This window comes from Rattus norvegicus, chromosome 15, assembly GCF_021556685.1.
Source record: "Rattus norvegicus strain SHRSP/BbbUtx chromosome 15, alternate assembly SHRSP_T2T, whole genome shotgun sequence".
NCBI lineage: Eukaryota > Metazoa > Chordata > Mammalia > Rodentia > Muridae > Rattus > Rattus norvegicus.
The window spans coordinates 14,216,291-14,288,379 of NC_141548.1; the positions used below are offsets into that span (position 1 = coordinate 14,216,291).

General features: G+C 40.6%; 2 protein-coding genes and 1 pseudogene across 2 annotated transcripts; all 3 read right to left on the reverse strand.

Annotated features, from left to right (window-relative positions):
* Positions 1 to 39,789: 39,789 nt before the first annotated feature.
* On the reverse strand, positions 39,790 to 40,743 carry Or2t1 (olfactory receptor family 2 subfamily T member 1). Its single transcript, NM_001000502.1, has one exon. The coding sequence runs from the start codon at positions 40,741 to 40,743 to the stop codon at positions 39,790 to 39,792; it is 954 nt and encodes a 317-aa protein (NP_001000502.1).
* A 25,487-nt stretch (positions 40,744 to 66,230) lies between these two features.
* Eno1-ps18 (enolase 1, pseudogene 18) lies at positions 66,231 to 67,359 on the reverse strand (annotated as a pseudogene).
* Positions 67,360 to 69,647: 2,288 nt separating this feature from the next.
* Positions 69,648 to 70,421, reverse strand: LOC148000828 (eukaryotic translation initiation factor 1A-like). Its single transcript, XM_087587166.1, has one exon. The coding sequence runs from the start codon at positions 70,123 to 70,125 to the stop codon at positions 69,691 to 69,693; it is 435 nt and encodes a 144-aa protein (XP_087443292.1). The 5' UTR covers positions 70,126 to 70,421; the 3' UTR covers positions 69,648 to 69,690.
* Between the last annotated feature and the right edge of the window lie 1,668 nt (positions 70,422 to 72,089).

The window sequence follows — 72,089 nt, forward strand, 5'->3', positions numbered from 1 at the left end:
GGTACAGTGGGGCGTTGAAGCTTCCTTCTATTATTGTGTGAGGTTCAATGTGTTGTTTGAGCTTTAGTAACATTTCTTTAACAATGTGGATGCTCTTGCATTTGGGCATATACTCTAAGAATTGAGAGTATATCTTGGTAGATTTTTCCTTTGATAAGTATTAGTGTCCTTTCCTATCTTTATGATAATTTTTGGTAGAAAGTCAATTTTATTTGATATTTGAATAGCTACTCCAGCTTGTTTTTGGAACCATGTACTTGAAAATTTTTTCCAGCCTTTTACTCTCAGGTAGTGTTTGTCTTTATCACTAAGGTGTGTTTCCCATATGCAGCAAAGTGCTGTGTTGTTTACATATCCAATGTGTTATTCTATGTATTTTTATTGGGGAATTGAGTGCATTGTTGTTGAGAGATATTAGGGACCAGTAATTGTTGCTTCCAGTGGTTTTGGTTGTTAGACTTGGAGTCATGTTTTTGTGACTATCTTCTTTTCTGTTTGTTGTGAAAATATTCATTTCTTGCTTTTTCTTGGGACTACGTTCCTTCGTTCTCTTGGACTTTTCCTTCTTTTTTTTTAATTTTTTTTTTTATTAACTTGAGTATTTCTTATATACATTTCAAGTGTTATTCCCTTTCCCGGTTTCCGGGCAAACATCCCCCTCCCCCCTCCCTTTCCTTATGGGTGTTCCCTCCCAACCCTCCCCCCATTGCCGCCCTCCCCCCATAGTCTAGTTCATAGGGGGTTCAGTCTTAGCAGGACCCAGGGCTTCCCCTTCCACTGGTGCTCTTACTAGGATATTCATTGCTACCTATGGGGTCAGAGTCCAGGGTCAGTCCATGTATAGTATTTAGGTAGTGGCTTAGTCCCTGGAAGCTCTGGTTGCTTGACATTGTTGTACTTTTGGGGTCTCGAGCCCCTTCAAGCTCTTCCAGTTCTTTCTCTGATTCCTTCAACGGGGGACCTATTCTCAGTTCAGTGGTTTGCTGCTGGCATTTGCCTCTGTATTTGCTGTATTCTGGCTGTGTCTCTCATGAGCGATCTACATCCGGCTCCTGTTGGTCTGCACTTCTTTGCTTCATCCATCTTGTCTAATTGGGTGGCTGTATATGTATGGGCCACATGTGGGGCAGGCTCCGAATGGGTGTTCCTTCAGTCTCTGTTTTAATCTTTGCCTCTCCCTTCCCTGCCAAGGGTATTCTTTTTCCTCATTTAAAGAAGGAGTGAAGCATTCACATTTTGATCATCCGTCTTGAGTTTCATTTGTTCTAGGGATCTAGGGTAATTCAAGCATTTGGGCTAAAAGCCACTTATCAATGAGTGCATACCATGTATGTCTTTCTGTGATTGGGTTAGCTCACTCAGGATGATATTTTCCAGTTCCAACCATTTGCCTACGAATTTCATAAACTCGTTGTTTTTGATAGCTGAGTAATATTCCATTGTGTAGATGTACCACATTTTCTGTATCCATTCCTCTGTTGAAGGGCATCTGGGTTCTTTCCAGCTTCTGGCTATTATAAATAAGGCTGCGATGAACATAGTGGAGCACGTGTCTCTTTTATATGTTGAGGCATCTTTTGGGTATATGCCCAAGAGAGGTATAGCTGGAAACTCAGGCAGTTCAATGTGCAATTTTCTGAGGAACCTCCAGACTGATTTCCATAATGGTTTTACCAGTCTGCAATCCCACCAACAATGGAGGAGTGTTCCTCTTTCTCCACATCCTCGCCAGCATCTGCTGTCACCTGAGTTTTTGATCTTAGCCATTCTCACTGGTGTGAGGTGAAATCTCAGGGTTGTTTTGATTTGCATTTCCCCTATGACTAAAGATGTTGAACATTTCTTTAGGTGTTTCTCAGCCATTCGGCATTCCTCAGCTGTGAATTCTTTGTTTAGATCTGAACCCCGTTTTTTAATAGGGTTATTTGTTTCCCTGTGGTCTAACTTCTTGAGTTCGTTGTATATTTTGGATATAAGGCCTCTATCTGTTGTAGGATTGGTAAAGATCTTTTCCCAATCTGTTGGTTGCCGTTTTGTCCTAACCACCGTGTCCTTTGCCTTACAGAAGCTTTGCAGTTTTATGAGATCCCATTTGTCGATTCTTGATCTTAGAGCATAAGCCATTGGTGTTTTGTTCAGGAAATTTTTTCCAGTGACCATGTGTTCCAGATGCTTCCCTAGTTTTTCTTCTATTAGTTTGAGTGTGTCTGGTTTGATGTGGAGGTCCTTGATCCACTTGGACTTAAGCTTTGTACAGAGTGATAAGGATGGATCGATCTGCATTCTTCTACATGTTGACCTCCAGTTGAACCATCACCATTTGCTGAAAATGCTATCTTTTTTCCATTGGATGGTTTTGGCTCCTTTGTCAAAAATCAAGTGACCATAGGTGTGTGGGTTCATTTCTGGGTCTTCAATTCTATTCCATTGGTCTATCTGTCTGTCTCTGTACCAATACCATGCAGTTTTTATCACTATTGCTCTGTAATACTGCTTGAGTTCAGGGATAGTGATTCCCCCTGAAGTCCTTTTATTGTTGAGGATAGCTTTAGCTATCCTGGGTTTTTTGTTATTCCAGATTAATTTGCAAATTGTTCTGTCTAACTCTTTGAAGAATTGGATTGGTATTTTGATGGGGATTGCATTGAATCTGTAGATTGCTTTTGGTAAAATGGCCATTTTTACTATATTAATCCTGCCAATCCATGAGCATGGGAGATCTTTCCATCTTCTGAGGTCTTCTTCAATTTCTTTCCTCAGTGTCTTGAAGTTCTTATTGTACAGATCTTTTACTTGCTTGGTTAAAGTCACACCGAGGTACTTTATATTATTTGGGTCTATTATGAAGGGTGTCGTTTCTCTAATTTCTTTCTCGGCTTGTTTCTCTTTTGTATAGAGGAAGGCAACTGATTTATTTGAGTTAATTTTATACCCAGCCACTTTGCTGAAGTTGTTTATCAGCTTTAGTAGTTCTCTGGTGGAACTTTTGGGATCACTTAAATATACTATCATGTCATCTGCAAATAGTGATATTTTGACTTCTTCTTTTCCGATCTGTACCCCCTGATCTCCTTTTGTTGTCTGATTGCTCTGGCTAGAACTTCAAGAACTATATTGAAAAAGTAGGGAGAGAGTGGGCAGCCTTGTCTAGTCCCTGATTTTAGTGGGATTGCTTCAAGTTTCTCTCCATTTAGTTTAATGTTAGCAACTGGTTTGCTGTATATGGCTTTTACTATGTTTAGGTATGGGCCTTGAATTCCTATTCTTTCCAGGACTTTTATCATGAAGGGGTGTTGAATTTTGTCAAATGCTTTCTCAGCATCTAATGAAATGATCATGTGGTTCTGTTCTTTCAGTTTGTTTATATAATGGATCACGTTGATGGTTTTCCTTATATTAAACCATCCCTGCATGCCTGGGATGAAGCCTACTTGATCATGGTGGATGATTGTTTTGATGTGCTCTTGGATTCGGTTTGCCAGAATTTTATTGAGTATTTTTGCGTCGATATTCATAAGGGAAATTGGTCTGAAGTTCTCTTTCTTTGTTGTGTCTTTGTGTGGTTTAGGTATAAGAGTAATTGTGGCTTCGTAGAAGGAATTCGGTAGTGCTCCATCTGTTTCAATTTTGTGGAATAGTTTGGATAATATTGGTATGAGGTCTTCTATGATGGTTTGATAGAATTCTGCACTAAACCCGTCTGGACCTGGGCTCTTTTTGGTTGGGAGACCTTTAATGACTGCTTCTATTTCCTTAGGAGTTATGGGGTTGTTTAACTGGTTTATCTGTTCCTGATTTAACTTCGGTACCTGGTATCTGTCTAGGAAATTGTCCATTTCCTGAACATTTTCAAGTTTTGTTGAATATAGGTTTTTTATAGTAAGATCTGATGATTTTTTGAATTTCCTCTGAATCTGTAGTTATGTCTCCCTTTTCATTTCTGATTTTGTTAATTTGGACGCACTCTCTGTGTCCTCTCGTTAGTCTGGCTAAGGGTTTATCTATCTTGTTGATTTTCTCAAAGAACCAACTTTTGGTTCTGTTGATTCTTTCTATGGTCCTTTTTGTTTCTACTTGGTTGATTTCAGCTCTGAGTTTGATTATTTCCTGCCTTCTTCTCCTCCTGGGTGTATTTGCTTCTTTTTGTTCTAGAGCTTTTAGGTGTGCTGTCAAGCTGCTGACATATGCTCTTTCCTGTTTCTTTCAGCAGGCACTCAGCGCTATGAGTTTTCCTCTTAGCACAGCTTTCATTGTGTCCCATAAGTTTGGGTATGTTGTATCTTCATTTTCATTAAATTCTAAAAAGTTTTTAATTTCTTTCTTTATTTCTTCCTTGACCAGGTTATCATTGAGTCGAGCATTGTTCAATTTCCACGTATATGTGGGCATTCTTCCTTTATTGTTATTGAAGACCAGTTTTAGGCCGTGGTGGTCCGATAGCACGCATGGGATTATTTCTATCTTTCTGTACCTGTTGAGGCCCGTTTTTTGACCAATTATATGGTCAATTTTGGAGAAAGTACCATGAGGAGCTGAGAAGAAGGTATATCCTTTTGCTTTAGGATAGAATGTTCTATAAATATCCGTTAAGTCCATTTGGCTCATGACTTCTCTTAGTCTGTCGACATCACTGTTTAATTTCTGTTTCCATGATCTGTCCATTGATGAGAGTGGGGTGTTGAAATCTCCCACTATTATTGTGTGAGGTGCAATGTGTGTTTTGAGCTTTAGTAAGGTTTCTTTTACGTATGTAGGTGCCGTTGTATTTGGGGCATAGATATTTAGGATTGAGAGTTCATCTTGGTGGATTTTTCCTTTGATGAATATGAAGTGTCCTTCCTTATCTTTTTTGATGACTTTTAGTTGGAAATTGATTTTATTTGATATTAGAATGGCTACTCCAGCTTGCTTCTTCTGACCATTTGCTTGGAAAGTTGTTTTCCAGCCTTTCACTCTGAGGTAGTGTCTGTCTTTGTCTCTGAGGTGTGTTTCCTGTAGGGAGCAGAATGCAGGGTCCTCGTTGCGTATCCAGTTTCTTAATCTATGTCTTTTTATTGGGGAGTTGAGGCCATTGATATTGAGAGATATTAAGGAATAGTGATTATTGCTTCCCGTTATATTCATATTTGGATGTGAGGTTATGTTTGTGTGCTTTCATTCTCTTTGTTTTATTGCCAAGACGATTAGTTTCTTGCTTCTTCTAGGGTATAGCTTGCCTCCTTATGTTGGGCTTTACCCTTTATTATCCTTTGTAGTGCTGGATTTGTAGAAAGATATTGTGTAAATTTGGTTTTGTCATGGAATATCTTGGTTTCTCCATCAATGTTAATTGAGAGTTTTGCTGGATACAGTAACCTGGGCTGGCATTTGTGTTCTCTTCGGGTTTATATGACATCAGTCCAGGATCTTCTGGCCTTCATAGTTTCTGGCGAGAAGTCTGGTGTGATTCTGATAGGTCTGCCTTTATATGTTACTTGACCTTTTTCCCTTACTGCTTTTAATATTCTTTCTTTATTTTGTGCGTTTGGTGTTTTGACAATTATGTGACGGGAAGTGTTTCTTTTCTGGTCCAATCTATTTGGAGTTCTGTAGGCTTCTTGTATGTCTATGTCTATGGGTATCTCTTTTTTTTTTTTTTTTTTTGCTTTTCTTTTTTTTTTATTTTATTTTTTTTTTCATTCTCTTGAGTATTTCTTATATACATTTCAAGTGTCATTCCCTTTCCCGGTTTCCGGACAGACATCACCCTCGCCCCTCCCCTTCCTTGTGGGTGTTCCCCTCCCAAACCTCCCCCCATTGCCACCCTCCCCGCATAGTCTAGTTCACTGGGGGTTCAGTCTTAGCAGGACCCAGGGCTTCCCCTTCCACTGGTGCTCTTACTAGGATATTCATTGATACCTATGGGGACAGAGTCCAGGGTCAGTCCATGTATAGTCTTTAGGTAGTGGCTTAGTCCCTGGAAGCTCTGGTTGCTTGACATTGTTGTACTTTTGGGGTCTCGAGCACCTTCAAGCTCTTCCAGTTCTTTCTCTGATTCCTTCAACGGGGGACCTATTCTCAGTTCAGTGGTTTGCTGCTGGCATTCACCTCTGTATTTGCTGTATTCTGGCTGTGTCTCTCAGGAGCGATCTACATCCGGCTCCTGTTGGTCTGCACTTCTTTGCTTCATCCATCTTGTCTAATTGGGTGGCTGTATATGTATGGGCCACCTGTGGGGCAGGCTCTGAATGGGTGTTCCTTCAGTCTCTGTTTTAATCTTTGCCTCTCCCTTCCCTGCCAAGGGTATTCTTTTTCCTCATTTAAAGAAGGAGTGAAGCATTCACATTTTGATCATCCGTCTTGAGTTTCCTTTGTTCTAGGGATCTAGGGTAATTCAAGCATTTGGGCTAATAGCCACTTATCAATGAGTGCATACCATGTATGTCTTTCTGTGAGTGGGTTAGCTCACTCAGGATGATATTTTCCAGTTCCAACCATTTGCCTACGAATTTCATAAACTCGTTGTTTTTGATAGCTGAGTAATATTCCATTGTGTAGATGTACCACATTTTCTGTATCCATTCCTCTGTTGAAGGGCATCTGGGTTCTTTCCAGTTTCTGGCTATTATAAATAAGGCTGCGATGAACATAGTGGAGCACGTGTCTCTTTTATATGTTGAGGCATCTTTTGGGTATATGCCCAAGAGAGGTATGGCTGGATCCTCAGGCAGTTCAATGTCCAATTTTCTGAGGAACCTCCAGACTGATTTCCATAATGGTTTTACCAGTCTGCAATCCCACCAACAATGGAGGAGTTTTCCTCTTTCTCCACATCCTCGCCAGCATCTGCTGTCACCTGAGTTTTTGATCTTAGCCATTCTCACTGGTGTGAGGTGAAATCTCAGGGTTGTTTTGATTTGCATTTCCCTTATGACTAAAGATGTTGAACATTTCTTTAGGTGTTTCTCAGCCATTCGGCATTCCTCAGCTGTGAATTCTTTGTTCAGCTCTGAACCCCATTTTTTAATAGGGTTATTTGTTTCCCTGCGGTCTAACTTCTTGAGTTCTTTGTATATTTTGGATATAAGGCCTCTATCTGTTATAGGATTGGTAAAGATCTTTTCCCAATCTGTTGGTTGTCGTTTTGTCCTAACCACAGTGTCCTTTGCCTTACAGAAGCTTTGCAGTTTTATGAGATCCCATTTGTCGATTCTTGATCTTAGAGCATAAGCCATTGGTGTTTTGTTCAGGAAATTTTTTCCAGTGCCCATGTGTTCCAGATGCTTCCCTAGTTTTTCTTCTATTAGTTTGAGTGTGTCTGGTTTGATGTGGAGGTCCTTGATCCACTTGGACTTAAGCTTTGTACAGGGTGATAAGCATGGATCGATCTGCATTCTTCTACATGTTGCCCTCCAGTTGAACCAGCACCATTTGCTGAAAATGCTATCTTTTTTCCATTGGATGGTTTTGGCTCCTTTGTCAAAAATCAAGTGACCATAGGTGTGTGGGTTCATTTCTGGGTCTTCAATTCTATTCCATTGGTCTATCTGTCTGTCTCTGTACCAATACCATGCAGTTTTTATCACTATTGCTCTGTAATACTGCTTGAGTTCAGGGATAGTGATTCCCCCTGAAGTCCTCTTATTGTTGAGGATAGCTTTAGCTATCCTGGGTTTTTTGTTATTCCAGATGAATTTGCAAATTGTTCTGTCTAACTCTTTGAAGAATTGGATTGGTATTTTGATGGGGATTGCATTGAATCTGTAGATTGCTTTTGGTAAAATGGCCATTTTTACTATATTAATCCTGCCAATCCATGAGCATGGGAGATCTTTCCATCTTCTGAGGTCTTCTTCAATTTCTTTCCTCAGTGTCTTGAAGTTCTTATTGTACAGATCTTTTACTTGCTTGGTTAAAGTCACACCGAGGTACTTTATATTATTTGGGTCTATTATGAAGGGTGTCGTTTCCCTAATTTCTTTCTCGGCTTGTTTCTCTTTTGTATAGAGGAAGGCAACTGATTTATTTGAGTTAATTTTATACCCAGCCACTTTGCTGAAGTTGTTTATCAGCTTTAGTAGTTCTCTAGTGGAACTTTTGGGATCACTTAAATATACTATCATGTCGTCTGCAAATAGTGATATTTTGACCTCTTCTTTTCCGATCTGTATCCCCTTGATCTCCTTTTGTTGTCTGATTGCTCTGGCTAGAACTTCAAGAACTATATTGAATAAGTAGGGAGAGAGTGGGCAGCCTTGTCTAGTCCCTGATTTTAGTGGGATTGCTTCAAGTTTCTCTCCATTTAGTTTAATGTTAGCAACTGGTTTGCTGTATATGGCTTTTACTATGTTTAGGTATGGGCCTTGAATACCTATTCTTTCCAGGACTTTTATCATGAAGGGGTGTTGAATTTTGTCAAATGCTTTCTCAGCATCTAATGAAATGATCATGTGGTTCTGTTCTTTCAGTTTGTTTATATGATGGATCACGTTGATGGTTTTCCTTATATTAAACCATCCCTGCAAGCTTGGGATGAAGCCTACTTGATCATGGTGGATGATTGTTTTGATGTGCTCTTGAATTCGGTTTGCCAGAATTTTATTGAGTATTTTTGCGTCGATATTCATAAGGGAAATTGGTCTGATGTTCTCTTTCTTTGTTGGGTCTTTGTGTGGTTTAGGTATAAGAGTAATTGTGGCTTCATAGAAGGAATTCGGTAGGGCTCCATCTGTTTCAATTTTGTGGAATAGTTTGGATAATATTGGTATAAGGTCTTCTATGAAGGTTTGATAGAATTCTGCACTAAACCCGTCTGGACCTGGGCTCTTTTTGGTTGGGAGACCTTTAATGACTGCTTCTATTTCCTTAGGAGTTATGGGGTTGTTTAACTGGTTTATCTGTTCCTGATTTAACTTCGATACCTGGTATTTGTCTAGGAAATTGTCCATTTCCTGAACATTTTCAAGTTTTGTTGAATATAGGTTTTTATAGTAAGATCTGATGATTTTTTGAATTTCCTCTGAATCTGTAGTTATGTCTCCCTTTTCATTTCTGATTTTGTTAATTTGGACGCACTCTCTGTGTCCTCTCGTTAGTCTGGCTAAGGGTTTATCTATCTTGTTGATTTTCTCAAAGAACCAACTTTTGGTTCTGTTGATTCTTTCTATGGTCCTTTTTGTTTCTACTTGGTTGATTTCAGCTCTGAGTTTGATTATTTCCTGCCTTCTACTCCTCCTGGGTGTATTTGCTTCTTTTTGTTCTAGAGCTTTTAGGTGTGCTGTCAAGCTGCTGACATATGCTCTTTCCTGTTTCTTTCTGCAGGCACTCAGCGCTATGAGTTTTCCTCTTAGCACAGCTTTCATTGTGTCCCATAAGTTTGGGTATGTTGTACCTTCATTTTCATTAAATTCTAAAAAGTTTTTAATTTCTTTCTTTATTTCTTCCTTGACCAGGTTATCATTGAGTAGAGCATTGTTCAATTTCCATGTATATGTGGGCATTCTTCCCTTATTGTTATTGAAGACCAGTTTTAGGCCGTGGTGGTCCGATAGCACGCATGGGATTATTTCTATCTTTCTGTACCTGTTGAGGCCCGTTTTTTGACCAATTATATGGTCAATTTTGGAGAAAGTACCATGAGGAGCTGAGAAGAAGGTATATCCTTTTGCTTTAGGATAGAATGTTCTATAAATATCCGTTAAGTCCATTTGGCTCATGACTTCTCTTAGTCTGTCTACATCTCTGTTTAATTTCTGTTTCCATGATCTGTCCATTGATGAGAGTGGGGTGTTGAAATCTCCCACTATTATTGTGTGAGGTACAATGTGTGTTTTGAGCTTTAGTAAGGTTTCTTTTACATATGTAGGTGCCCTTGTATTTGGGGCATAGATATTTAGGATTGAGAGTTCATCTTGGTGGATTTTTCCTTTGATGAATATGAAGTGTCCTTCCTTATCTTTTTTGATGACCTTTAGTTGAAAATTGATTTTATTTGATATTAGAATGGCTACTCCAGCTTGCTTCTTCTGACCATTTGCTTGGAAAATTGTTTTCCAGCCTTTCACTCTGAGGTAATGTCTGTCTTTGTCTCTGAGGTGTGTTTCCTGTAGGCAGCAGAATGCAGGGTCCTCGTTGCGTATCCAGTTTCTTAATCTATGTCTTTTTATTGGGGAGTTGAGGCCATTGATATTGAGAGATATTAAGGAATAGTGATTATTGCTTCCCGTTATATTCATATTTGGAAGTGAGGTTATGTTTGTGTGCTTTCATTCTCTTTGTTTTGTTGCCAAATGATTAGTTTCTTGCTTCTAGGGTATAGCTTGCCTCCTTATGTTGGGCTTTACCCTTTATTATCCTTTGTAGTGCTGGACTTGTAGAAAGATATTGTGTAAATTTGGTTTTGTCATGGAATATCTTGGTTTCTCCATCTATGTTAATTGAGAGTTTTGCAGGATACAGTAACCTGGGCTGGCATTTGTGTTCTCTTAGGGTCTGTATGACATCTGTCCAGGATCTTCTGGCCTTCATAGTTTCTGGCGAAAAGTCTGGTGTGATTCTGATAGGTCTGCCTTTATATGTTACTTGACCTTTTTCCCTTACTGCTTTTAATATTCTTTCTTTATTTTGTGCATTTGGTGTTTTGACAATTATGTGACGGGAGGTGTTTCTTTTCTGGTCCAATCTATTTGGAGTTCTGTAGGCTTCTTGTATGCCTATGGGTATCTCTTTTTTTAGGTTAGGGAAGTTTTCTTCTATGATTTTGTTGAAGATATTTACTGGTCCTTTGAGCTGGGAGTCTTCACTCTCTTCTATACCTATTATCCTTAGGTTTGATCTTCTCATTGAGTCCTGGATTTCCTGTATGTTTTGGACCAGTAGCTTTTTCCTCTTTACATTATCTTTGACAGTTGAGTCAATGATTTCTATGGAATCTTCTGCTCCCGAAATTCTCTCTTCCATCTCTTGAATTCTGTTGGTGAAGCTTGTATCTACAGCTCCTTGTCTTTTCTTTTGATTTTCTATGTCCAGGGTTGTTTCCATGTGTTCTTTCTTGATTGCTTCTATTTCCATTTTTAATTCCTTCAACTGTTTGATTGTGTTTTCCTGGAATTCTTTCAGGGATTTTTGCGATTCCTCTCTGTAGGCTTCTACTTGTTCTCTAAGGGAGTTCTTTATGTCTTTCTTGAAGTCCTCCAGCATCATGATCAAATATGATTTTGAAACTAGGTCTTGCTTTTCTGGTGTGTTTGGATATTCCGTGTTTGCTTTGGTGGGAGAATTGGGCTCCGATGATGCCATGTAGTCTTGGTTTCTGTTGCTTGGGTTCCTGCGCTTGCCTCTCGCCATCAGATTATCTCTAGTGTTACTTTGTTCTGCTATTTCTGACAGTGGCTAGACTGTCCTATAACCTGTGTGTCAGGAGTGCTGTAGACCTGTTTTCCTGTTTTCTTTCAGCCAGTTATGGGGACAGAGTGTTCTGCTTTCGGGCCTGTAGTTTTTCCTCTCTACAGGTCTTCAGCTGTTCCTGTGGGCCTGTGTCTTGAGTTCACCAGGCAGGTTTCTTGCAGGGGAAAAGTTGGTCCTACCTGTGGTTCCAAGGCTCAAGTTTGCTCGTGGGGTACTGCCTAAGTCCTCTCCGCTGTGGCAGCAACCGGGAAAATCTGTGCTGCTCCTTCCGGGAGCCTCCGTGCACCAGGGTTTCAGATGGCGTCTGGTGTTTTCCTCTGGTGCCTGGATGTGCACAGAGTGCAGTCTCTTCTGGTTTCCCAGGCTTGTCCGCCTGTCTGAAGGTTCAGCTCTCCCTCCCACGGGATTTGGTTGCAGAGAACCGTTTATCCGGTCTGTTTCCCTCAGGCTCCGGCAGTGTCTCAGACGCAGGGGTCCTGCCGCTCCCGGGCCCTTCCCTATGGGAACCCAGAGGCCTTATACAGTTGCCTCTTGGGCCAGGGATGTGGGCAGGGGTGGGCAGTGTTGGTGGTCTCCTCCGCTCTGCAGCCTCAGGAGTGCCCACCTGATCAGGCGGTGAGGTCTCTCTCCCACGGGGTTTGGGAGCAGAGAGCTGCTGCGGTCCGGGATCCGCCGGTGTGGGACTTCCGGTAAACACAGGAAGTGCCCGGCCTTAGAGGAATTTTGCCTCTGTGTGTCCTGAGTTCACCAGGCAGGTTTCTTGCAGGGGAAAAGTTGGTCCTACCTGCAGTTCCAAGGCTCAAGTTTGCTCGTGGGGTACTGCCTAAGTCCTCTCCGCTGTGGCAGCAACCCGGAAGATCTGCGCCGCTCTTTCCGGGAGCCTCCGTGCACCAGGGTTCCAGATGGCGTTTGGTGTTTTCCTCTGGCGCCTGGATGTGCACAGAGTGCAGTCTCTTCTGGTTTCCCAGGCGTGTCCGCCTCTCTGAAGGTTCAGCTCTCCCTCCCACGGGATTTGGGTGCAGAGAACTGTTTATCCGGTCTGTTTCCTTCAGGTTCCGGCAGTGTCTCAGGCGCAGGGGTCCTGCCGCTCCCGGGCCCTCCCCTACGGGAACCCAGAGGCCTTATACAGTTGCCTCTTGGGCCAGGGATGTGGGCAGGGGTGGGCAGTATTGGTGGTCTCCTCCGCTCTGCAGCCTCAGGAGTGCCCACTTGATCAGGCGGTGAGGTCTCTCTCCCACGGGGTTTGGGAGCAGAGAGCTGCTGCGGTCCGGGATCCGCCGGTGTGGGACTTCGGTATCTCTTTTTTTAGGTTAGGGAAGTTTTCTTCTATGATTTTGTTGAAGATATTTACTGGTCCTTTGAGCTGGGAGTCTTCACTCTCTTCTATACCTATTATCCTTAGGTTTGATCTTCTCATTGAGTCCTGGATTTCCTGTATGTTTTGGACCAGTAGCTTTTTCCGCTTTACATTATCTTTGACAGTTGAGTCAATGATTTCTATGGAATCTTCTGCTCCTGAGATTCTCTCTTCCATCTCTTGTATTCTGTTGGTGAAGCTTGTATCTACAGCTCATTGTCTCTTCTTTTGGTTTTCTATATCCAGGGTTGTTTCCATGTGTTCTTTCTTGATTGCTTCTATTTCCATTTTTAATTCCTTCAACTGTTTGATTGTGTTTTCCTGGAATTCTTTCAGGGATTTTTGTTTCTCCTCTCTATGGGCTTCTACTTGTTTATTTATGTTTTCCTGGAATTCTTTCAGGGATTTTTGTGTCTCCTCTCTATGGGCTTCTACTTATTTATTTATGTTTTCCTGGAATTCTTTCAGGGATTTTTGCGATTCTTTCAGGCATTTTTGCGATTCCTCTCTGTAGGCTTCTACTTGTTCTGTAAGGGAGTTCTTCACGTCTTTCTTGAAGTCCTCCAGCATCATGATCAAAAATGATTTTGAAACTAGATCTTGCTTTTCTGGTGTGTTTGGATATTCCATGTTTTTTTTTCTCTACATCACAGTTTATTTTGTGCAACTGAATATGAAAAACATAGACAGGCTTTACCACATTGTTTACATTTATAAGATTTGACTCCATAAACTGTTCAGTTACATATTCAAAGACAAACAGGATATGTAAAGGAATTGCCACATTGCTAACATACATAGGATTTCTCTAATTTTTGAGGGTTTTTTTTTGAAGACACATGAGACCAATTTTACAGGAAAAGCTTTTACCACTCTGACTACATCCATAGTTTCATCCATGTCTTCTCTATGCATCTGAGGATGATTGAAATGTTGAGGGCTTTATCCCACTGATGATACTCATAGGATTTCTCTTGCACATATCTTCTTTAATGTTCTTGCAGAGTATTGTGACTTGTAAAATTATTGACAAATTTCTTAAATTCACAGGGTGAATTCTTTTAAGTGTCAGGGGATGAATGTTTGGTGCAAAGCCTTTGCCATAGTAGTTACTTTCAGAGGACTTCTCTACAGTATGTGTTCTTTCATGTTTTAATGATGACTTTGATGTTAAATAGACTTAACACATTGATTACAGTGATCAAATTTCTTTCCTGAATGTGTTCTTTTTTGTGTTTCAAGACCAATGCTTCATTAAAAAGTGTTGCCACATTTGTTAGATCCAAGGTTCTCTCCTGTATGTGTTCTTTTATGATATTGGTTACCACTTCTTCCTGCTAAGTCTTAACCACACTGACTATATCCATAGGGTTTCTCTCCTATATGTGTTCTTCTATGATACTGGAGAACATTGCTTCGTGCAAAGGCTTTACCACATTGAGTACATTCATAGGGTTTCTCTCCTGTATGTGTTCGTTTATGTATTTGGAGATCACTGCTTCGTGCAAAGGCTTTACCACATTGATTACATTCATAAGGTTTCTCTCCTGTATGTGTTCTTCTATGATAGTGGAGAACACTGCTTTGTGCAAAGGCTTTACCACATTGAGTACATTCATAGGGTTTCTCTCCTGTATGTGTTCGTTTATGTATTTGGAGATCACTGCTTCGTGCAAAGGCTTTACCACATTGATTACATTCATACGGTTTCTCTCCTGTATGTGTTCTTCTATGATACTGGAGAACACTGCTTTGTGCAAAGGCTTTACCACACTGGTTACATTCATAGGGTTTCTCTCCTGTATGTGTTCTTCTATGATACTGGAGAACACTGCTTTCTGCAAAGGCTTTACCACATTGAGTACATTCGTAGGGTTTCTCTCCTATATGTGTTCGTTTATGTATTTGGAGACTATGACTTTGTGCAAAGGCTTTACCACATTGAGTACATTCATAGGGTTTCTCTCCTGTATGTGTTCGTTTATGTATTTGGAGAGTACTGCTTTTAGCAAAAACTTTACCACATTGATTACATTCATAGGGTTTCTCTCCTGTATGTGTTCGTTTATGTATTTGCAGACTACTGCTTTGTGTAAAGGCTTTACCACATTGATTACATTCATAGGGTTTCTCTCCTGTATGTGTTCGTTTATGTATTTGCAGACTACTGCTTTGTGCAAAGGCTTTACCACATTGATTACATTCATAGGGTTTCTCTCCTGTATGTGTTCTTCTATGATACTGGAGAAGACTGCTTTCTGCAAAGGCTTTACCACACTGGTTACATTCATAGGGTTTCTCTCCTGTATGTGTTCGTTTATGTATTTGGAGACTACAGCTTTGTGCAAAGGCTTTACCACATTGATTACATTCATAGGGTTTCTCTCCTGTATGTTTTTGTTTATGTATTTGGAGACTACTGCTTCGTGTAAAGGCTTTACCACATTGAGTACATTCATAGGGTTTCTCTCCTGTATGTGTTCTTCTATGATACTGGAGCACACTGCTTTCTGCAAAGGCTTTACCACACTGGTTACATTCATAGGGTTTCTCTCCTGTATGTATTCGTTTATGTATTTGAAGAACATTTCTATATGAAAAAGCTTTACCACATTGGTGACATTCAGATGGTTTCTCTCCTGTATGTGTTCGTTTATGTTTTTGGAGATCACTGCCTTGGGCAAAAGCTTTACCACATTGATTACATTCGTACGGTTTCTCTCCTGTATGTGTTCTTCTATGATACTGGAGAACAGTGCTTTGTGCAAAGGCTTTACCACATTGAGTACATTCATAGGGTTTCTCTCCTGTATGTTTTCGTTTATGTATTTGGAGAGTACTGCTTTGAGCAAAAGCTTTTCCACATTGATTACATTCATACGTTTTCTCTCCTGTATGTTTTCCTTTATGTATTTGGAGACTACTGCTTTGTGCAAAGGCTTTACCACATTGATTACATTCATAGGGTTTCTCTCCTGTATGTGTTCGTTTATGTACTTGGAGATTACTGCTTCGTGCAAAAGCTTTGCCACATTGATTACATTCATAGGGTTTCTCTCCTGTATGTGTTCTTCTATGATACTGGAGAACAGTGCTTTCTGCAAAGGCTTTACCACATTGAGTACATTCGTAGGGTTTCTCTCCTGTATGTGTTCGTTTATGTATTTGAAGTTCACTGCTTTGAGGAGAAACCTCACCATGTTTCATATCTCCAAACTGTTTTTCTCTAATATGAATAATTTCATATTTTAGGGTATGACTTTGATATGCTAAGACATTACCATGTTGAACAAACTCAGAGGGATGCTCTCCAGTTTGACGGCTTTTATCCCTATAGCAGTGAGATTCCCATATGTCTCCAGCATCGCATCATTGTAGAGACTCTTCTGAGAAGGATCCAGCAAAACCCACTCTTCCTTGGTGAAGTTCACATGCACATCCTCATAGGTCACTACATCCATTTCTGGAGTTCTGAAGTTGCCAAGCTCCCCTCACAGAGAGTCGCAGAGGCTCTGTGAAAATATCACACAGAAATACTCACATCTTATCTGTTAAAAAAGGGCTCCATGTTTGTTTTGATGGGAGAATTGGGCTCCGATGGTGCCATGTAGTCTTGATTTCTGTTGCTTGGGTTCCTGCGCTTGCCTCTCGCCATCAGATTATCTCTAGTGTTACTTTGTTCTGCTATTTCTGACAGTGGCTAGACTGTCCTATAAGCCTGTGTGTCAGGAGTGCTGTAGACCTGTTTTCCTCTCTTTCAGTCAGTTATGGGGACAGAGTGTTCTGCTTTCCGGCGTGTAGTTTTTCCTCTCTACAGGTCTTCAGCTGTTCCTGTGGGCCTGTGTCTTGAGTTCACCAGGCAGCTTTCTTGCAGCAGAAAATTTGGTCTTACCTGTGGTCCCGAGGCTCAAGTTCGCTCGTGGGGTGCTGCTCACGGGCTCTCTGCAGCGGCAGCAACCAGGAAGACTTGTGCCGCCGTTTCCGGGAGCTTCAGTGCACCAGGGTTCCAGATGGTCTTTGGCTTTTTCCTCTGGCGTCCGAGATGTGTGTGCAGAGAGCAGTCTCTTCTGGTTTCCCAGGCTTGTCTGCCTCTCTGAAGGTTTAGCTCTCCCTCCCACGGGATTTGGGTGCAGAGAACTGTTTATCCGGTCTGTTTCCTTCAGGTTCTGGTGGTGTCTCAGGCAGGGGTCCTGCCGCTCCTGGGCCCTCCCCCACGGGAGCCCAGAGGCCTTATACAGTTTCCTCTTGGGCCAGGGATGTGGGCAGGGGTGAGCAGTGTTGGTGGTCTCTTCCGCTCTGCAGCCTCAGGAGTGCCCACCTGACCAGGCGGTTGGGTCTCTCTCTCACCGGGTCTGGGAGCAGAGAGCTGCTGCGGGCCGGGGTCTGCGGGTGTGGGACTTCCGGTAAACACAGAACGTGCCCGGTCCTAGAGGAATTCTGCTTCCCTGTGTCCCAAGCTCACCAGGCAGCTTTCTTGCAGCAGAAAATTTGGTCTTACCTGTGGTCCCGAGGCTCAGGTTCGCTCGAGGGGTGCTGCCCAGGGGCTCTCTGCAGCGGCAGCAACCAGGAAGACCTGTGCCGCCCCTTCCGGGAGCTTCAGTGCACCAGGGTTCCAGATGGTCTTTGGCTTTTTCCTCTGGCGTCCGAGATGTGTGTGCAGGGAGCAGTCTCTTCTGGTTTCCCAGGCTTGTCTGCCTCTCTGAAGGTTTAGCTCTCCCTCCCACGGGATTTGGGTGCAGAGAACTGTTTATCCGGTCTGTTTCTTTCAGGTTCCGGCGGTGTCTCAGGCAGGGGTCCTGCAGCTCCTGGGCCCTCCCCCACGGGAGCCCAGAGGCCTTATACAGTTTCCTCTTGGGCCAGGGATGTGGGCAGGGGTGAGCAGTGTTGGTGGTCTCTTCCGCTCTGCAGCCTCAGGAGTGCCCACCTGACCAGGCGGTTGGGTCTCTCTCTCACCGGGTCTGGGAGCAGAGAGCTGCTGCGGGCCGGGATCCGCGGGTGTGGGACTTCCGGTAAACACAGAATGTGCCCGGTCCTAGAGGAATTCTGCTTCCCTGTGTCCCAAGCTCACCAGGCAGCTTTCTTTCAGCAGAAAAGTTGGTCTTACCTGTGGTCCCGGGGCTCAAGTTCGCTCGTGGGGTGCTGCCCACGGGCTCTCTGCAGCGTCAGCAACCAGGAAGACCCCATGTATAGTCTTTAGGTAGTGGCTTAGTCCCTGGAAGCTCTGGTTGCTTGACATTGTTGTACTTTTGGGGTCTCGAGCCCTTTCAAGCTCTTGCAGTTCTTTCTCTGATTCTTTCAACGGGGGCCTATTCTCAGTTCAGTGGTTTGCTGCTGGCATTCGCCTCTGTATTTGCTGTATTCTGGCTGTGTCTCTCAGGAGCGATCTACATCCTGTTCCTGTAGGCCTGCACTTCTTTGCTTCGTCCATCTTCTCTAATTGGGTGGCTGTATATGTATGGGTCATATGTGGGGCAGGCTCTGAATGGGTGTTCCTTCAGTCTCTGTTTTAATCTTTGCCTCTCCCTTCCCTGCCAAGGGTATTCTTTTTCCTCATTTAAAGAAGGAGTGAAGCATTCACATTTTGATCATCCGTCTTGAGTTTCGTTTGTTCTAGGGATCTAAGGTAATTCAAGCATTTGGGCTAATAGCCACTTATCAATGAGTGCATACCATGTATGTCTTTCTGTGAATGGGTTAGCTCACTCAGGATGCTATTTTCCAGTTACAACCATTTGCCTACGAATTTCATAAACTCGTTGTTTTTGATAGCTGAGTAATATTCCATTGTGTAAATGTACCACATTTTCTGAATCCATTCCTCTGTTGAAGGGCATCTGGGTTCTTTCCAGTTTCTGGATATTATAAATAAGGCTGCGATGAACATAGTGGAGCACGTGTCTCTTTTGTATGTTGAGGAATCTTTTGGGTATATGCCCAAGAGAGGTATAGCTGGATCCTCAGGCAGTTCAATGTCCAATTTTCTGAGGAACCTCCAGACTGATTACCAGAATGGTGGTACCAGTCTGCAATCCCACCAACAATGGAGGAGTGTTCCTCTTTCTCCACATCCTCGCCAGCATCTGCTGTCACCTGAGTTTTTGATCTTAGCCATTCTCACTGGTGTGAGGTGAAATCTCAGGGTTGTTTTGATTTGCATTTCCCTTATGACTAAAGATGTTGAACATTTCTTTAGGTGTTTCTCAGCCATTCGGCATTCCTCAGCTGTGAATTCTTTGTTTAGCTCTGAACCCCATTTTTTAATAGGGTTATTTGTTTCCCTGCGGTCTAACTTCTTGAGTTCTTTGTATATTTTGGATATAAGGCCTCTATCTGTTGTAGGATTGGTAAAGATCTTTTCCCAATCTGTTGGTTGCCGTTTTGTCCTAACCACAGTGTCCTTTGCCTTACAGAAGTTTGCAGTTTTATGAGATCCCATTTGTCGATTCTTGATCTTAGAGCGTAAGCCATTGGTGTTTTGTTCAGGAAATTTTTTCCAGTGCCCATGTGTTCCAGATGCTTCCCTAGTTTTTCTTCTATTAGTTGGAGTGTGTCTGTTTGATGTGGAGGTCCTTGATCCACTTGGACTTAAGCTTTGTACAGGGTGATAAGGATGGATCGATCTGCATTCTTCTACATGTTGACCTCCAGTTGAACCAGCACCATTTGCTGAAAATGCTATCTTTTTTCCATTGGATGGTTTTGGCTCCTTTGTCAAAAACCAAGTGACCATAGGTGTGTGCGTTCATTTCTGGGTCTTCAATTCTATTCCAGTGGTCTATCTGTCTGTCTCTGTACCAATACCATGCAGTTTTTATCACTATTGCTCTGTAATACTGCTTGAGTTCAGAGATAGTGATTCCCCCTGAAGTCCTTTTATTGTTGAGGATAGCTTTAGCTATCCTGGGTTTTTTGTTATTCCAGATGAATTTGCAAATTGTTCTGTCTAACTCTTTGAAGAATTGGATTGGTATTGGGGATTGCATTGTATCTGTAGACTGCTTTTGGTAAAATGGCCATTTTTACTATATTAATCCTGCCAATCCATGAGCATGGGAGATCTTTCCATCTTCTGAGGTCTTCTTCAATTTCTTTCCTCAGTGTCTTGAAGTTCTTATTGTACAGATCTTTTACTTGCTTGGTTAAAGTCACACCGAGGTACTTTATATTATTTGGGTCTATTATGAAGGGTGTCGTTTCCCTAATTTCTTTCTCGGCTTGTTTCTCTTTTGTATAGAGGAAGGCAACTGATTTATTTGAGTTAATTTTATACCCAGCCACTTTGCTGAAGTTGTTTATCAGCTTTAGTAGTTCTCTGGTGGAACTGTTGGGATCACTTAAATATACTATCATGTCATCTGCAAATAGTGATATTTTGACCTCTTCTTTTCCGATCTGTATCCCCTTGATCTTTTGTTGTCTGATTGCTCTGGCTAGAACTTCAAGAACTATATTGAAAAAGTAGGGAGAGAGTGGGCAGCCTTGTCTAGTCCCTGATTTTAGTGAGATTGCTTCAAGTTTCTCTCCATTTAGTTTAATGTTAGCAACTGGTTTGCTGTATATGGCTTTTACTATGTTCAGGTATGGGCCTTGAATTCCTATACTTTCCAGGACTTTTATCATGAAGGGGTGTTGAATTTTGTCAAATGCTTTCTCAGCATCTAATGAAATGATCATGTGGTTCTGTTCTTTCAGTTTGTTTATATAATGGATCACGTTGATGGTTTTCCTTATATTAAACCATCCCTGCATGCCCGGGATGAAGCCTACTTGATCATGGTGGATGATGGTTTTGATGTGCTCTTGGATTCGGTTTGCCAGAATTTTATTGAGTATTTTTGCGTCGATATTCATAAGGGAAATTGGTCTGAAGTTCTCTTTCTTTGTTGTGTCTTTGTGTGGTTTAGGTATAAGTAATTGTGGCTTCGTAGAAGGTATTCGGTAGTGATCCATCTGTTTCAATTTTGTGGAATAGTTTGGATAATATTGGTATGAGGTCTTCTATGATGGTTTGATAGAATTCTGCACTAAACCCGTCTGGACCTGGGCTCTTTTTGGTTGGGAGACCTTTAATGACTGCTTCTATTTCCTTAGGAGTTATGGGGTTGTTTAACTGGTTTATCTGTTCCTGATTTAACTTCGATACCTGGTATCTGTCTAGGAAATTGTCCATTTCCTGAAGATTTTCAAGTTTTGTTGAATATAGGTTTTTACAGTAAGATCTGATGATTTTTTGAATTTCCTCTGAATCTGTTGTTATGTCTCCCTTTTCATTTCTGATTTTGTTAATTTGGACGCACTCTCTGTGTCCTCTCGTTAGTCTGGCTAAGGGTTTATCTATCTTGTTGATTTTCTCAAAGAACCAACTTTTGGTTCTGTTGATTCTTTCTATGGTCCTTTTTGTTTCTACTTGGTTGATTTCAGCTCTGAGTTTGATTATTTCCTGCCTTCTAATCCTCCTGAGTGTATTTGCTTCTTTTTGTTCTAGAGCTTTTAGGTGTGCTGTCAAGCTGCTGACATATGCTCTTTCCTGTTTCTTTCTGCAGGCACTCAGCGCTATGAGTTTTCCTCTTAGCACAGCTTTCATTGTGTCCCATAAGTTTGGGTATGTTGTATCTTCATTTTCATTAAATTCTAAAAAGTTTTTAATTTCTTTCTTTATTTCTTCCTTGACCAGGTTATCATTGAGTCGAGCATTGTTCAATTTCCACGTATATGTGGGCATTCTTCCTTTATTGTTATTGAAGACCAGTTTTAGGCCGTGGTGGTCCGATAGCACGCATGGGATTATTTCTATCTTTCTGTACCTGTTGAGGCCCGTTTTTTGACCAATTATATGGTCAATTTTGGAGAAAGTACCATGAGGAGCTGAGAAGAAGGTATATCCTTTTGCTTTAGGATAGAATGTTCTATAAATATCCGTTAAGTCCATTTGGCTCATGACTTCTCTTAGTCTGTCGACATCACTGTTTAATTTCTGTTTCCATGATCTGTCCATTGATGAGAGTGGGGTGTTGAAATCTCCCACTATTATTGTGTGAGGTGCAATGTGTGTTTTGAGCTTTAGTAAGGTTTCTTTTACGTATGTAGGTGCCGTTGTATTTGGGGCATAGATATTTAGGATTGAGAGTTCATCTTGGTGGATTTTTCCTTTGATGAATATGAAGTGTCCTTCCTTATCTTTTTTGATGACTTTTAGTTGGAAATTGATTTTATTTGATATTAGAATGGCTACTCCAGCTTGCTTCTTCTGACCATTTGCTTGGAAAGTTGTTTTCCAGCCTTTCACTCTGAGGTAGTGTCTGTCTTTGTCTCTGAGGTGTGTTTCCTGTAGGGAGCAGAATGCAGGGTCCTCGTTGCGTATCCAGTTTCTTAATCTATGTCTTTTTATTGGGGAGTTGAGGCCATTGATATTGAGAGATATTAAGGAATAGTGATTATTGCTTCCCGTTATATTCATATTTGGATGTGAGGTTATGTTTGTGTGCTTTCATTCTCTTTGTTTTATTGCCAAGACGATTAGTTTCTTGCTTCTTCTAGGGTATAGCTTGCCTCCTTATGTTGGGCTTTACCATTTATTATCCTTTGTAGTGCTGGATTTGTAGAAAGATATTGTGTAAATTTGGTTTTGTCATGGAATATCTTGGTTTCTCCATCAATGTTAATTGAGAGTTTTGCTGGATACAGTAACCTGGGCTGGCATTTGTGTTCTCTTCGGGTTTATATGACATCAGTCCAGGATCTTCTGGCCTTCATAGTTTCTGGCGAGAAGTCTGGTGTGATTCTGATAGGTCTGCCTTTATATGTTACTTGACCTTTTTCCCTTACTGCTTTTAATATTCTTTCTTTATTTTGTGCGTTTGGTGTTTTGACAATTATGTGACGGGAGGTGTTTCTTTTCTCGTCCAATCTATTTGGAGTTCTGTAGGCTTCTTGTATGTCTATGGGTATCTCTTTTTTTAGGTTAGGGAAGTTTTCTTCTATGATTTTGTTGAAGATATTTACTGGTCCTTTGAGCTGGGAGTCTTCACTCTCTTCTATACCTATTATCCTTAGGTTTGATCTTCTCATTGAGTCCTGGATTTCCTGTATGTTTTGGACCAGTAGCTTTTTCCGCTTTACATTATCCTTGACAGTTGAGTCAATGATCTCTATGGAATCTTCTGCTCCTGAGATTCTCTCTTCCATCTCTTGTATTCTGTTGGTGAAGCTTGTATCTACAGCTCCTTTTCTCTTCTTTTGGTTTTCTATATCCAGGGCTGTTTCCCTGTGTTCTTTCTTGATTGCTTCTATTTCCATCCTCAATTCCTTCAACTGTTTGATTGTGTTTTCCTGGAATTCTTTCAGGGATTTTTGTGTCTCGTCTCTATGGGCTTCCGCTTGTTTATTTATGTTTTCCTGGAATTCTTTCAGGCATTTTTGCGATTCCTCTCTGTAGGCTTCTACTTGTTCTCTAAGGGAGTTCTTCACGTCTTTCTTGAAGTCCTGCAGCATCATGATCAAAAATGATTTTGAAACTAGATCTTACTTTTCTGGTGTGTTTGGATATTCCATGTTTGTTTTGATGGGAGAATTGGGCTCTGATGGTGCCATGTAGTCTTGGTTTCTGTTGCTTGGGTTCCTGCGCTTGCCTCTCGCCATCAGATTATCTCTAGTGTTACTTTGTTCTGCTATTTCTGACAGTGGCTAGACTGTCCTATAAGCCTGTGTGTCAGGAGTGCTGTAGACCTGTTTTCCTCTCTTTCAGTCAGTTATGGGGACAGAGTCTTCTGCTTTCCGGCGTGTAGTTTTTCCTCTCTACAGGTCTTCAGCTGTTCCTGTGGGCCTGTGTCTTGAGTTCACCAGGCAGCTTTCTTGCAGCAGAAAATTTGGTCTTACCTGTGGTCCTGAGGCTCAAGTTCGCTAGTGGGGTGCTCCCCATGGGCTCTCTGCAGCGGCAGCAACCAGGAAGACCTGTGCCGCCGTTTCCGGGAGCTTCAGTGCACCAGGGTTCCAGATGGTCTTTGGCTTTTTCCTCTGGCATCCGAGATGTGTGTGCAGAGAGCAGTCTCTTCTGGTTTCCCAGGCTTGTCTGCCTCTCTGAAGGTTTAGCTCTCCCTCCCACGGGATTTGGGTGCAGAGAACTGTTTATCCGGTCTGTTTCCTTCAGGTTCCGGTGGTGTCTCAGGCAGGTGTCCTGCCGCTCCTGGGCCCTCCCCCACGGGAGCCCAGAGGCCTTATACAGTTTCCTCTTGGGCCAGGGATGTGGGCAGGGGTGAGCAGTGTTGGTGGTCTCTTCCGCTCTGCAGCCTCAGGAGTGCCCACCTGACCAGGCGGTTGGGTCTCTCTCTCACCGGGTCTGGGAGCAGAGAGCTGCTGCGGGCCGGGGTCCGCGGGTGTGGGACTTCCGGTAAACACAGAATGTGCCCGGTCCTAGAGGAATTCTGCTTCCCTGTGTCCCAAGCTCACCAGGCAGCTTTCTTGCAGCAGAAAAGTTGGTCTTACCTGTGGTCCCGAGGCTCAGGTTCGCTCGTGGGGTGCTGACCAGGGGCTCTCTGCAGCGGCAGCCGGACTTTTCCTTCTGTTATCTGCCCTAGGACTGAGTTAGTGGAAAGATATTGTCTAAATTTGGTTTTGTCATGGAGTACATTGGTTCCTCCATCTATGGTAATGGAGAGTTTTGCTGGGTGTAGTAGCCTGTGCTGGCATTTTTTTTGGGGGGGGGAACTATTTATTTATTTATTTATTCACTTATTCATTCATTCATTTAATTGGATATTTTTATTTACATTTCAAAATCTATTTCCTTCCCCAGTTTCCTGTCCATAAACCACATATTTCATCCCCCTCCCCTTCTTCTATAAGGGTGTACCCCCTCCCCAATGACCCTGTTGCCCCCCCTCTCCACCTGGATATTACCCTACATTGGGAGGTCGAACCTAGGTAAGACCAAGGGCTTCTCCTCCCATTGCTGCCCAATAAGGCCATCCTTTGCTACATATGCAGCTGGAACCATGGGTCTGTCCATGTATTGTCTTTGGGTAGTGGTTTAGTCCCTGGGAGCTCTAGTTGGTTGGTATTGTTGTTCTAATGGCGTTGCAAGCTCCTTCAGCTCCTTCAATTCTTTCTTTAATTCCTCCAATGGGACTCCATTCTCAGTTCAGCTACTTTGCTGCTAGAATTCCCTTTTGTATTTGTCATACTCTAACTGAGCCTCTCAGGAGACAGCTGTACCAGGCTCCTGTCAACATGTACCACTTGTCTTCAACCATATTGTCCAGGCTTGGGGACTGTAGATATATGGACAGTATCCTCAGGTGGAGCAGGCTCTGAATAGCCATTCCTTCAGTATCTGCTCCAAACTCTGTCTCCATCTCCCCTCCTATGAATATTTTTTTCTCATTGTTAAGAAGGACTGAAGCACCTGCACTTCGGTCATCCTTCTTCATGTGGTCTGTGATTGTTTCTTGGGTAATTTGAGCTTTTGGGCTGATATCCACTTATCAGTGGGTGCATACCATGTGTATTATTTTATGTTTGGGTTACCATACTCAGGATGATATTGTATAGTTCCATCCATTTGCCTATGAAGTTCATGAAGTCATTGTTTTTGATAGCTGAGTCGTACTCCATTGTGTAGATGTACCACTTTTTCTGTATCCATTCCTCTGTTAGAGGGCATCTGGGGTCTTTCCAGCTTCTGGCTATTATAAATAAGGCTGCTAAGAAAAAGTGGAACATATGACTTTGTTTTATGTTGGAGCATCTTTTGGGTACATGCCCAGGAAAGGTGTAGCTGTGTCCTCAAGTAGTGAAATGTCCAATTTTCTGAAGAAACTCCAGACTAATTTCCAAAGTGATTGTAGCAGTTTGCAATCCCACCAACAATGGGGGAGTTATCCTCTTTCTGTACATCCTCACCAGCATCTATTGTCTCCCGAGTTTTTTATCTTAGCCATTCTGACTGGTGTGAGGTGGAATCTCAGGGTTGTTTTGATTTGCATTTCCCTGATGACTAAGGATGTTGAACATTTTTTAGGCACTTCTCAGCCATTTGATATTCCTCATCTGAGAATTCTTAGCTCTGTAACCAGTTTTTTAATGGGTTTATTTGGCTCTCTGGAGTTCTTTGTGTATATTGAATATTAGGCCTCTATCAGATGTAGGACTGGTAAAGACCTTTTCCCAATCTGTTGCTTGCTGTTTTGTCCTAATGACAGTGTCCTTTGTCTTACAGAAGCTTTGCAGTTTTATGAGGTCCCTTTTGTCAATTCTTGATCTCAGAGCATAAGCCATTGATGTTTTGTTCAGAAAGATTTCCCCAGCGCCATATGTTCGAGGCACATTTTCACTTTTTCTTCTATTAGTTTGAGTGTCTTTAATTTTATGTGGAGGTCCTTGATCCACTTGGACTTAAGCTTTATACAGGGGTATAAGAATGGAATGATTGCATTCTTTTACATGCTGACCTCCAGGTGAAGCAGTACCATTTGTTGAAAATACTCTTTTTTTTTCATTGCATGGTTTTTAGCTTCTTTGTCAAAGATCATGTGACCAAAGGTATGTGGGTTCATTTCTGTGTCTTCAATTCTATTCTATTGATCTACCTGTCTGTCTATGTACCAATACCGTACAATTGTTATCACTGTTGCTCTGTAATACTGCTTGAGGTCAGGGATGGTGATTCCTCTAGAAGTTCTTTTATTGTTTTAATAGTTTTTGCTGTCCTGGGTTTTTTGTTATTCCAAATGAATTTGCAAATTGCTATTTCTAAATCTATGAATAATTGAGTTGGGATTTTGAGGGAGATTGCATTGAATCCATAGATTGCTCTTGGCAAAATGATCATCTTTACTATATTAATCTTGCCAGTCAGTGAGCACGGGAGACCTTTTCATCTTCTGAGATCTTCTTCAATTTCTTTCTTCAGAAACATGAAGTTCTTGTTATACAGACCTTTCACTTGCTTGGTTAGAGACACACCGAGGTATTTTATGCTATTGTTACTATTTTGAAGGTTGTCATTTCCCTAATTTCCTTCTCAGACTGTTTATCCTTTGAGTAGAGGAAGGCTACTAATCTGTTTGAGTTAATTATAAACCCATCCACTTTGCTGAAGTTGTTTATCAGGCTTAGTTCTCTGGTGGAACTTTTGGGGCCACTCAAGTATACTATCATATCATCTGCAAATAGTGATATTTTGACTTCTTCCTTTCCAATTTGTATCACTTTGACCTCCTTTTGTTGTCTGATTGCTTTGGCTGTGATTATAAGTACTATATTAAGGAGAGAGAGAGAGAGAGAGAGAGAGAGAGAGAGAGAGAGAGAGAGAGCAAGCACAGCCTTGTCTAGTCTGTGATTTTAGTGGCATTGCTTCAAGTTTCCATTTAGTTTAATGTTGGCTACTGGTTTGCTATATGTTGTTTTTACTATGTTTAAATATGAGTGTTAAATTCCTGATCTTTCCAAGACTTCTAACATGAAGGGGTGTTGAATTTTGTCAACTGCTTTCTCAGCATCTAATGAGATGATCATGTAGTTTTTTCTTAGAGTTTTTTTTAACATAGTGGATTAGGTTGATGGATTTCCATATAGCCTACTTGATCATGACGGATGATCATTTTGATGTGTTTTTGGATTTCGTTGGCAAGAATTTTATTGAGTATTTTTTATTGATAGTCATAAGGGAAATTAGTCTGAAGTTCTCTTTCTTTGTTGGCTCTTTGTGTGGTTTAGGCATAAGGGTAATTGTGGCTTCATAGAAGGAATTGGGTAGTGCTCTTTCCATTTCTACTTTGTGGAATAGTTTGAACAGTATTGGTGTTACATCTTCTATGAAGGTCTGATAGAATTCGGCACTAAACCCATCTGGTCCTGGGCTTTATTTGGTTGGGAGACTTTTAATCACTACTATCCCTTTAGGTGTTCTGGGACTGTTTAGATGGTTTATCTGATCCTGACTTAACTTTGGTACCTGGTATCTGAGTAGGAATTATCCAGTTTTGTTGAATGTAGACTTTTGTAGTAGGATCTGATGATTTTTTGAATATCCTCATATTCTGTTGTTTGGATTTCTGATTTTGTTAATTTGGATACATTCTCTTTGCTCTCTGCTTAGTTTATCTGCTAAGGGTTTATCTATCTTGTTGATTTTCTCAAAGAACCAACTCCTGCTTTTTGTATTCTTTGTATAATTATATAATTTTTCTTTCTACTTGGTTGAAAGACTATTTGATTATTTCCTGCCTTCCATTTGTCTTGGGTGCATTTGCTTTATTTTGTTCTAGAGCTGTTTGGGTGCGGTCAAGGTGCTAGTGTATGCTCTCTCCTGCTTCTTTTTGGAGGCACTCAGAGCTATGAGTTTTCCTCTTAGCACTGCTTTCATTGTGTTCCATAAGTTTGGGTATGCTGTGCCTTCATTTTCATTAAATTCTAAAAAGTCTTTAATTTCTTTCTTTATTTCTTTCTTGACCAAGTTATCATTGAGTAGATCATTGTTCAGCTTCCATGTATATATGGGCTTTCTGTCATTACTGTTGTTATTGAAGACCAGCCTTAGTCTGTAGTTATCTGACAGGATGCATGGAATTCTTTCAATCTTCCTTCATCTGTTGAGGTCCATTTTGTGACTGATTATATGGCCAATTCTGAAGAAGGTCCCAGGAGGTGCAGAGAAGAAGATATATTCTTTTGTTTTAGGATGAAATGTTCTACAGATGTCTGTTAAATTTATTTGGTTCATAACTTCTGTTAGTCTCTCTATGTCCCTGTTTAATTTCTGTTTCCATGATCTGTCCATTGATAAGAGTTCAGTGTTGAAATCTCCCACTGTTACTGTGTGAAGTACAATGTGTGCTTTCAGCTTTAGTAAGGTTTCTTTTATGAATGTAGTTATTCTTGCATTTGCAGCACAGATATTGAGGATTGAGAGTTCATCCTGGTGGATTTTTCCTTTGATGAATATGAAGTGTCCTTCCTTATCTTTTTTTCATAACTTTTGGTTGAAAGTCAATTTTATTCAATATTAGAATGGCTACTCCAGCTCATTTCTTTGGACCATTTGCTTAGAAAGTTGTTTTTCAGCCTTATACTCTTAGTGTCTGTTTCATCAAATTTTCTGTATGCCACAAAATGCTGGATCCTCTTTATGTATCCATTATGTCAGTCTATGTCTTTTTATTGGGGAATTGAGTCCATTGATGTTAAGAGATATTAAGGGATAGTGACTGTTGTTTCCTATTATTTTTGTTGATAGAGGTGAAATTATGTTTGTGTGTCTCTTTTCTTTTGGTTTCATTGCAAGGAGATTATTTTCTTGCTTTTCCTAGGGTGTAATTTCCTAGGGTGTGTTGGAGTTTCCCATCTATTATCCTTTGTAGGGCTGGATTATAGAAATATAATGTGCAAATTTGGTTTTGTCATGAAATATCTTGGTTTCTCCATGAGAGTTTAGCTGGATACAATAGCCTGGGCTGGCACTTTTGTTCTTTTAGGGTCTGCATGACATCTTCCCAGGATCTCATGGCGTTCATAGTCTCTGGTGAGGAGTCTGGTGTTATTCTTGTAATCCTACCTTTACATATTACTTGACCTTTTCCCCCTACTGTTTTTAATATTCTTTGTTTTGTGCAATTGATGTTTTCACTATTATGGGACTGTAGGAATTTCTTTTCTCATCCAATCTATTTGGAGTTCTGTAGGCTTCTTGTATGTTTGTGGGCATCTCTTTCTTTAGGTTAGGGAAGTTTTCTTTTATAATTTTGTTGAAGGTATTAATGGCTCTTTAAATTGGGAGTTTTTGCTCTCTTCTATACCTATTATCCTTAGGTTTGATCTTCTCCTTGTGTCCTGGATTCCCTGGATGTTTTGGTTAGGAGCTTTTGCATCTTCTTTGACTGTTGTGTCAGTGTTTTCTATGTTGTCTTCTGCCACTCAGATTATCACTTCTATCTCTTATATTCTGTTGGTGATGCTTGTGTCTATGACTCCTCATCTCCTTCCTCGATTTCCTATCTCCAGGGTTCTGTCCCTTTGTGCTTTCTTTATTGTTTCTATTTCCAGTTTTAAATCCTGGATAGTTTTGTTCTATTCCTTCACCTGTTTGACTGTGTTTTCCTGTAATTCTTTAAGGGATTTTTGTGTTTCCTCTTTGAGGACTTCTACTTGATTACTTGTGTTGTCCTGCATTTCTTTTATGGAGCTATTTATGTCCCTCTTAATGTCCTCTATCATAATCATAAGATGTGATTTTTTAATCCAAATAGTGCTTTCCTGGTGTGTTGGGATATCCATTATTTGCTTTGGTGGGACAACTTGGCTCTGATGATGCCAAGTTGTCTTGGTTTCTGTTGCTTAGGTTCCTATGCTTGCCTCACCATCAGCTTGTCTGTGGTGTAAACTTGTCTTGCTATGTCTGACAGTAGTTTGATCCTTGTGTAAGTCCATGCCTCAGAACTTCTGTAGACCTGTTTTCTTTCAGCTGGATATAGGAAGAGAGCTGCTTCTGGGTTTCTGTGACCTGAAGCCTTGAGGCAAATCTCTTGGAGCAGAAGACTTGGTTTTACCTCTGCTATGTGTGTCAGAGCTTCTGGAGACTGGCTTTCAGCTCTGGGTGCAGGTAGAAACTAGGAGGTTCCTGCTGCTGACTGCTCCTACGTTCCTGCATCCAGATGACACTACCAGGTTCCTTTTGGGCCAGGAATGTGAGCAGAATTCATGGCCTCCCCTGTACTCTCAGGATTGTCCTCACTTCTGAGAGTCCAGCTCTTTCCCCCTTGGTAATTGGTTACAAAGTGCTGTGGGAGCAGTTCAGCTGCAGTTATAGGTAGAAACCGTAAATGTTCTGTCGCAGATGACTTCTGCCTTTGTGTGTCCTGAGGCCACCAGACGAGTTGCTTGGAGCAGAAGAGTTGGTCTTATCTCTGCTTTTAGGTGTGTCTGTGCTCATGGTGACTGGTTTTTGGCTTATGGCAGAGGAAGAAATTGGAGGGTTCCTGCCCCTGACTGCTCCTGTGTTCCTCTGCCCAGAGGGCACAGAGGGCACAGAGGGTATAAGGCAGACTCCTCTTGGGTCAGGAATGTGGGCAGGAGTAGTTTTCTCCTCTGAGCTCTCAGAATTATTTGCACTTCTGAAAGTCGAGCTTTCTCCCCACCTCTGAGAGTCCAGCTTTCTTTCCCAATGGGATTTGGGTACAGAGAGCTGTGGGAGTGGTTCCTGGGCTGGCATTTTCGTTCTCTTAGGGTCATTATGATATCTGCCCAAGACCTTCTGGCTTTTAGATTGTCTGCTAAGAAGTCTGGTGTAATTCTGATAGGTCTGCCTTTCTGTGTTGCTTAACCTTTTCCCCTTACTGTTTTCAGTATTCTTTCTTTGTTCTGTGCATTTGGTGTTTTAATTATTTTGTGACAGGAGAAAAAATTTTCTGGTCCTGTCTGTTTGGTGTTCTGTAGGCTTCTTTTCTGTTTATTGGCATCTCTTTTTTAGGTTAGGGAAACTTTTTTTTATAATTTTGTTGAAGATATTTACTGGCCCTTCGAGTTAGTGGTCTTCACTCTCTTTTATACCTATTGTTCTTAGGTTTGTTCTTTTCATTGTGTCCTGGATTTCTTGAATATTTTGAGTTTGGAGGTTTTTTTGTATTATTTTTGACTGTCATGTCAATGTCTTCTATGCTATCTCCTACCTCTGAGATTTTCTCTTCTATCCCTTGTATTCTGTTGGTTATGCTTGCATCTATGTCTCCTGATCTGTTTCCTAGGTTTATTATCTCCAGGGTTGTTTCCCTTTATGATTGCTTAGAGAGAGAGAGAGGAGGGTGGAATTCTGTGATTGAATCATGCATAGGAAGATTCACCCATACACAGAGAAAGACAGTCTCATGAAAGAGAGGACCAGGTAATCAACCACGTTTCAGGACTTAGAATAAAATAAACAGGATAATTAATTTATGGGCCAGTCAGGAAAGAAGCCCAAGCTCATGGCCTAAGCATTTATTCATAAACATAATTAACTCTAGGAGTTATTTCAGGCACATATAGGAAAGCTGAAAGTTGCATAGTAAAAACAATGATATCATGAAATTTGCAGGCAAATGGGTTGAACAAAAAAGATCATCCTGAACGAGGTGATCTAGACCCAGAGCTACAAACATGATAGTATGTACTCATAAATGGATATTAACCAAAATGTACAGGAAAACCATGCTATCATCCACAGACCCAAAGAAACTAACAAGAGGGTCAAGGGAGGATGCTTGAATCTCACTGAGAACAGGAAATAAAATAGACATCAGGGGAGTGGTTGGAGGAAGGGAACTGGGTAAGGGACAGGGTGAGGAAAGAAATAAGAAATATCAAGTATGGGGAGGATAGAGGAAAGAGAGAGACTGGGATTGGTGGTGTAGGGGGCATCTCTGGGATTAGCTAGGAACAAATGGAAACTTCCAGGTATCTATGAGGGTAACCCTAGCTAGCCAAGACTCCTAGTATCGTAGGATGTCGAACTTGAAGTGACCACCTCCTGTAACAAGGGAAGTCTTCCAATGGAGAGATAGGGACACCAACCTGGGCACAAAACCCGAGACCACAATTTGTCCTGCCAACAAGATGTACAGGGATAAAGTTGGAGATGAAATTGAGGGATTAGCCAACCAGTCACTGGTCCAACTTGAGACCCATATCGTGAGAAAGAGCCCACCCTTGACACTATTAATGATATTCTGCTATACTTCCAGATAGGAGTTTAGCATAGCTATCATCTGAAAGACTCTACCCAGCAGCTGATAGAAACAGGTACAGAGACCTACAGTCAAATATGAGCTGGAACTCAGGGAATTTTGTGGAAGAAGGGAAGAAAGGATTGAGGGAGCTAGAGAGGTCATGGACCCCACAAGAAAACTTACAGAATCAACTAACCTGGCCCCATAGAGGCTCACAGAGACTGAACTACTCACCAGAGAACATGCATGGCATGGACCTAAGATCTTTATACATATATAATAGATCTACAGATTGGTATTTATGTAGTAAGAGCAGGAAAAGGGGCTATTTCAGACTCTGCTGGCTCCCTTTGGATCTCTTTCCCTAACTGGGCTGCCTTTTCTAATCGAAATAGAAGATATGCCTAGTCTTACTGCAACTTGATAGGACAAGAAGGATTGATATCCATGGAAACCTCCCCTTTTCTGATTAGAAAGAGAGGAGGAATGAGGGAGGCAGGGGTTGTGAGTAGAGGAGGCAGGAAAGGTTGTGGTTAGAATGTGAAGTAAATAAATTAATGAATTAATGGAGAAAACATCTTTCAACCCCGAAATATCCAGAGCCAGATGGTTTTAGTGGCGAATTCTAACAGACATTCAAGCGTTAACACTGAAGTAATATTTGGAGGAAAGAATTTATTTCACATTGCATTTTCAGCTAACAGTTCACAATTGGAGAGTGCCAAAGCAGAAATTAAAGCAAGGTAGGAACCTAGAAGCAGTAACTAAACCAGAGGACATGGGTGATTAATCTATTTTAATGAAAGACCCCTGGAGTGGGGAGATCCTCACTCAAGTCTCAGGATGACATGACCCCCCAAGAACTCACGTGAGACCATCCTTGCTGTAGTAACACGAGGTTTATTGATAGGAACCAGTGTACTGGGGTTGAGACTCGTATCCCATGCAGGGGTAGAAGAGTTCCACCCCAAGTAGCTGGGAGAAGAGGTATTTAAAGGAAGAAACCACAACCTAAGGGGGTAGGGAGGGCGTCATTGGAAAATGTCAAGAATACCTGTGAAAAATCACAAGAAGCTTCCTGTTCCTCAAGATTGTTCTTTAAGAGCACCAGTGGAAGGGGAAGCCCTTGGTCCTGCCAAGACTGAACCCCCAGAGAACGTGATTGTTCGGGGGAGGGTGGTAATGGGGGGAGGATGAGGGGGGGAGCCCATATAGAGGGGAGGGGGAGAGGTTAGGGGGATGTTGGCCCGGAAACTGGGAAGGGGAATAACAATCGAAATGTAAATAAGAAATACTCAAGTTAATAAATATAAAAAATAAAATAAAATAAAAAAGATTGTTCTTTAAGATTTTAATCTAACTTTATGGTCAGTTAGTTCCTGGGAGAGAGTTGCCGAACCAGCTGGTGTAATTGCAGTTCCAGGGCCCAACCAGTTTCTTTTTTCTGCTCTAAACTTTTGTCTAGGGGGGCAAACTTAAAACTTCTACCTTTCATTATTAATGTTTGTAAGATTAATCCATGATATTAATATATACAAGCTGGGGGTTGGGGATTTAGCTCAGTGGTAGAGCGCTTGCCTAGCAAGCGCAAGGCCCTGGGTTCAGTCCCCAGCTCCGAAAAAAAGAAAAAAGAAAAAGGAAAAAAAAAGATATACAAGCTGAGAGCCTGAGAAAAGTCCAAGGTGGGAGGCAGGGACAAATACTTCATATAACAGACTTGACTTCCTAGTTATGCAATCTCTGAGCCAGGCACATTCCAAGTGCAGGGAAACTGCAAGATATCCCTGCTGAGCAGCAAAGTTGTTTGACTGGCTGGCTGGCTTCTGAGTAGGAATAAGAATAGGAAAACAAGCATTTGGGCTAATAGCCACTTATCAATGAGTGCATACCATGTATGTCTTTCTGTGATTGGGTTAGCTCACTCAGGATGATATTTTCCAGTTCCAACCATTTGCCTACGAATTTCATAAACTCGTTGTTTTTGATAGCTGAGTAATATTCCATTGTGTAGATGTACCACATTTTCTGTATCCATTCCTCTGTTGAAGGGCATCTGGGTTCTTTCCAGCTTCTGGCTATTATAAATAAGGCTGCGATGAACATAGTGGAGCACGTGTCTCTTTTATATGTTGAGGCATCTTTTGGGTATATGCCCAAGAGAGGTATAGCTGGATCATCAGGCAGTTCAATGTCCAATTTTCTGAGGAACCTCCAGACTGATTTCCAGAATGGTTTTACCAGTCTGCAATCCCACCAACAATGGAGGAGTGTTCCTCTTTCTCCACATCCTCGCCAGCATCTGCTGTCACCTGAGTTTTTGATCTTAGCCAATCGCACTGGTGTGAGGTGAAATCTCAGGGTTGTTTTGATTTGCATTTCCCTTATGACTAAAGATGTTGAACATTTCTTTACCCATACATATACAGCCACCCAATTAGACAAGATGGATGAAGCAAAGAAGTGCAGACCGACAGGAGCCGGATGTAGATCGCTCCTGAGAGACACAGCCAGAATACAGCAAATATAGAGGCGAATGCCAGCAGCAAACCACTGAACTGAGAATAGGTCCCCTATTGAAGGAATCAGAGAAAGAACTGGAAGAGCTTGAAGGGGCTCGAGACCCCAAAAGTACAACAATGCCAAGCAACCAGAGCTTCCAGGGACTAAGCCACTACCTAAAGACTATACATGGACTGACCCTGGACTCTGACCCCATAGGTAGCAATGAATATCCTAGTAAGAGCACCAGTGGAAGGGGAAGCCCTGGGTCCTGCTAAGACTGAACCCACAGTGAACTAGTCTATGGGGGGAGGGCGGCAATGGGGGGAGGGTTGGGAGGGGAACACCCATAAGGAAGGGGAGGGGGGAGGGGGATGTTTGCCCGGAAACCGGGAAAGGGAATAACACTCGAAATGTATATAAGAAATACTCAAGTTAATAAAAAAAAAAAAAAAAGAATAGGAAAACAATCCTCAGTACATTTTGCAGGTAAGAAAGACCCCCAGAGATATATTGCATCATGCTTTTTTTTACTTTACATTTTAAAATGCTAATAGCAGAAAGACAACAGCTGCTGAGAGACAATGGACTGTTAAATATCTCTGTTGAATTAAATTGTCCTATTCATTATTAGAATGTCTTAACTTCAGAATGGATATTAGGAAACCTGTTGTATTGGGGGAGATGTTATAGCTTTGTGTCCACAGGAAAAGAAGACCTGTGGATTCCATAAAAATTAATAAAGATTAGATTTGACATGAGGAGACCTCTTGAAATTGTTGCCTGTAGATATGTAGGAAGAAACCATGAACAACAAGAAAACAGGTCTAAGACAAGTTGAGACATGAATGTCTCCAGCCAGACCTTTAGCTATGTATAGCTAATAAGACTTATTGACTACAGAGTCCTTAGGACATATTATTACATGCCATCCTTTTATATGGCAAGGCTGGAAATTTACATTATGGTTTAGGTATACAGTCCAAATGGACTTATAAAGTTTGATGCCAGTCACCTGCTCAGAGAACAGAAAATCATCTTTAGCTGACCTGTGTACACCATACATTCCATATGTGTGTTAATACAGAAATGTATATTACATTTAAATTTTATAGAGTTTACCTTTCTGTTTACAGAGCAAAATTACCAGACACCAGTGATGACAAAACAAGTAGGCCAAGTGATCCAATCTACAGACTGCCTCAATAGTAGTTTCCTCAAAAGTCTGCATCCTGGTAAATTTCAAAAAATGGCTAGCTAAGATGGTCCAGTCTCATAAACTATTCCAGTCAGAATTTCAGTTAAACCCTGTACGTTCCCATCATACAGGGACTGGACAACCAATGATACTGCTAGCTGACCTAGAACTTTGTCAATATCCCAATTTTCTTAGGGTTCCCAAGAGATGTTGTCACCCACAGACAGCAGGAAACAATTTAAAGAAAATAATGCCCAATCCCAAGAGATGGGATGGGTGGTTTTTGGCTATCTGACGGGTCATGGATGCTTGTCATCATATTAGCCAAGGCTGGACACAAATTGTTAATGGTTTTGGTCAGAGAGAAAAAAATAAAGGAAGTTACATTCAGGGATTTTTTTCTTATTATTTCTCTTTCGTCTCTCCTTCTTTCTCTCCTATCTAGTATTAGGGAGAGAAGGGATGAAAAGAAAAAAATGGGGAGTATAGGAATCATAGGGAATTTATGAACCTATGTTTAGATTAAAGAACACTAAGAAACCAAAAATTTTACACTGGTATAAGTTATTATATGCTGATACAAATTTAAGGTTATACTTTATCACAATCTACTGTATATATGTTTCAACTCTTATTTAAGGTATTGGACTTATATAACTTAAAAATGTAATATAAAGTTCTAGTCCTTGAAACTCCTTATGGAGTTTGCTTCAAATGTGGAAAACCTATCCATCAGACAAAAGTTGTCCTGCTTCAGCTGCTGACAGCATGCTTCCAAACTATGAATAGGCAGGACACAGAGGAAATAGACTTTCAAACTTTGAAAAGACAAGGTAGGCCAAGCCTTCAGTATTCCTTCTTTGCAAATAAGTCTGTCAGATATTCTGCACCAGTATGCTGAAGGTAGATGTTTTGAAGTAGGAGATAAACTGTGAGTGGCTATCCATGTAGTCATCAACCTCTGCTATTTCTACAGGTTTAGAAATTTCTTGTTCTGTCCTTCTTATTTACTTGGGTAATATTTATCCTTCTCATGTCTCTGATGGGGTTGAAGACTAGATAGTTATAGTCTTATAGTTTTCTGTGTTACCAAATTCAAAAAGGAAACTCATAGAAGAGATGTCAAGTTTATAAAGGTTGAGAGACATAAAAACTTAAGGTGTAAAGAATTGAAGAAAATGACATAAGATCTAAGATGATATTCTTGGGTTGATAATGCATGTTATAATAGAAAATGATGTACAGAACCTTGAACTAACCATGATAGGATAGATTGTACTTTCTCTAAGGTTGCCAAATATAGCTGAATTGGACATTTTGAATGTAGTTCTTAACTGACAGTTTTTATGGATGTTCTTATGGTATGTAGTTTATTCATCTTGGAGAAATAGTCTTTTGTTGAACTAAAATGGGGAGATGTTGGGATAAAATTGTGCAGTGTGTAAAGATTATTCAAATGCTGATTTCTGTGCCAGCAGAGAGTTGAGTGCAGACTGGACTTTAGTATTGTGATTCATATGACTGAATCATATTTTATAAACATCCCCACTCTCATCTTCTGATTGGCTTTTAACACAAATCTGATGGCATATAGCAAAGGCAAGAAAAGAATGTAGAACTTCTGGATAGAGATAGGAATTCTAGGAAAGGATCAAGCATGGGATTCACCTACCTGACAAGGAGGAAGAAGCAGGTTTTGACACAAGAGACAGACAGGTAACAAGTCATGTGGCAGACATAGAATATAAGAGCTAATTGAGAACTAGAGTAAAGGCCCAAAGTTTTTGTAAATAAATGTAAGTCTTCATACCATTATTTGGGAGCTGCTGATTCCAGTGAAATCCTAGTTTTAGGCAAGGGAATTGTTCCCAGGGACATGAGAATGGGAGAACTGGCCAGATGCAATACTTAGTAGAGTGGACCATGAACCTCACCTGAGCATCAGGGTAGAGCTGGCCCTGGTAGCAGGGATGGGTTGCTGGTGAGCTGACCTGGGGGCATGAAAGCAAGAGAGCTGGAAGACTGACCAGCTCAGAGACCTCTCAGGCCCAGATACTGTCTTTAAGTTGGTACACCCAAACATCTAGCCCGTGGGTGAAGTGCTGGAACACATGAACAGGATGGTCCTACAGGTACAAAACTACAAGATATCCATGAACAAAAGGAGTCCCAGTGAGTCCCAGTATAAAGAAGTATGGACAAAATGGTGTTCTGTGGGACACACTGTGACAAACTACAGCTTCCACAAGATTCTTTTTCTCCTTTAAGGAAGGAAGTTGTAAAGGTGGAGGACAGGTATTAACAGAGGGGGAGATGAATAAGATTTGGGTACATGTGAAGGTCCTCAAAAGCAATAAATAGTTTTAAAAATTAAAGTATATTAAAATGGATTAAAAATCTTTAGTGGTAGCTTTTGTTCTAAGTAATTTACATCATGAGATGGATACTTAACATACTTGCCAAATGTTTTGTGAGTTCAGGGACCAGTTGTTTTGGGGGTCCAGAGATAAACCATGAGCTAATGTCTATTGCATCATTATATTATTCTTTATCTTATCTTTGACTACATTTGAAAAGTCTTCCTCTTACATTTAACCCTCATTTTGTGTGTTTTCAGTGTCTGGGAGCCTTTCACACATTTTAAAGCTGTCTTTGTTAGCAACTTCACTTGATCTTATCAATCAACTATACTTGGTCCATAAATAATTTTTGTAGATGTATTGCAAACAAACAAAAGTGAAATACTTATTTATTTTTACTGAATGTAATAACTACTTGATTATTTTAGTGAAAACAACAATTTGAAAAAAAACTATGTTCAATGGATCTTGCTAAAACATGATGATGAATAGGAGCATAGAGGTAGCTGCATCAGCTCTTGCCAGATCAGAAAGTATAACATTTCTTGTGCCCTTGATGGTGGGCTAGCATCACTAGCATCCTACTTACCCTACATCCTAACAAATGCCTAATACCATCTGTGACGGTTTGCATATGCTTGGCCCAAGGAGTGGCACCATTAAAAGGTGTGGCCTTGTTGGAGGAAGTGTGTCACTGTGGGGGTGGGCTTGGAGAGCCTCCTCCTAGCTGCCTGAGGATGCTCAGTCTGTTCCTGGCTTCCTTTGGGTGAAGATGTAGAACTCAGCTCCTCCTGCACCATGCCTGCCTGGATGCTGCCATGCTCCCACCTCGCACCATCTAAGTCCTGCTCTCTTTAATATCACTCATGTCATTTAGTATTTGTATACTTATTCAACTCCACAAGATAACTCTTAGGAAAATTTCTTCAGTTTGTATTCTGAGAAGACAGAAACCAAGATATAAAAAAGGAAAGAATAAGGCATTGCAGTGCATTCTGTAATCCTAGCGCTCAAGAAGTTGAAGCCATAGGACTTTCTTTAAGCTCAAGGACATCCTGGGCTACATAGCAAGTAACAAATTCAGTTAGTTTTATGTAACAAATTATTGTTTCAAAACTCAGAAAAAAGGAGTGTTGAGGGAGGGAAGTGAAGGAAACAAGGAAGATAAAGAAGTCACATTTTTATGTCGACATTTCCCTTGCTCACTCAATCCTCCCTTGCACTGTAGTCCTGCAGCTCAGGCCCAGGCACACTGACAATTTTCCATTTTCCATTTATCTGAAAGGAAGGCAACAGTCAGAAGTGTTTGGCCGCTCGTTGAGAACTCCTGATCTTCCCCAGTGCCCTCCTCAGGGCTCCAGACACATCCTTGTTCCTCATGCTGTAGATGAGGGGGTTCAGCATGGGTGTGAGGATAGTGTAGAACACAGAAAAAATTTTGTCTTGGGATGGGGAATGGTAAGCGTGTGGTACCATATAGGTGTATATGGCAGCCCCATAAAACAAGGTTACCACTGTCATGTGAGAGGAGCAGGTAGCAAATGCTTTCTTCCTACCTTCCACAGAGCTCATGTGGTAGACAGTGGCCAGAATCCGGGCATAGGAGGAGATAACTACAGAGAAAGGAATCAACAACATCAGAACACAGCACACGTACATCACTGTCTCATAGAGGGCTGTGTCTGCGCATGCCAACTTCAGCACAGCAGGTGCCTCACAGAAGAAGTGATTAATCTCTCTTGAACTACAGAATGGAAAACTCATGGTGATTGGGGTGAGAAGGAAGCCATCCAAAGATCCCCCAAACCAGGAGCCTGCTATGATAATCCAACAGATTCGGCGGCTCATGAGGACAGGGTACCTGAGTGGATTGCAGATGGCCACATAGCGATCATAGGCCATGAGGCCCAGAAGAAAGAACTCAGCTCCTACAAGGGTGAGGTAGAGAAAGTGTTGAGCTGTGCATCCCACAAAGGAAATGGTCCTCTGCCCTAGAAGATAGTCAAATAGCATCTTAGGCACAATGGTTGAGATGTACATCATGTCAATGAAAGACAAGTGACTGAGGAGGAAGTACATAGGGGTATGGAGTTGAGTGTCTGTATGGATCAGAAAGATCATAATTCCATTGGCCACTAGTGCAGTGAGGAAGATGACAGAGATTGTGGCAAATACAAGACCTGAGGTTTCCTCTCTGTTGAACAGCCCCATGAAAGTAAAGTCAGTAGATGATGTGTTGTATCCCTCCATTGATCTTATGATGTTGCTGATATAGCATAAAACCTTCTAAATAAAATGATGGCACTTCCAGAGAATCAAAATTACAACCTAAAAGTTCAATAAAAGACATTCAAAACTAGTTTTCTTGGTATTTTTAAATTTATACACAACTGACTTATATAAGAATATTAATATCTATAAAATTTGAACATTCATCCTTTTAATCAATAATTTCTTAAGTACATTGAGCAAAATGTCAGATGTTTCTATATCATAATCATATTCATATTTTATAGCACCTATTATAGCATACATATTATACCCTAGTTTAGTGTGTCTGTGTAAGGTTGGATAAAGCACATCCTTCCTTAGGTGAAATTCTCTTGGTATTTTCATAAAGTACATCTTAGCAATAGCAAGTGTAATTACCACCATAAAACATTTCTGACCCCAGCTATGCATACCATTTAACCATGAGTGTGTATAGTCTAACATGCACACCATGTTAGATTATAAAAACTTCTGTTCATATATGCAACAACACATATGTAGGGTGAAACTCACTGTCAAGGCAGTGAGCTCTTGCAAACTCAGACATCGAAGGGCATGAAAAAAATTCTTACTTTTAAGAATGAATTTTAATTTTAGGATGTAACAATAACACGTGTTAGGTAAAATGCATTGGCAAGGCAGAGTGTTCTTGCAAACTCAGGTGTCAAAGGGCCTGAAAAACATTCTTACTTTTAAAAATGAATTTTAATTTTAGGATGGTGGGGCAATGGAACTATCATTATGATTGTAATAAGCATTAGTGACTGGTATCAATAATTAGGATTCAGAAGAAAGAGCATGAAGAAGTACATGAAATGTTTATTGATCTATAGCCCATTTTTTTAGAAATTTGAATTTTATAGTTAATTTTATAATTAAGAAAAATCAATGTCTATGTCTGTCATAATTTCTGATTTGGGTAAGGGAAACCATTACCACAGCAATATATGTAAAAATCAAGAACTATCTTTTATGTGTTTATGGCTAAAGTTGCGGGAAACATTTCCCAAACTCCTGAGTTAATTCTAATCTAATGCTCCATGAACTGTTCTAAGCCTATGACCATTTGATATGATTACACAGGGAACAATGGTGGTGACTTCCAAGGGCATGGTTGCAGACTCCATGTATCCATTGGTTACCTTTACCATATACCAAGATGTCCTTAGATCAGTGATGACTGCCTTTCCCCAGGACTGGGAGCTGTGCCTCCTATTTGGGGGAGAAGACTTGACAAGGAAGTCTCAATTCTTTCTGGGTTCTCACCATCTCCCAGAGCAGCAACTCAAATTTTACTATAGCTATCACCTATGTGTCCAGCATGTTAATCTGCTTATTTTAGTTATCTCTAAACATCGATTTGATTGATAAAAATCATTTATATTGGGAAAATATAATAAGGGATTCATTCACTGTAAGTGATCAGGGTTATCACACTTTTTTTCTGATTTCAAATTTTTTGGTACTAGAAATTAATAGTTTATGCTAATTTACGTAAGATTTAGTCTTACAATATGCCAACTTACTTTATTTTCTAGTTTATTTAAAAGAGTCCATTAAGATCTGTAAGTACAGAAAAATGTTGATAAGTTATAGAATAGTGTACATGTTATTCACATTTAACTGCTTGCATCTTTCATAAGTTTGACTCTAACACCAATGAAATCCTCTGGCCTTGACAAGAGAGGACCGCTATCTGCCATTTCTCACATTCAAGCATTTCTCGCTGCTCTTCACGCTCACATCTGAACAGATCTTTAACAATTTCTGCTCTCCCGCATTTTGTTAGTAGCTAACTAGCCTTCAAGTAACAGCACAGCAAAGACTAAATCTAAAACCCACTCCTGTTCACACCTGCCATCTCCTCCTGTCTGTAAATGAAAGATATTACGGGTTAAAGAGAAGCTCCTTGATGTGAACTATAAATCTAAATAAATTAATCTGGACAAGTTTATTTTCTGCATAATCAGTGTGAGGGGAAGATCATGAGTTAAATGTATTCGTTAAGTTCTGCTGGCCACAGATTATATCCATTTGTGATGTTTTGGTACACAGGAAAATAATCAGGAACACTTGTAATGACTTTGTACCTTATAAAGAAATTCAACTCTGAGGTGACATGTTAGACATGGAAGAAAACATAATTAGAAATTAGGTGAACTGAATTTTTTCCTTGTTGTGAAGTAATTAAGTTTTATGACTTGGAATTTTCTTTTTGGACTCTGAGCTTTCAATGTATATTTAAGTTAGATTAATCTAATGAAACAATCAGAGTTAATGATAAATTTACAGTTATATATTTCTCCCAGTGTTGAGTACAGGAAGAATGTCACTTTTCTGGTTTTATATGAGATCCACTCTACTGTTGACTCTATTTATACATTAAGTTTATAGTTAGTTCAATAACAGGGATTTTAGCCAAGTCAATATAGAGTTTTGCAAATTTAAAATTAAATAAGAAAACAATGTGATTAAACACACACACACACACACACACACACACACACACACACACATATATATATTCCATGCAAAGTTGTGGTAATGTTTTATAAAACTATTGGGAAATATATAAGAAATTTTAATATTTCATTTAAATTATACACATATTCTATTAAAATCATGAATTCAAATTTAAATACTTACTGATCATCAGGTGTATAAGCCCAGGTATGAAACCACCTTAGTAGTTTCATATTCTGTATCATTTCAAATATCCCTAGACTTGAAGGAAAGTATATTTAGATGAAATTTTGTGAAAATGGAAGCACTGTATAAAGCCTGCAGAAAACCCAAGTGTCTTTGGAAGCATAAAGAGGCTTGTATTACAAACTGAGTGACCACAAACTGAAAAATAAGTGTTGAATAATTAGGTATGATTTTATTGAATAAAATTCTTTCTCAGTGTTCAATAGCATTTGATTTCAAATCCATACTTAGTAATAAAGCAGTGCATTTATTTCATATGGAAATATACTTAATAGCTTCTAAATAAAATACTAAAATAGCTTCTGTTTTGGTGAGATGACTATTTACTTGAGTATGCATGGTTGCAAATTTCCTCCTCCCACATTGCTCTACTATCTGATGAGGACACAGTCTCTATCTGGTCTGTAATGTCTAAGCCTATCCTGTAAATCAATGACACTCAACTAGGTCAAGTATAGTCTTAAGCTTCACATGCTTCTGTGTGATCATTTAGTGGACTTTTTTCCAAGTGAAATCACACATACCATCTTCCTCACTACCAGACCTATCTAAGGATGCTCTGCTCTGGCTTAACTTAGAAACAGCTTCATGTAGACCTCTTCCTTGTGTTCTCCACCTGTTCAAGTGCCCCTTTATCCTTTTTAAAAATACTGAACTCTTCATAATTGTTGCAGAGAAATTTAACTATGTTTCCCCTCCAACAACAGGAAAGAACCTGGGTTCAAGTAAATATATCTGCAAAAACTGTCTTGTCATTATATAAAACACCTACAGTTCTCCAATCATTCCTGTCCTTACCCCCAATTTCCCTAGTCATTCCTGTTCTCACACTTCTAGTTCCCCAGTCACTCCAGTCCTCACATGCCCAGTTCCCAGTCATCCCTGAGCTTCCCATGGTATAGGGGTAAGAATAAAGGACACTTTCCTGTGTAGAGAATCAGGATGCCTATGCATACATGTGTTTTATGTGTGACTCTCACATAGTTTTTAAAAACATTCTGTAATATTTTGAGATCAGATCATTACATCTCTCCATTCAAATCCCCCCTCCCCAACTCCCTTCCTTTCTAATGTTTTTTTTTTATTTCTGAGCCTATCTTTCTCTCAAGACTAATTTTTTTAAAGGAGTAGAAAGGGTGCCAAAGAGACAAATTTAGATACATATTTTTTTGAATGTGAGGTTCTATGGCCTTCCATGCTGCCCATATGCCAATAGGAAAACTTCTGAAAGTATTTTGTGTTTGTGTTGGGAGGTGAGCTATCAAATTGCACTCTGAATTTGTATCTCAGAACTTCAGAGAAACCAGTGCTGCATTGTTCCACACAGGGAGTACAAATTCAGGCCAACCACTTCAGTGCTCTGGAAAGCCAGCCACCTCTCTGTAGGCTGTGCTATTGAAGTAATATTAAGGCAATCAGAACCACTCAGTCAGCCTTTCCCTTCCTAAATCCCTGAGCAAACCTAACAGAATTTTAGGGTGGGATAGACAAAGAATTTGTCTAAGTATAGCAGAGATTCCTAGACTGTTCACTATATTACTTAAGTTAGTATAAAATTTCATATTGTTTAAACAAAACCACAAATTGTCCAATAATTTCGAAAAGCTTACAAATACTTTTACTGTATCAATCCCAGTTTACTGTATTCACATTCCCAGTTTTTTCTTATCATACAACATAAATACTAGCTATTGAAGGCATCACGGCATAATCATTTTTTAGTAGAAAACATTGATCTATTCTCTGATGACAAACTATGCTCTTCCTAAGTGAGATCATCCAATACATGAGGTCAATTTTTTGCCTCATCCATTCAGTGTAGAGGGCATGTTTTAAGGATTGGAAGAGTTACACATGATTTAACAGGACAGAAAAATTCCAGCAAACTACCATGACCTTGCTTTAATAACTAAGTGTTGGAGAGTAAAACTGGATTTATTTTTAGAAGAAGGAAGGTATTCAGTTTCTAGAGGAGAATATTGCTGCATTTAATTGACTTCCAGTTTGTACTGAGATTGAAATACACCAAACGATCTACAGTCATGGGATACCATGACAGGAAATGATCCACCCGTGTAATCAGCATTTGCAAGCACATTACTGTACAAGATCCAACATACAAAGCCCTTTACATTTATTTAAGGAATAGAGGTGTCCTTCATGTGTGATGAGTATGTAAAGAGATAAGTGTAAAGAGATGCATGCAGTGAATTCCAAAGTTTCTAACTCTAATAACAGTTAAAAGACAGTATCGTTAAAGAAAAATAATACATACCCCAAATCCCTAAAACAGCACGTAATACAGAAACAAGAATACAGAGTCTTCAAACTCCAAGAAAAATGTGACATCGCTTGCTTCCAGTTGCTAGAAGGAAATAATTTGCTACTGAAAAAGAATGAATACACTTGAATAATACCCTTTTATGTTCTTTTAGGAAGAAAACCTCACACCATTAAAGGATATTGGATCCATTGAGAGTTTCTGGTTGAAGATCACTGGTAAGACAGGAAGCACCCAGAATAAGAAGATGAGGCATTAAATAGTTTTTTGGAAAGCCACAGACAGAGACAGACAGAGTAGGTCTCTGACGAGCAGCCCTCAGGGGACTTTGCTGACAGGCCGGCCTCATCTAATGAGAAATTTTCCAACTGAAGAGAATGTATCTAAAGTCACTTGAGCTTTGAAAAAATACTTTCTACTGCTGGCTTCAATGTGTTGACAAAGTATGAAAAAAACATAGGTGGAATGTCATTTCTTTAGAATGTCTTCAGAAAATGTCTGCCATTTCCTCACAGAAAAATCTAGAAGCAAATGTTATAAATAAGTGAAAAATAGGCAGATTTTTGTTATAATTTAGTGTTTTCTTAGTGGTTAAATAATTATTGTTTTAAAAAGTACTAAAGACTATGTATAAGAAAGGTTTAAAAAAGCATAGAAACTCCTCCCTTTCTATAATACAAAAAATATTCATAAAACATTACAGAGATAGCTGATATTACATAAGGGTATATACATTTAAGTTTAAATGTATAGTTTTTTATGAGTATGTATGAATATTCTAATGCTAATTAATATGCATCAATATAGATATACAAATGCTTCCGTATAATGTCATATCTTCCAATATTCCTTGGAGACACATCCTTTCAACATCCAATGGATAAAATATAAACTTTCCCGTTACAAAGAGAAAGTAATAGTAACATAAAAAGAAAGATTACAAAACAAGACCAAAATCCAGAAGGTAAATATTAAACTATATATTTCTGTGGCTAAAAATTAGTAATAAAAATAAAATAATTTTACTCAGGATTATTGGCGTGTATATTAGTGCAAGGCTTCTTCTCACATGTTTAAGGTCATTGAACTTCAGCACCAAAAAATAAAACAAAATGCATTAATTAAGTGATGACAGTCATGAATTCAATCTTCAAACAAGCTAATAAATATAAATTACTCCCATGGCATATCTCTTCCTGATTTTGATTTCTTTTCACGATTATATTTCCATAGTGCTGATAGCCATAACGGCCATGCCGCCAGTTAGGAAGAAGAGAGCTCATTATTAAGGAGAGTCCTGCATTGGTTACTGAAGGTCAGTAGTCTTTGTGAGCCAGTTTCAGCAGTTTGTGATCGAAGTTAAGATGAAAACCAAGTGATGTGTGTGTGTTTCTTCATTTATGTTTTGTTTTACTTTTTAAAAAAATATTTTTTGAACAACTTCAGCAAAGTGGCTGGATATAAAATTAAATAAATCAGTAGCCTTCCTTTATACAAATGATAAATGGGCTGAGAAGAAACTAGGAAACAACACCCTTTATAATAGTCACAAATAATATAAAATACCTTTGGGTAATTCTAACCAAACAAGTGAAAGATCTGTATGACAAGAACTTCAAGCCTCTCAAGAAATAGAAGATGATCTCGGAAAATGGAGAAATCTTCCATGCTCTTGAATTGGAAGAATTAACATAGTAAAATTCTTTAAGAATCTCATACAATGTATTTTAAACATAATTATCCTTCTTAACTTCTCCCCTTACACCTTTCCATCCCTTCAAGCCCAACTTTGATGGTCTTTAGTTTGCTTTTTTCCTCTTCCTTATTGAAACTAGTTGATATTGTCCAAATAGTCTTGGCCTGGGGGAACTAGCTGAATATGTTATTGACCTACCAGAAGTCACATCATTCAGACAACAAACAAACAAACAAACAAACAAACAAACAAACAAAAAACCGACTTTTCCACTCCAAACTTTTATTAAATGTTAACATCTCCTCATCTAGTATTTGGATTATGTGTCCACCTAGTTTTCTGAATGGAATTTGTATAGGTTTTGTGCATACTTTTAAGATTACCATGAGTCCATGGCTATGTCTGCCCCCACTGTGTGTGGAAAGAACTGTATCCTTGAAGCTATTTATATCTTCCAGCTCTTATAATCTTCTGCCCCCCCCTTTCCATAAAGATACCTGACTCTGGGGGAGAAGAGTATGATATGAATGTTTGATTTAGTCTTTAGCACTCCGTAGTCTTTTGTTTTCTGTGTGCTGATTAGTTGCCAATCTCTGTTAATTGTCATCTTCTGTAAAAAGAAGCTTTTCTAATGAGAGTTGAGAGATGCTTTGATTTATGAGTACAACAATGTCATTAGGAGTCATTTTAATATTTTGTCCATTTAGCAGAATAATAATATTAGGTTCTCCCTTAAGGCCTAGGAACTATATAGCCACAGGTTTTAGCCCTATTAATAGTGCCAAGTGTACCAACTCATGGCGTGGGGCTTCGATTCAATCAGGAAATGGTTGGTTACTCTCATAACATTCACGGCAACATTTCATTATGTCAGTCATTTGTTTTTCATTTTGACAAAGATCTATGCTCCATTTTTAATTTGGGTCATTCTATTGATGTTGTTATTTTTCTTTTCTTTTTTTTTGAGTTCTTCATATATTTCAAAAACTAACATTTTGTCAAATGTAGAGTGGATATGGAAACTCCGGCCCATTCCATGGGCTACCTCTTCACTGAATAATGGTGTCCATTGCTGTACAGAAATATTTGGTCTCACAAGGTCCCATTTGTTAACTGTTGCTCTAAATGTCCAGGGTCCTATTTTGTGCCTATAAGGTCTTGTATATACCTTCTGTTCTTCTCCATCAGATTCGAGGTTTCAGGTCTTATATCAAGATTCTTGATCTATTTGGAGTTAAGGTTTGTGCAGGGTGAGAGAGAGAAGATCTAATTTCATTCTTCTATGTGTAGCTAGCTAGTTTAACTAGCATTGTTTGTTAAGGATACTGCCTCTTCTCCAGTGTGTACTATCCCTACACCTTCATTAGATCTGAGACTCCTCAACCATAGAGAATAGATTCTCTTACCCTACCCATCTTCCCTGATTGCTGAACCCTCTGAGCCAAACCAAACTGCCCTGAGTAGCCTGCTATCTCCATTCTCCTGCCACCTCTCCCCAAATCTTCATCAGACTTGCAGATCCTGAGCCATACAAGTAAGTGTCCTTTCCCCTTCCCATCTTACCTGATCACTGAGCTCTCTGGTCAAGTCAAGCTGCCCTGAGTATCCTGTTATCTTATGGGGGCCTCCATTCTCTCCCAACCTCTCCCCTCACCACCATCTTACCTGAGACTCCTGAACCATAGAGACATGTGGATCCTGAACTGTACAGACTTGCATGTCCAGAACCATACAGCCAAAAAGTACCCATCAGAGGCCTGCCACACCAGAGTATCATTAAGTGTCAGGGATTGGTGTTTGCCCAAGGGATGGTTCTCAAGTTGGGACAGTTATCAGTTGGCCATTCCATCAGTCTCCGTCCCCCAAGCTTGAACTTCTTGAAGATAGGATACATTTTGGGTTGAAACTTTTGTGGGTGTGTTGGCATCTCTATCACTCCATTGGGATTTCTGCCTGTCCACAGGTGGTAGGCTCTTTAGGTTCCATAACCCCAATGTTGTGAGTCACAGCTAAGGTCATTCTTGGACACTTCACTTGCCCCAGGCCATGTCTCCTCCTAGATATGCCCCCCACCTCCTCATCATCTTGGTTGTAGACTTCCATTCATTTTCATAGCCATCTAGCCATCTCTCTTGTCCTTCCCCACACCTGATTCTGAACTCCCCCCAATACCCTCCCCATCTCCACTCTGTCCCAGTTTCTCCTTCTGACTGTCTCTTATGACAATTTTATTCTCCCTTCTAAGTGAGATTCAAGCTTCCTCACTTGGGCCTTCCTTCTTGTTTAGCTTCTTTGGATCTCTGAAGTGTAGCACAGTACCTGTATTTTATGGCTAATAAACACTTACAAGTGAGTACATATCATGCAAATCCTTTTGGGACCGGGTTACTTCACTCAGGGTGATGTTCACCAATTCTATCCATTTGCCCGCAAAGTTCATAATATCTTTGCTTTATAGCTGAATAGTATCCCATTGTGTAGATATACATTTTCTTTGTCCATTTTTCAGTTGAGGTACATCTAGGTTGTTTCCAGGTTCTGGCTATTTTGAATAAAGCTACCATGAAAATAGTTAAGCAAGTGTCTCTGTGGGAGGTCCAAGCATCTTTTGGGTATATGCCCAGAGTGGCATAATTGGGTCTTGAGGTAGAACTATTCCCAGTTTTCTGAGAAACCAATAAATTGATTTCCAAAGTGGTTCTACAAGGTTGCATTTCCACCATAAAGGAAGAAATGTTCCCCTTGCTCCACATCCTTGCCAGCATGCTCAACCTCTTGAGTTTCTGATCTTAGGCATTCTGGTGGCTGTAAAATGAAATCTCAGAGTTGTTCTCATTTGCATTTCCATGATGACTAAGGATTTTGAACATTTTTAAGTGCTTCTTGGCTACTCAAGATTCCTCTGCTGAGAATTCTCTATTAGCTCTGTGCCCCATGTTTTTCTTTCTTTTACTCCGTATAAGATCCCTCCTACCCCTGCTTCTATGAGGGTATTCACCCACCCAACCCTTCCTGCCTCCCCACCCTGACATTCCACTACACTGAGGAGTTGAGCCTTGGCAGTCCCAAGGCCTTCTCCTCCCATTGGTGTCCAACAAGGCCATCCTCTGCTACATATGCAGTTGGAGCCATGGCCCTGTCCATGTGTACTCTTTGGATGGTGGTTTAGTCCCTGGGAGCTCTGGTTGGTTGGTATTGTTGTTCTTTTTTTTTATTATTGGATATTGTTTGTTTACATTTCAAATGTTATTCCCTTTCCCAGATTCCTGCCCATAAGCCCCCTATCTGATCCCCCTCCCCTTTCTTCTATGAAGGTATTCCCCCACCCAACCATTCCCCCTTCCCACCTCCCCACCCTGATATTCCCCTACACTGGTAGGACCAAGGGCTTCTCCTCCCACTGGTGCCCAACAAGGCCATCCTTTGCTGCATTTGCAGCTGGAGCCATGGGTCTGACAATGTGTACAATTTGGGCAGTGCTTTAGTCCCTGGGAGATCTGGTTGGTTGGTATTGTTGTTCTTATGTGGTTCAAGCCCCTACAGCTCCTTCAGTCCTTTCTCTAACTCCTACAATGAGGACCCATTATCAGTTCAGTGGTTTGCTGCTAGCATTCGTGCCTCTGTAATTGTCATGCTCTGGCAAAGCCTCTCAGGAGACAGTTATATCAGGCTCCTGTCAGCATGTACTTCTTGGCTTCATCAATATTGTCTAGTTCCAATATTGACTTGGTTCCAAGCTAGAATCAAGGTGGAGCAGGCTCTGAATGGTCATTCCTTCAGTCACTGCTCCAAACTTTGTTTCCACATCTCCTCCTATAAATATTTTTGTTCCCCCCCTTTTTTTAGTTTTATTTGTTTGTTTGTATATCTCTGTTCTGATAATGAAGGGACGATGGCTAATAAGACCCACATCGCCAAGTTCAGGTCAGTTCCTCTCAGTCTGCCATCATGACAGACTTTATACAAATGTATTTCTTGTAAATGTATTTTTGTCTTTTCTGATAAAACAGTGTGGCCTACTGTCTCCTCAGGACTTAATGACAGACGCTCAAGTGAACCTATACAAAGAGCAGCCGGGCAGAGCATCTTCCTGGCCCATAAAGCCTGCATTCTGCTGAATCTCCTCATAGGTTTGAGGTGAGCCCAGCCCGAACTGTGCGGCCCCTTTTCTGAAGACTAGACTTGTCTAAATGAGTCATTGGTTCCCTCCTGTTGCAGACCACTGTGTCCCACTGTTAAATCACAGGTGCTGGGCCAGGATTTGCTCCAGCTTATCAAAATCATTCTGGATGCTAATTCAGTGGCCCCTCTGTGCTCATCTTCTTGTCCTGTTGACCCATTTCCTTGTTCTAATAATTAATAAAGTACAGGGACTGTGAATGGCATTGAAATAATATCTGTAGCTTGCCAAGGCAACTCTGTTAACTGTGTGACCAACGTGTCAAACAGTTAAGTTCTTCTACTTCCTTTTCCTCTGTGTAAAATAGAGAATTAAATAAGATTATACAGTGTCTAGAGTAGCATCTTCATGTACACGTCAGAGTTATTCTAACACTGGGCACAAAAAAGGGTCTTCACCAAACCTACATCTTATGGACAGCTGATATCCAAATTTCACAAAGAATTAAAGACAGACACCAACAACTCAAATAACCCAATTAAAAGATGGGGCACCCACAGCTCTCTATACCCAAATCTCATGGGGGACAGAGCTGGACTCTCAGATGTGGGGACAATCCTGAGAGCTCAGGAGAGACCACCACTTCTGCTCATATTCCTGGTGCAAGAGGAACCTGCCTAGTGCCCTCTGAATACAGGAGCATAGGAACAGTAACAGGAACCTTTCGGTTTCTGCCTGTGCCTGGGACTGAATCAGTCCCACAGCTCTCTGTACCTAAATCCCATGGGGGAGAGAGCTGGACTTGCAGAAGTTCAGACAATCCTGAGAACTCAGAGGAGACAATTTCTTTTGCTCACATTCCTGGCCTAAGAGGAACCTGCCTGGTGCCCTCTGTGCTCAACTTAAAGAGTCATTAATACCTTCAACAAAATTATAAAAGAAAACTTCCCTAACCTAAAGAAAGAGATGCCCATAAGCATACAAAAGCCTACAGAAGTCTGAATAGTTTGGATGAGAAAAGAAATTCCTCCCGTCACATAATAGTCAAAACACCAAATGCACAAAACAGAGAAAGAATATTAAAAACAGCGAGGGACAAAAGTCAAGTAATATGTAAAGGCAAACCTATAAGAATTGCATGGAGACTTCTTACCAGAGACTATGAAAGCCAGAAGATCCCGGGCAGATATCATACAGCTCGTAAGAGAACACAAGTGCCAGCCCAGCCTACTATATTTAGCAAAACTCTCAATTAACATTGATGGAGAAACCAAGATATTCCATGATAAAACCAAATTTATACAATATCTTTCTACAAATCCAGTCGTACAAAGGATACTAGTTGGAAAACTCCAATACAAGGAGGAAATTACACCCTAGAAAAAGCAAGAAAGTAATCTCCTTGCAACAAAACTAAAAGAAAGGCACACAAACATAATTCCACCTCTGACAAAAAAAATAACAGGAAACAATAATCACTATTCCTTAATATCTCTTAACATCAATGGACTCAGTTCCTCCAATAAAAAGACATAGACTAACATATTGAATACATAAAGAGGACCCAGCGTTTTGCTGCAAACAGGAAACATACCTCAGAGACAAAGACAGACATTACCTCAGAGTTAAAGGCTGGAAAACAATTTTCCAAGCAAACAATCCCAAGAAACAAGCTGGAGTAGTTATTCAAATATTGAATAAAATCAACTTTCAACCAAAAGACATCAAAAGAGGTTCACACTTCACATCAAAGGAAAAATCCACTAGGATGAAGTCTCAATCATGAATATCTATGCTCCAAAAGCAAGGACCCTACATTCATAAAAGAAACCTTACTAAAGCTCAAAGCACACATTGCACCTCACACAATACTAGTGGGGCGATTTCAACAGCCCACTCTCATCAATGGACAGATCATGGAAACAGACTAAACAGAGACATAGAGAAACTAACAGAAGTTATGAACCAAATGACCAAGTAACCATTTATATGGTTTTATATTTCATCCTAAATTTATAGAACATTTCATCCTAAAACAAAATAATATACCTTCTTATCAGAACTTCGTGTGAGCTTCTCCAAAATTGATCATATAATCAGTCACAAAATAGGCCTCCACAGATACAAGAAGATTGAAATAATCCCATGCATCCTATCAGATTACCATGGACTAAAGCTGGTCTTCAGTAACAATAATAACAGGAGAAAACCCACACATACTTGGAAGTTGAACAACACTTTACTCAATGGTTACTTGGTCAAGGAAGAAATAAAGAAAAAAAATTAAATACTTTTGGAAGCACTTTTAGTGAAAATATAGGCACAACATACCCAAACTTATGGAACACAATGAAAGCAGTGCTAAGAGGAAAACTCAGAGCTCTGAGTGCCTCCAAAAGAATCTGGAGAGAGCATGCATTAGCTTGACAGCACACCCAAAAGCTCTAGAACAAAGAGCAGCAAATACATCCAAGATGAGTAGATGGCAGGAATTAATCAAACTCCTATAGACCTGATTCCTTTCAGCTGGATCTGGGAACAGAGAGCTGCTCCCGGGTTTGTGTGACCTAAAGCCTCCAGGTGGGTTGTTTACCTCTGCTCTCAGGTGTGTAGGTGCGCCTGTCAACTGGCTTCCAGTGCAGGCAGAAACTGGAGGGGTCCTGCCTCTCATTGCTCCTAGGTTCCTGTGCCCAGAGGGCACAAGGGCACTAGGCCGACTCCTCTTGGGTCAGGAATGTGGGCAGAAACAGTTGTTTCCTCTGAGCTCTCAGGATTGTTCGCACTTTGAGGGTCCAGCTCTCTCCCCCACAGGATTTGGGTAGAGAGGGCTGTGTGAGTGGTTCAGCTCCAGGCACAGCCATAAAATGAAAGTCCAGTGTGCAATTCTAAACAAAGAAATACAGGGATAGACCCAGTTCAGGCTCTGAATACTCAGATGTAAATAGAAACAATATAAGTAAAGCTGCTTGCAAGTTTGACTCAGTTGTTTTTTTTTTTTTTATTAACTTGAGTATTTCTTATATACATTTCGAGTGTTATTCCCTTTCCCGGTTTCCGGGCAAACATCCCCCTCCACCCTCCCCTTCCTTATGGGTGTTCCCCTCCCAACCCTCCCCCCATTGCCGCCCTCCCCCCATAGACTAGTTCACTGGGGGATCAGTCTTAGCAGGACCCAGGGCTTCCCCTTCCACTGGTGCTCTTACTAGGATATTCATTGCTACCTATGGGGTCAGAGTCCAGGGTCAGTCCATGTATAGTCTTTAGGTAGTGGCTTAGTCCCTGGAAGCTCTGGTTGCTTGGCATTGTTGTACTTTTGGGGTCTCGAGCCCCTTCAAGCTCTTTCAGTTCTATCTCTGATTCCTTCAATAGGGGACCTATTCTCAGTTCAGTGGTTTGCTGCTGGCATTCGCCTCTGTATTTGCTGTATTCTGGCTGTGTCTCTCAGGAGAGATCTACATCCGGCTCCTGTTGGTCTGCACTTCTTTGCTTCATCCATCTTGTCTAATTGGGTGGCTGTATATGTATGGGCCACATGTGGGGCAGGCTCTGAATGGGTGTTCCTTCAGTCTCTGTTTTAATCTTTGCCTCTCCCTTCCCTGCCAAGGGTATTCTTTTTCCTCATTTAAAGAAGGAGTGAAGCATTCACATTTTGATCATCCGTCTTGAGTTTCGTTTGTTCTAGGGATCTAGGGTAATTCAAGCATTTGGGCTAATAGCCACTTATCAATGAGTGCATACCATGTATGTCTTTCTGTGAGTGGGTTAGCTCACTCAGGATGATATTTTCCAGTTCCAACCATTTGCCTACGAATTTCATAAACTCGTTGTTTTTGATAGCTGAGTAATATTCCATTGTGTAGATGTACCACATTTTCTGTATCCATTCCTCTGTTGAAGGGCATCTGGGTTCTTTCCATTGTCTGGCTATTATAATAAGGCTGCGATGAACATAGTGGAGCACGTGTCTCTTTTATATGTTGAGGCATCTTTTGGGTATATGCCCAAGAGAGGTATAGCTGGATCCTCAGGCAGTTCAATGTCCAATTTTCTGAGGAACCTCCAGACTGATTTCCAGAATGGTTTTACCAGTCTGCAATCCCACCAACAATGGAGGAGTGTTCCTCTTTCTCCACATCCTCGCCAGCATCTGCTGTCACCTGAGTTTTTGATCTTAGCCAATCGCACTGGTGTGAGGTGAAATCTCAGGGTTGTTTTGATTTGCATTTCCCTTATGACTAAAGATGTTGAACATTTCTTTAGGTGTTTCTCAGCCATTCGGCATTCCTCAGCTGTGAATTCTTTGTTTAGCTCTGAACCCCATTTTTTAATAGGGTTATTTGTTTCCCTGCGGTCTAACTTCTTGAGTTCTTTGTATATTTTGGAAATAAGGCCTCTATCTGTTGTAGGATTGGTAAAGATCTTTTCCCAATCTGTTGGTTGCCGTTTTGTCCTAACCACAGTGTCCTTTGCCTTACAGAAGCTTTGCAGTTTTATGAGATCCCATTTGTCGATTCTTGATCTTAGAGCATAAGCCATTGGTGTTTTGTTCAGGAAATTTTTTCCAGTGCCCAAGTGTTGAAGATGCTTCCCTAGTTTTTCTTCTATTAGTTTGAGTGTGTCTGGTTTGATGTGGAGGTCCTTGATCCACTTGGACTTAAGCTTTGTACAGGGTGATAAGGATGGATCGATCTGCATTCTTCTACATGTTGCCCTCCAGTTGAACCAGCACCATTTGCTGAAAATGCTATCTTTTTTCCATTGGATGGTTTTGGCTCCTTTGTCAAAAATCAAGTGACCATAGGTGTGTGGGTTCATTTCTGGGACTTCAATTCTATTCCATTGGTCTATCTGTCTGTCTCTGTACCAAAACCATGCAGTTTTTATCACTATTGCTCTGTAATACTGCTTGAGTTCAGGGATAGTGATTCCCCCTGAAGTCCTTTTATTGTTGAGGATAGCTTTAGCTATCCTGGGTTTTTTGTTATTCCAGATGAATTTGCAAATTGTTCTGTCTAACTCTTTGAAGAATTGGATTGGTATTTTGATGGGGATTGCATTGAATCTGTAGATTGCTTTTGGTAAAATGGCCATTTTTACTATATTAATCCTGCCAATCCATGAGCATGGGAGATCTTTCCATCTTCTGAGGTCTTCTTCAATTTCTTTCCTCAGTGTCTTGAAGTTCTTATTGTACAGATCTTTTACTTGCTTGGTTAAAGTCACACCGAGGTACTTTATATTATTTGGGTCTATTATGAAGGGTGTCGTTTCCCTAATTTCTTTCTCGGCTTGTTTCTCTTTTGTATAGAGGAAGGCAACTGATTTATTTGAGTTAATTTTATACCCAGCCACTTTGCTGAAGTTGTTTATCAGCTTTAGTAGTTCTCTGGTGGAACTTTTGGGATCACTTAAATATACTATCATGTCATCTGCAAATAGTGATATTTTGACCTCTTCTTTTCCGATCTGTATCCCTTTGATCTCCTTTTGTTGTCTGATTGCTCTGGCTAGAACTTCAAGAACTATATTGAATAAGTAGGGAGAGAGTGGTCAGCCTTGTCTAGTCTCTGATTTTAGTGGGATTGCTTCAAGTTTCTCTCCATTTAGTTTAATGTTAGCAACTGGTTTGCTGTATATGGCTTTTACTATGTTTAGGTATGGGCCTTGAATTCCTATTCTTTCCAGGACTTTTATCATGAAGGGGTGTTGAATTTTGTCAAATGCTTTCTCAGCATCTAATGAAATGATCATGTGGTTCTGTTCTTTCAGTTTGTTTATATAATGGATCACGTTGATGGTTTTCCGTATATTAAACCATCCCTGCATGACTGGGATGAAGCCTACTTGATCATGGTGGATGATTGTTTTGATGTGCTCTTGAATTCGGTTTGCCAGAATTTTATTGAGTATTTTTGCGTCGATATTCATAAGGGAAATTGGTCTGAAGTTCTCTTTCTTTGTTGTGTCTTTGTGTGGTTTAGGTATAAGAGTAATTGTGGCTTCGTAGAAGGAATTCGGTAGTGCTCCATCTGTTTCAATTTTGTGGAATAGTTTGGATAGTATTGGTATGAGGTCTTCTATGAAGGTTTGATAGAATTCTGCACTAAACCCATCTGGACCTGGACTCTTTTTGGTTGGGAGACCTTTAATGACTGCTTCTATTTCCTTAGGAGTTATGGGGTTGTTTAACTGGTTTATCTGTTCCTGATTTAACTTCGATACCTGGTATTTGTCTAGGAAATTGTCCATTTCCTGTAGATTTTCAAGTTTTGTTGAATATAGGCTTTTATAGTAAGATCTGATGATTTTTTGAATTTCCTCTGAATCTGTAGTTATGTCTCCCTTTTCATTTCTGATTTTGTTAATTTGGACGCACTCTCTGTGTCCTCTTGTTAGTCTGGCTAAGGGTTTATCTATCTTGTTGATTTTCTCAAAAACCAACTTTTGGTTCTGTTGATTCTTTCTATGGTCCTTTTTGTTTCTACTTGGTTGATTTCAGCTCTGAGTTTGATTATTTCCTGCCTTCTGCTCCTCCTGGGTGCATTTGCTTCTTTTTGTTCTAGAGCTTTTAGGTGTGCTGTCAAGCTGCTGACATATGCTCTTTCCTGTTTCTTTCTGCAGGCACTCAGCGCTATGAGTTTTCCTCTTAGCACAGCTTTCATTGTGTCCCATAAGTTTGAGTATGTTGTATCTTCATTTTCATTAAATTCTAAAAAGTTTTTAATTTCTTTCTTTATTTCTTCCTTGACCAGGTTATCATTGAGGAGAGCATTGTTCAATTTCCACGTATATGTGGGCATTCTTCCCTTATTGTTATTGAAGACCAGTTTTAGGCCGTGGTGGTCCAATAGCACGCATGGGATTATTTCTATCTTTCTGTACCTGTTGAGGCCCGTTTTTTGACCAATTATATGGTCAATTTTGGAGAAAGTACCATGAGGAGCTGAGAAGAAGGTATATCCTTTTGCTTTAGGATAGAATGTTCTATAAATATCCGTTAAGTCCATTTGGCTCATGACTTCTCTTAGTCTGTCGACATCACTGTTTAATTTCTGTTTCCATGATCTGTCCATTGATGAGAGTGGGGTGTTGAAATCTCCCACTATTATTGTGTGAGGTGCAATGTGTGTTTTGAGCTTTAGTAAGGTTTCTTTTACATATGTAGGTGCCCTTGTATTTGGGGCATAGATATTTAGGATTGAGAGTTCATCTTGGTGGATTTTTCCTTTGATGAATATGAAGTGTCCTTCCTTATCTTTTTTGATGACTTTTAGTTGGAAATTGATTTTATTTGATATTAGAATGGCTACTCCAGCTTGCTTCTTCTGACTATTTGCTTTAAAGTTGTTTTCCAGCCTTTCACTCTGAGGTAATGTCTGTCTTTGTCTCTGAGGTGTGTTTCCTGTAGGCAGCAGAATGCAGGGTCCTCGTTGCGTATCCAGTTTGTTAATCTATGTCTTTTTATTGGGGAGTTGAGGCCATTGATATTGAGAGATATTAAGGAATAGTGATTATTGTTTCCCTTTATATTCATATTTGGAGGTGAGGTTATGTTTGTGTGCTTTCATTCTCTTTGTTTTGTTGCCAAGACGATTAGTTTCTTGCTTCTTCTAGGGTATAGCTTGCCTCCTTATGTTGGGCTTTACCATTTATTATCCTTTGTAGTGCTGGATTTGTAGAAAGATATTGTGTAAATTTGGTTTTGTCATGGAATATCTTGGTTTCTCCATCAATGTTAATTGAGAGTTTTGCTGGATACAGTAACCTGGGCTGGCATTTGTGTTCTCTTAGGGTCTGTATGACATCAGTCCAGGATCTTCTGGCCTTCATAGTTTCTGGCGAGAAGTCTGGTGTGATTCTGATAGGTCTGCCTTTATATGTTACTTGACCTTTTTCCCTTACTGCTTTTAATATTCTTTCTTTATTTTGTGCGTTTGGTGTTTTGACAATTATGTGACGGGAGGTGTTTCTTTTCTGGTCCAATCTATTTGGAGTTCTGTAGGCTTCTTGTATGCCTATGGGTATCTCTTTTTTTAGGTTAGGGAAGTTTTCTTCTATGATTTTGTTGAAGATATTTACTGGTCCTTTGAGCTGGGAGTCTTCACTCTCTTCTATACCTATTATCCTTAGGTTTGATCTTCTCATTGAGTCCCGGATTTCCTGTATGTTTTGGACCAGTAGCTTTTTCCGCTTTACATTATCTTTGACAGTTGAGTCAATGATTTCTATGGAATCTTCTGCTCCTGAGATTCTCTCTTCCATCTCTTGTATTCTGTTGGTGAAGCTTGCATCTACAGCTCCTTGTCTCTTCTTTTGGTTTTCTATATCCAGGGTTGTTTCCATCTGTTCTTTCTTGATTGCTTCTATTTCCATTTTTAATTCCTTCAACTGTTTGATTGTGTTTTCGTGGAATTCTTTCAGGGATTTTTGCGATTCCTCTCTGTAGGCTTCTACTTGTTTATTAATGTTTTCCTGTGTTTCCCTAAGTGTTTTCATGTCTTTCTTGAAGTCCTCCAGAATCATGATCAAATATGATTTTGAAACTAGATCTTGCTTTTCTGGTGTGTTTGGATATTCCATGTTTGTTTTGGTGGGAGAATTGGGCTCCGATGATGGCATGTAGTCTTGGTTTCTGTTGCTTGTGTTCCTGCGCTTGCCTCTCGCCATCAGATTATCTCTAGTGTTACTTTGTTCTGCTATTTCTGACAGTGGCTAGACTGTCCTATAAGCCTGTGTGTCAGGAGTGCTGTAGACCTGTTTTCCTCTCTTTCAGTCAGTTATGGGGACAGAGTGTTCTGCTTTCGGGCGTGTAGTTTTTCCTCTCTACAGGTCTTCAGCTGTTCCTGTGGGCCTGTGTCTTGAGTTCACCAGGCAGCTTTCTTGTAGCAGAAAATTTGGTCTGACCTGTGGTCCTTAGGCTCAAGTTCGCTCGTGGGGTGCTGCCCAGGGGCTCTCTGCAGCGGCAGCAACCAGGAAGACCTGTGCCGCCCCTTCCGGGGGCTTCAGTGCACCAGGGTTCCAGATGGTCTTTGGCTTTTTCCTCTGGCGTCCGAGATGTGCGTGCAGGGAGCAGTCTCTTCTGGTTTCCCAGGCTTGTCTGCCTCTCTGAAGGTTTAGCTCTCCCTCCCACGGGATTTGGGTGCAGAGAACTGTTTATCCGGTCTGTTTCTTTCAGGTTCCGGCGGTGTCTCAGGCAGGTGTCCTGCCGCTCCTGGGCCCTCCCCCACGGGAGCCCAGAGGCCTTATACAGTTTCCTCTTGGGCCAGGGATGTGGGCAGGGGTTAGCAGTGTTGGTGGTCTCTTCCGCTCTGCAGCCTCAGGAGTGCCCACCTGACCAGGCGGTTGGGTCTCTCTCTCACCGGGTCTGGGAGCAGAGAGCTGCTGCGGGCCGGGATCCGCGGGTGTGGGACTTCCGGTAAACACAGAATGTGCCCGGTCCTAGAGAAATTCTGCTTCCGTGTGTCCCAAGCTCACCAGGCAGCTTTCTTGCAGCAGAAAAGTTGGTGTTACCTGTGGTCCCGAGGCTCAGGTTCGCTCGTGGGGTGCTGCCCTGGGGCTCTCTGCAGTGGCAGTAACCAGGAAGACCTGTGCCGCCCCTTCCGGGAGCTTCAGTGCACCAGGGTTCCAGATGGTCTTTGGCTTTTTCCTCTGGCGTCCGAGATGTGTGTGCAGGGAGCAGTCTCTTCTGGTTTCCCAGGCCTGTCTGCCTCTCTGAAGGTTTAGCTCTCCCTCCCACGGGATTTGGGTGCAGAGAACTGTTTATCCGGTCTGTTTCCTTCAGGGTCCGGCGGTGTCTCTGGCAGGGGTCCTGCCGCTCCTGGGCCCTCCCCCACGGGAGCCCAGAGGCCTTATACAGTTTCCTCTTGGGCCAGGGATGTGGGCAGGGGTTAGCAGTGTTGGTGGTCTCTTCCGCTCTGCAGCCTCAGGAGTGCCCACCTGACCAGGCGGTTGGGTCTCTCTCTCACCGGGTCTGGGAGCAGAGAGCTGCTGCGGGCCGGGATCCGCGGGTGTGGGACTTCCGGTAAACACAGAATGTGCCCGGTCCTAGAGAAATTCTGCTTCCGTGTGTCCCAAGCTCACCAGGCAGCTTTCTTGCAGCAGAAAAGTTGGTGTTACCTGTGGTCCCGAGGCTCAGGTTCGCTCGTGGGGTGCTGCCCTGGGGCTCTCTGCAGTGGCAGTAACCAGGAAGACCTGTGCCGCCCCTTCCGGGAGCTTCAGTGCACCAGGGTTCCAGATGGTCTTTGGCTTTTTCCTCTGGCGTCCGAGATGTGTGTGCAGGGAGCAGTCTCTTCTGGTTTCCCAGGCTTGTCTGCCTCTCTGAAGGTTTAGCTCTCCCTCCCACGGGATTTGGGTGCAGAGAACTGTTTATCCGGTCTGTTTCTTTCAGGTTCCGGCGGTGTCTCAGGCAGGTGTCCTGCCGCTCCTGGGCCCTCCCCCACGGGAGCCCAGAGGCCTTATACAGTTTCCTCTTGGGCCAGGGATATGGGCAGGGGTGAGCAGTGTTGGTGGTCTCTTCCGCTCTGCAGCCTCAGGAGTGCCCACCTGACCAGGCGGTTGGGTCTCTCTCTCACCGGGCCTGGGAGCAGAGAGCTGCTGCGGGCCGGGATCCGCGGGTGTGGGACTGACTCAGTTGTTTTTAAAGATAGAATATGGTATGGATTTTGCCTAAGTCACATGAGGGATTCTGCCCATGGTTCAGTACTAGTGCAGGGAAAAATACAGTAGTTCCAGGCAGAGAGCATAAGTAAAGGCTGCCTGCTTCCTGTAAGTAAGTGTTAATAGATGTTTGATTTAATTGTTTTAAATTTTAATTGTTATAGAGATAAAATGTTCTAAAGTCTTATAGGGTACTCGTTGGGCTCCACGAGAAGTTCAGGTTAAAAATCTTGGTTTGACAGATTAGAAAAGGCCTAAGATAGGCTCAGAAAGTATTTAATTTTCTTCACTTGTTTTAAATTGTTTAATTATCAAGATGGGTGTGAGTCTGAGTTTGGTGGTTATTTTATTATTTCTCTGGGAGAGAGATCAAGCTAAATGATTTCTTGGTTACTTGCTAAAGGGTATACTAATTTGGGAAAAGGGCTTTGTGGTTGTGCTTTTAGAAAAGGTTATCAGACTCTGGACGACTTCCAGAGTTCTATGAATCAGATACGATAAAGGGAGACGCCCTGAAGAACTAGATTCAAGAGAATCAAACAAAAATGGTAATGATTCTTTGTGCCATCTTTCCCACGACATGAATGAGGACTTATGATTGGTTAATACTAAAATTGGCCCATAAAAAGACTGTCTTTCACATGTTCAAAAACAAAAAAGAGCAGAATTTTATCCTAACAAGTCTGTACACCCGACACTGACTAAAACAATCCATACAGATATCTTGATGGTACTTAATTTTTGTATTTAGATTTGCATAATGCAGAATATACAGCTTTGGTGAGATTCATTGTCATACATGCTGAACTGACCTGCTTGAACTCTTGGTGTCATGGATTTTCAGACAGATCCAGTCAGAACACAGACATTAGAGATTTATAACTCAACTCTCCACTTTCCCTACCCTCCCTGCTTGTTCAAAAATATCTCAACTGGGCTTGGAGCCCTGGAGGTGGTTATTCTAGGTTGTCTGTCTGGGGAATTTAAAAATGGTCATAATTTGAACATGGAGGAAATAGAATTGTGAAGGAATAACCTCATTTGGTAGAAATCTTTATAATTGTTACAAATTTGAAGTTATAATTTCTTACATTTGTACAGAATTTATCTGGATACAGATTTAAGGTTTTCCTTGGTATGAATTTCTTCTTTTGATACAAAAGTTTAAGACTACACAGTTAGACCCAGTTCTTCTATAACTGCCATTACAAATTGATTTTAGATTAAGCACACGAGTTAAGGGTCAGATAGCAACTTAATGGCTTTGATGTAATTATAAGAGTGTTTTCAAGATATTTTAATTAGAAATAGCTGAGAGTAGTTAAAGGACAACAGTCCAGATTACTTTGTATAGCTTCCAAAAATATCAGAAATCTACAGAATATGACATTTAATGTTATTTAATCATTTGTTTAACATATCTGCTCCTGACAGCACCCAATTCTTGGATTCAAAGAAGAAACTGAGCATCTTACCTCCAGGGGAGGTTGTACGTCATAGCACGGTAACCATTGGGCAGAAATTGCCTGTTCATTTATAGACAAATTATGGTCCAGAAGAAGGACACACTGTGCAGAATAGTTGACTGATAATCTCTGCCAAGACAGAGCAATCAGTCCTTCATAATTCTGCATTACAAAGATCTGTCAGATGATCCTGGGCCCAAAAGCCACAGACTGATGCTCCAACGTGTTGAGAAACAGGGAGGTGTGTAGACAGGCAGCTGTCTCTACAATTTGTTTCAGTTTTGGAAGCTATGTTTGTTCCTCCTATATTTTCCAGGTAAATTTTATGTTGCTCTCGGAATTCTGGCAGGATTTAAGACTAACTGTAGTCTTTTAGCAAGCCCAAACTATTTAGAATTGAGAGAATATATATATTTGAGAAGATGGTTTTATGATAGTATAGAAGCTAAAACCAGGACATAATTCAGGCATAGAATTGTAAGCCTTTTAAGTTAGATAAATGATAGAGTGCTTTATCTAAATTGACAGATTAACAGACTGAATGTCATTTGTACCTCATACTATGTAATTTACTTGTGATTTTTTTCAATCATGTCTGAGAGAAGAGTTTGTTTTTTTATTGGACAGAGAGATGTAGGGTGATTTTCCCCAAATTGTTTGGATAATAAAGTTGACAAGAAGCCAATTGCTGGGTGAAAAGGAGGTGTGTCTTCTGGGTCTAAGAAAGGAAGAAGGGATGTAGGAGGAAGAGACAGCCTTTTTGTTATTTTGTCTTTTTTTTTCAGAGCTGAGGACCATACCCAGGGCCTTGTCAAGTACTGTACCATTGGGATTTATCCCCACACTGAGATAACATTTTTTGTATGGTGAGGTGGGAATGAGAAGAGCAAGATATAGACCAGGAACTGTTAGATCTGGTGGCAGATTCTGCCACTGGAAGATTTCCAACATAAAATAGTTGGAGTTTAGGAAGATAGATTCTGTGCCCAGCAGTTGTGTTATCTGTTGATTCTAGACTAAGATTATCTGGTGTCTTCCATTCAAGTTGACTCAGGTGAGCCTGAGGAAAGAACATAGCTGGACAGAATTCAGCCAGAGCAAGGACCGAGCTCAGCTCCAAGGGAGAGGTAACTGCAATGGAGCACTAGTTGGCAAGAGCATGCTCACAGCCAGTCTTGGTCTCAGGCTATGTACCAGGCTGGTAACAGACCAAGAACACTGGTGCCAGTGCATAGCCAGATACAACATGGATTGATTTTTGTTTTTTGTTTGTTTGTTTGCTTGCTTGGATTTTTTGTTTGTTTGATTTTTTTTTTGTAAAGATAGGCAGTTCATTTTTAATCAATCAAGAGTGGAGTTCTGGACAATGTCAATTTCCACTTGCCATAATGCTACATTTATACATTAAATATAATTATTATCTATACATATGCAAAAATATAAAGTTCTGTTTCATATGACAAAACCCATTTTAGAAACCATTTTAAAATTAAGCAGAATTTCTCGACATTGACGTGAGGTTTAAGTCCTCCTGATGGTTTGAAGATATAACACTAAACCTAAACACATTGTCCTTTGTCAGTTTCAAAAGTCTACTAGTACAAGAACAAAAAAATGACAGCTTCATCATGTGTTACTTAAATACTATTGTTTAGACATGTCTAAAGTCCTCCAGGTGTTCAAGTATGGAGACAGAGCTCAAACATTCCACAACACAGCACTACATAGATGGAGTACTTAGGAAAGACTGAGTGGTCATATGACACAATATTAATGTTTTCCTCCTTCAATATGTCTTGAAATAAATGAAAAGTTTTTGTTATGTTTTTCTTCTAAAAGGCCAAAAGTTATAACCTACATCTAGATCATCTGATGTAATAAGACTTAGGAGTGTAAAATACAACATCCATATTTTATCATAAAAGTAAATCTGGTAGCAAACTACAAAGGGCCCCATCCTTCTTGGGACACCTATGAGTTAAAGCTCATCATGATAGAAATAGCCATCACGGAGCTGTCTGCCATAATCCGCGGCTTCATTTTTTAGAATCTCTTCTTCAGAGAGCATTTTTGCCATTATTCAAATCCATCTCATCTATCAGATGAATAACTTCTTCTTTTGCAGTGCCCTGGTTATTGGGCACCACCCCACAATAGCTATTGGGGATCAAGCTGGCCGTCGTTAACTTTGTCATAAGTATTCACTAATCTGCCCTTTTCTACAAGTATCCATTCTGGGTCTTCATTTGCAGTTGGATCCCACCTGTAATCGCCAAGAAATTCTTCCAAACTAACAAACCCAAACCATATTCTTCCAAAGCCTCTTGAATGACTCCATTATATAATCAACTTCTTCAGGGTGTTCAAATGCAAAAAACTCTTCAAGACTCAGACCAGGACCAGAATCCTTGGTAGCTTTTTCTAATCGTTTCTTATCCTTTAGATGAAGCAGCCTACAAAGACTCCTCCTCTGAACCACCCAGAGCAGTGTTCTCATCAAAGTCAATCACACAGCCGTACATCAGTACTCATCCCATGTCACAGTACCATCAGTGCTCTTATCATATTTGACAAACTGCTGTTTGGCTTCTTGCATAGCGTAATGCTTAAAGGACACCTGAATCCACTGACTGAGTTGATGGATTGGAATCATCTTTTCTGTTTTTCATGGCCTTGGCAATCTGCTTCAGGTTGGTCACTGTGAGGTCATCCCCCAACACCTGGATGCCTGCACTAGCTGTGAACTGCTGCCAAGCATTCTAGTTGTCCTGGTCAAAGGGGTCTTCAATGGACACCACTGGACTTATGATGAAGGATTAATAGAGGCCAGCCAGCTGGTTGGGTGTGAAGTACCAGCTGGAGTCATCTGGACAATTGAAGTTCAGGTCATACTTGCCAGCCCTGTAGAACTTGGAGGCAGCCACATCCATGCCGATGACAACCTGTTCAGTGTAGCTGGCCTTTGAAATTGCATTCTTGAGTCTCTCCAGTGCTTCTTTGTTCTCTAGGATGTTAGGTACGAATCCACCCTCACCACCCTCACTGGTGGTGTCTTTCCCATACTTCTCCCTGATGACCTTCTTCAGGTTGTGGTAAACTCTGCTCCAATGTGCATGGCTTCCTGGTAACAGGATGCCCCCAAAGGCAAGATCATGGATTCTTGCATGGCCAGATTGTTGCCAGTGTGAGAACTGCCTTTGATCACATTGAAAGCTCGGACCTGCAGGATGACTTCAGGGTTGCAGGCCAAGTCAGCAATGTGACAGTAAAGGGGCACCCCCTTTTCCACAGCAACAGCTTTGTAGACAGCCAGGGACACTCCCAGAATGGCATTTGCACCAAATTTTTCAAATTTGCACTTATTCTTGGTACTGTCCATCTCACTCATCAGCTGGGCAATCTTCTCTTGCTCCACAACATTCAATTTCTAGCTAACTGGAGCAGGTGCAGTAATGTTATTGATGTGCTTAACAGCCTTTGAGACACCCTTCCCCATGAAGAGGGTCTTATCATTGTTTCAGAGTTCTAGGGCCTCATAGATGCCAGTGGGTCCACTGCTGGGCACCACAGATTGGAAGAGACCTTTTGTGGTGTAGAGATCCACTTCAACAGTGGGATTCCCATGGGAGTCAAAGATCTCTCTGGCATAGATCCTGAGAATAGACATGGTGAACTTCTGACAGTCAGATCACTGCAAAGGAAGGAAAGAGGGTTCTGTAGACCCTGAAGAGAGCACTAAAGACAGACATGAGCATGACTCTGTACCAGAGCAGCACTCAACACACCCTTTTCAATATTAGCTTTAAATATTAGCGCCTTCAATTCCCCAATCAAAAGCTAAAAGTTAGTTAAATACATTAAGAAAAATAAATTAAAAGAATTTTATTGCATTCATGAAACTCATTTTTTTAAACAGTCGCCATCAATAAATGAAAGGATAGAAAATGTATTCTAACTAAATTGGACCAGGGGGCAAGCAAGTATCTCTATCTGATTAACAAAATAAACTTCAAAGTAAAACTAATTAGAAAAGATGAAAGTGGATAGTTCATTATAATGAGAGGAACAAAGAACCAAGAAGATATTACAGTCTAAAACATGTATGAACCAAACTCTGGTGCAACCAATATCATAAAAAGTATGTCAGATATCAAAACAAAGATTTACTCCAGTGAGAATTGCATTGAATATGTAGATTGTTTTGGTAAGATAGACAATTTCTCCATATTGATTCTTCTATTCTATCAATATGGCAAGTCTTTTCACATTGTAGTATCTTCCTTAATTTCTCTAGAAATTAAGTTTATCGTGGTAAAGATAGTTGACTTCATTGTTTAGACTTACTCCCCGGTATGTTGAGTGAATGTTAATGGAATTATCTGCATGATCTCTTCCTTAGAATGTTAGTTATTGAAATAAGGAAATGCTCCTGATTATTGAGTATTAGTTTCTAGTATCACACCACTTTATTATTTTTATAAAAGTCACTTTATTGTAATGAAGCATAAATAAAACTGTCACACAATTAGATTAAAGCAGGCACATGAACTCTTGCTTAGCCCCAAACTCTACGCATTCAGCAAACACTATTGCAGTGACCACTCTGGATCCAAGGAAAGTTTCTCACTCTCACAATAAATACATTTGTATGGATTTATCAACCACAGAAAAGAGAGGTGAAACTGAAGAACTGTTTTATATACCCTCTTTCATTACTCATGTGGTTTTGCCTGCATTCTCTCCTCCATAACCTAATATTATCCTTTCTTGTTCTGTTTTCTAAATTTTATAGTATACTAATATCTGTAGCTGTTTAAGTATAACACATATAAATTAAGATCCACATATGATGAAGAACATGTTGGTTTTCTTTCTGAGTTTTGGTGACCTCACATAATACTATACTTTCCATCAGTTTTCATGATTTTATTTTATTTTTTTTATATACTAGAAATCATCCAATCATTTATTTTTGTTATATACCAGAGATATAATGAACATATTAAAAAGAAAAAATGCTTTTATACCAACATGTTTTTATTGTTTCCATTTCTAGACTCCTCCATTTAGAAAACAGGAACCACATTTTCATTAAGCTGTGGCTTCTTGTCCTTTAACTTAAGCTTAGTTTAAGGAAAACTTCCCTCATACAATTATGTAACTAACTTTAATCAATACATAGTAATTATCCGAAGCCTCAATACAGTAGCTAACTTTTTGAAAATGACTTAACACAAACTATTAACAACTACCTTCTTTGAAAATTTCTCTATGCAAGTATCAGAACAGATTTACTTCTCTTTTAATTTTCATTTCCTATTTTTTGGGTATGCCTTAGAAAAGTAAAATTACATATAAACATTGTCAACTACTTTATTTGTAAAGTCAAGATAATGGATTATCTCCTCTAAGTATTTAATTTTTGCAATGACTAATTTTGAAAACTCAAAATTGCTACCCATAAATTTAAAAATTGCACTGTAAGATATTTTTTATGGATGACAACAACTTAAAGGGTAAAATGAATGTATGGAACGTGAAAGTATAAAATGGCATGGCTCCATAAATACAGAAATAGCCATATCCTGTCTAACTTTGAGACGTCTCAAATGCAGCCAGATGATTAGAGTCTAAAGCAGGTGTGCTGGACCAGGACTTACTCCAGCCTACGGTGGTCACGTGGCAGAACTGCTGACACAAAACACTCACGTGCCAGAAATGAAGCATCACAAATGGAAAGGCAGTCTCTTAATAGTGCACACTGCTGTGCCCTAAGTTCAATTATATCCAGAAGCACAGAGTGTTAACATGTCACTTAAGATAACTCAACATCTTTGGTTTTCAAAGAAATATAATACTTCAAAAAATAAAATGCATCAATTTGCATTAACAAGTCATACACATGCCAAATGAAGTTTTACTTAACAGCTGAACGTCAACATCCCAACTGTGTAGAGCTATCTTCAGAGAACTTGAAATGTAACGTGCTTAGGTCAGGTTAGATATCATCAATGTCTTCATCATCATCTCCAATATCATCAAACTGGATTTCATCGTCATCCCCAGGACCAAATGTGTCCGTTTCATTGATTTTGGCATGTTCTGGAAGTTCTCCATATGCCTTCAGACTTCTTGCTTCATCTGCATTATACTTTAAGATTACATCAGCCTTGTTGTCTTGATAGTCTCGTAGACCAATCAATATAATGTCTGAGGTATTTATCCAAACCTTTTTTCTCAACTTCCCTCTTAGGTGGCAGAGCCTCCTCACATCATCAAAGCATATTGCTTCCAACCGTCCATTTCCCAGCATTTTGATCACCTGAGCATACTCTTGCCCATTCTCTTTAAACACTAACTCTCTTTTCTCAGATTCATTTTCATTTTTACCTCTGCGCCTGTTTTTGTCTCCTTTGCCTTTATTTTTTGGCATGATGAAGATGGCAACCACAGGGGTTGGGTGAGGAGTCCCTGCTGACAGTGACTGTGACTGCTAGGATGGGTGGCAGGAAGTCTCTTAATAGTGGGAAATCTGAAGTGACTGAATAGCGACACTGTAAGTACAGAAGATCCACAAGCAGCAAACAGTGTTCCAGAGTCCTGGCTTCTAATAGCTACAAAATTTCTGGCCTGGCTCTCAGGAAGGTGTAGTTTTCCCAGTAGTGACAAATGCAGCAGAACCCCTCTGCCGTCTCAGCCGGGCAAGCAGCGAGACCACGCGCCCTTCCTAGGCAACGGCCGGCCGATTTTATTTTTCTTTACAGATGAGGAACATTATATTTTATGTATCAGTTTTTCATTATGTACCTGCTGATAGATATTTAGGTTCATTCTAATTCCTTCCTATAGTAAAAATGGCATCAATAAATAGAAATGTGCAAATATCTTTATGGTAGGTTAGGGGTATATGCCCAGAAGTAGAATGGTAGAATGGGTCATATTTTAGTTCTATTTCTTTTTGAGGAACTCTAAACTGATTTCTATACTAACTTCATTAATTTTCACCTGTGCAAGCAGTGAGTATAAGCTACTCTTTCTTCTCATCCTCTTCAACACTTGTCAGACATCTCAATGATAGTCACCTAACTGGAGTTTAGTGATATCTCAAGCTTTAATTTACATTTCTCTGGTGACTAAGGATGTTGAATCCTTTAAAAAATAATGATTGGCCACACTTCTTTGCTTACAAATGTTCACTACAATGAACCATTGGTCTGATATGGGCCCTCTGGCCTCTACTACACATCAATACTGGAACCTCACTGTGACTCCTCCAGATATTCTGCTGTTGTCCTGTATCATGGGGATCTAATAGTTGAGAATCTGCAGGATGGACCCCATTCACACGTTCCAGCAGTTTATCTATGGAATAAATGTTAGAGTAGACAAAAAGTATACTGTAGGCTTATATTTTTTAAACCTGCTTTAATAAATGCAATTAAATGATTAAACCTCCCTTCTAGCCTGATACCCACCAAAGGTAGTGAAAATGGAAGGTTAATAGGGCAAATGAGGGTGTAGACCTGTTTAGAAATAGCTCTTTGGAGCAAATCCAGTCTGCATTGCCAAGATATCAGCATTAGTGGTAGTTCAATCTACTTGCAAACACCATTCATGAACCAATGAGGTTCTGCCAATCATCCTGAGTTGGAGGAAATGGCAAGAAGCTGCAGAACTCTGTATGAAGTCATGACAAATGATAATGAGCAAAGACAGCAAGATGAACCAATACCACACAGCACAGTCAGTGAGGATCAGCATCAGCAAAGCTGAACAAAGATCAGCGAAGAGTGGCAAGGCGAACCAATACCATTAAGCATCATCACTGTCTGTTGGGTTAGACTTGTACCTTTGCCAGATAGCATATGTTCTCTCAACAATTTGCTCTAGCAAAGTATCACATGTCCCTTTTCTAGCCTGCTTCCAAAAAAAAAAAAAAAAGAAGAAGAAGAAATAGCACGTGTTTCTTCTCAGCAGAACATCCTCCCAGATGTCTGCTTCAACAAATATATCCTCTCATAAGACAGTTTCCAGGCTTCCTGGTTGCTGCCGCCGCAGAGAGCCCGCGGGCAGCACCCCACGAGCAAACTTGAGCCTCGGGACCACAGGTAAGACCAACTTGTCTGCTGCAAGAGAGCTGCCTGGTGAGATCGGGACACACAGAGGCAGAGTTCATCTAGGACCGGGCACGTCCTGTGTTTGCCAGAGGTCCCACGCCCATGGATCACTGCCCACAGCAGCTCTCTGCTCCCAGACCCCTTGGGAATGAGGCCTCACCGCCTGGTCAGGTGGGTACTCCTGAGGCTGCAGAGCTGAAGAGACCACCAACACTGCCCACCCCTGCCCACATCCCTGGCCCAAGAGGAAACTGTATAAGGCCTCTGGGCTCCCGTGGGG

Bases quoted from the DNA above. Each gene is read 5' to 3' on its own strand.
- Or2t1 (NM_001000502.1), bottom strand. From the start codon at position 40,743: ATGGAGGGATACAACACATCATCTACTGACTTTACTTTCATGGGGCTG.
- LOC148000828 (XM_087587166.1), bottom strand. From the start codon at position 70,125: ATGCCAAAAAATAAAGGCAAAGGAGACAAAAACAGGCGCAGAGGTAAA.